Here is a 72,089-nt window from a genome sequence, read left to right on the forward strand (position 1 = left end):
TTACATAGCCGAAGCTATCTCAGTCTCGCACACTAAGTGCCATATTGTTACACCCCTTACCCATGTCTAATGCCGGGATAGGATACGAGGCATTACTAGACTTGAACATACACTACTATGTAAAACCAGGCATCAAAACATACATCAAGGGCAGTTCGGGACTAAACCATGAACTTTAGAAAAATTTCCTTAAAATAGGGTCACACGCCCGTGTGGACACAAGGACAATCCCGTGTCCTCAGGTCATGTAACTCTCTGTTTATGATGCCAGCATAAATTTAATGTCACACGGCCAAGCCACATGCCCATGTGCTAGGCTGTGTCGTGAATTTAATTTTTGCATATAAGGTGCATACATCACACGGCTAGGCTCATGCCCATGTCCTAAGGTCGTGTCCTCCACACGGCTGAGACACACAGCCCTGTCTCTGCCCGTGTATTTATTACCATGCATACATGCCCGTGTGTCTACCTGTGTGGACAATTTTGAGGCTATATTCCAAGCCCTCTTGTCACCCTTAACAACCCCAACACACACTCACATGCCAATGGTGGTTGACATGGGATAAAAGGGTTACTTAGACATCCATAGCTTTAACGAATGCGTGATAAATTCAAATCAAGTTTACCTAATTGGGACTCCTTGACTTGTTAAGTTCATTCAATACATTTCTTTACCTTTATTAATAAAGTGACCATACCAATTGGCATCATTTATCCATCAAGCATAAATTCCACATTTTATTAACCATTTGGCACATACCACAAAAGTAATAACACATCTCATTAATGTAACAACATTTAGGGATTTCAACCCAATAATCAATATGAGCTATATTTCATGGCCATATACAAAATGGAATAATATACCAAAAGGAGCCATCACTTTGGCTAAAAAATATGACAATATAACAAAATACTAAGTCTGTGACATCCCTAATGTGACCCTAGTCGGAAAGTGGTTTTGGGACCACAAACCCGAGTTATAAAAATAATTAATTGTTATATTTTATGCTTACTATGTGTGTGCATGCATATGTGGAAGTTTCATTCTCTAATTTAGCAATTGTATGAGAAATTATTAAATATGGATCAAGGTGAAACATGGTGAAAAATGATAGGCTAAATTGTAATGGCTTATTTGTGCATGTTGACACAAAGGTGGACTTGCATGTCAAAATTGCCCAAATTATTCTATAGTGGCCGACCAAGATGGATGTGATGGGCAAAGGAAAACATGTTTCCAACATGTTGGGTTAGTGAGGCATGTTGGGAGCAATTAAATAATGTGTTATCAATAAAGAAAATGTTGACAAAAAAAAGGAAAAAAGTGGATGGATGCCCCTTGTTGCCGTGAGTAGAGGAAAAGAAAGGAGAAAAATTTGTTCAACTATTCTCAATTCTTTGGCCGAAAATACCAAGGGAAAAAGGAAGGATTTTGCTTCATGCTTGGTTTAGAAGAGAACTAGAAGGAGAATTGGTCATACTTGTGTCAAGATTAAGGTATGTTTGATGATATTCCATGAGATGCATGCATGTTTTAGTTGTTAGTTTAAGTTCTACCTAGCCCATGGTTTGAATTTTTACTATTGATGGAGAGTTAGAATTGGCTAAGGAGCCTAACAAAAACATTTTGGTTGATACCTTGATGCTATTATCATGCTAATTATATGGATGGGTTAAGTTGCTTGAGATGTAGAACTTAAGAAAGGTAGTTATATGTGATTTTACATGATGATACAATGGATGTGAAAATATATGCTAGATTAGGAAAAAAATTTGATTAAGTGTTCATGAGGTGAAATTAGGTGTTTAAAAGATGTTATAGTTGACATTGTATATATATATATATATATATATACATACATTCGGCCATATGGGGTATAAATGGGCATAGGTGTTAAATACCTTGTATTGGAAATTTTGATAAATAAGTAGCAATACATTAAGATGAGATTGAGTAAATTTTCAGCTTAGTTGTGTTAAGTATTCGGCAATAATCATAATAATGTATGTGAATGCCGTATGGTTGTGTTTGATGGAGAGGTAAATTGTTTGATTTAGCTCAAGAGCAAAGGGGAACTAAATCGGACAAAGGAAAGGAGAAAGCAAACGAGTAGCCGAATTGGAACCGTTCTACCCAAAACAAGGTAAGTCATTAAGCACATATGTTTGATATTGCTTAAATGATTGGAAAATCTATGCAATTGTGTTTAATGGAATGCTATATATGTATAAATGAAATTGTATGTGTATGGAGTGAGGATAATTGTTGAATGTAAAAGAAATAGTGGAATGTGTAGAAAGTTTGCTTTCGGCACTATGTGTGCGGGCAATACGTGTGTATGGTGACGAGATTGGCACTAAGTGTGCGTGCTGGAAATATATGGCACTAAGTGTGCGTGCTGGAAATATATGGCACTAAGTGTGCATGCTGGAAAAATATGACACTATGTGTGCAAGCTGGAAAAATACGGCACTGGGTGTGCGAGCTCGAAGGGTATGGCACTATGTGTGCGGGCTTAAATTGCGTGGCACTAGGTGTGCGAAATCGAGTAGTAAGCACTGTGTGTGTGTATCTATATATATGGAGGTGTGTCTCCATCGAATTGAGTATGGACAGCGGATCGGTAAGTACCTCGAGCTCATGACGAATAGAGAATACGTTCATGCTTGGGGTTGAATTTGGTAAGCCTTAAATCTATGTGATGATTGAAATTGTATGGTTGTGGTGGAAAATGAGTTAATGTGTAAAAATGCTTCGATTATCTTGTTGTGTAGAATATGAAATGTGGATGTATGACTTGGTACGAGATTGGACCGAAAGGTCCGAGGTATTATGGTATAGATTCGATATGGATGAGTACCTAGCCTCGTTTGTTGTACATGTTGTAGTAACTTTATCGATGGATTGATGAATGCTTATGACTTATTGAGTTGTAAACTCACTCGGTGTTTTCTTGTCACCCATTTTAGGTCTCTCGGACTCGTATTGTTTGCGTGATCGGGACCGTCGTTGAAGTCATCACACCGCTGAAATCTTGTGGTATTGTCTTCGTTGTTGAAGAACATTTCGCATGTATAGGCTATTATATTTTGTCGAACTGTGGGTTGTAAACTTTAAGCCATGTGAAAATGGCCTATGTGGTCGTCGAGTGGGATGCTAGAACCTATAGCCACGAGTCTTAGAAACTCTAATTTTGATAAGGTGGCCATAATTTGTGTCATGTATGATGGATGATTAAGGCCAAGGAAAGATTCATGAAATTGGCATAGTCTATTGCAGTAACTATTGCGGACAGCAGCAGTGAGATGAGATTGAAAAATCACTAAAAATAGTATAAGTAGAATTAAATAGTGAGTAAATTATGAAATTTAACCTTGATGAATCTATTTTTATATGGACGAAACGAAACGACCATATGAGCAGTATACTGAGAAATATTAAAGTTCTCGTGAGACAGGGCCAGAACGGTTTCTGGGTCCCCTGTCGCGACTTAGAAAATTTACCATAAATTATCCAGAAAGAATTAGGAGTCATGCCTTATATGTACAGATTCCATTTTGAGTCTAGTTTCATTAGAAACAAACAGAACCAGTATTAAAGCCCTGTACAGAGAGATATTCAAGTTGTAACACGCGAAGGTTAGAGCAGTCAATCCCTGTAACATGGGTGACTTTAACTAATAAACTGTACCAATTGGCCCGACCAAAAATTCTAGAAATAAATCCATGGATGGGTATGTGAGTCTAAATTTAGGGAAAATTTACGAAACCAGTTTCCAAGTTTTGAAACTCGAGATATGATTTTTAAGGCGACGGTGATGCAGTTAACTAGCCTGTCTGGGACAGAAATCAAATATTTCAAAGAGAGAAATAAGGGAAGTAAGCCCGGTAACACCACGTGTTCAAATCCGGTGACGGTCACGGGTTTGGGGTGTTACATTTAATTGGTATCAGAGCTATAGTTTAGTCAGTTCTAGGACTACCATAGAGCGTGTGAGTCTAGCTATACATGCCAAATTGTTAGTGCTTAATAATGTGATGACTTTTGACGGTTGAAATTTTTGTTTTGATTAGCGATGGAACCCGGGATAGAGAGACCCTTGGCGGATGACATTGAAAGTGTAGCGGCTGCTCTCACGCAAGGGACACCGCCTGTTGAGCCTCAGTCATCCGCGAATAATCAAAATGAAGGGGCGAAACAAGCCTTCTTCACCATGATGAATGAGTGGGTCGCGCAATATGCCCGAACCAACCCGGCTGCCCAACCATTCCCAAATTTAAATACTCCACTCCAAGAGCCCGTAATGCCTTCAGTTACTGATCCTGTGAGGCTGAGTAAACCACCTGTAGACCTGATTAGGAAGCGCGGGGCTGAGGAGTTCAAGGCCATAGTTACTGATGATGCCGAAAAGGCCGAGTTCTGGCTCGATAACACCATTCGAGTGTTAGATGAACTGTCATGCACACCCGATGAATGTCTTAAGTGTGCTATATCCTTGTTATGAGACTCACTTACTATTGGTGGAGGACTTTAATTTCCATAGTCCCAAACGAACGAGTTACTTGGGATTTCTTTCAATCAGAATTTCGAAAGAAATACATTAGTCAACGGTTCATCGATCAGAAGCGCAAGGAATTCTTGGAACTCAAGCAAGGCCAGTATGACAAGATTCTGAATCTGAACATGAGTTCGTAAGACTCATTCGGTATGCCCGGGAGTGTGTGGCTGATGAGTTTGCTATGTGCAAAAGATTTGAAGAAGGATTGAATGAAGAGTTAAAGTTACTAGTGGGAATTTTGGAGATAAAGGAGTTCGTGACACTAGTCGAACGAGCCTGCAAGGCGGAAGAACTTGGGAAGGAAAAGAAGAAGGCTGAATTTGAAGCAAGAGATTACCGTAAAAGATCAACGAGTAAAGCTCCGTTCTCGGCTGTGAAGAGGTTCAGGGAGGACACCAGTAAGTCGAGGGCGACTGCGGGAATTTCAATTAGAGCCCGACCATCGACAGACTCCCGAGCTACTTCGGTAGCTAGTGTGGGCAATAATCGTCAAGAGAGACCTGAATGCCCCCAATGTGGAAGACGACACCTAGGTGAATGTTGGGGTAAGTCTGTTAATAGGGCTGTTATGGATGCGGTTCAAGGACCACTTCATTAGAGATTGCACGGAGCTAGATGAGAAGAATAAGATGCAAGGTGCAAGACCTAGTGGAACAATGGCTAGAGGTAGGCCCCCGAGAATTTCTGGAGGTAGGGGTGGCAATCAGAGAGGAGCCTCTGATACGGCTATTCGATCTGAGGCCCGTGCTCCTGCTAGAGTATATGCCATCCGCACACGAGAGGAGGCATCCTCCCCTAACGTTATCACCGGTACTTTCACTCTTTTCGATACTAATGTGATTGCTTTGATTGACCCTGGTTCTACTCATTCTTATATATGCGAAACCTTAGCATCCAATACGACTTTGCCTATTGAGTCTACTGAGTTTGTAATTCGGGTGTCAAACCCCTTGGGTCATTACGTGCTCGTCAACAAAGTGTGTAAGAAAAGTCCCCTAGTATTTCGAGGTTCCTGTTTTCCGACGGACTTGATGCTTTTGCCGTTCGGCCGAATTCGACGTTATTCTTGGTTTGGATTGGTTGACCATGCACGATGCGGTTGTAAATTGCAAAAGCAAGACTATTGATTTGAGGTGTACGAATAACGAGATAATTCGGGTTGAGTCTACGGACTTAAAAGGGTTGCCACCGTAATATCGCAATGTTGGCCGGAAATACGTAAGAAAGGGTGCGAAGCATACCTTGCGTATGTATTAGACGACAAGGAGTTAGAAAAGAAACCCGAATCTGCTGCTGGTTTGCGAATACCGGATATTTTCCTCGAAGAATTGCCGGGTTTACCAATTGCTCGGGAAATAGAGTTTGGCATCGAATTGGTACGTGGTACCACTCCAATTCGATAGCTCCGTATCGTATGGCACCAACGGAATTAAAGGAGTTGAAAGCTCATTGCAAGAATTGGTGGATAGAGGTTTTGCTCGCCCGAGTTTTTCACCTTGGGTGCGCCGTGTTGTTCGTGAAAAGAAGGACGAAACCATGAGGTCGTGCATCGACTACCGTCGCCTTAATAAAGTGACAATAAAGAACAAATATCCGCTATCACAGATCGATGATTTGTTCGATCAACCTGAAAGGAGCCTCGGTGTTCTCGAAAATAGATTTGAGATCGGGCTATTATCGCCATGTAATTCGAGATTCGGACGTACCCAAACCGCCTTGAGCGAGATGTGGTCACTACGAGTTCCTAGTGATGCCGTTTGGGCTCACTAATGCCCCTGCGGTATTTATGGATTTAATGAATAGAATTTTCAGGCCATACTTGGATCGGTTCGTAGTTGTATTTATTGATGACATTTTGGTCTACTCGAGATGAAACCGAACATCTTTGAACATCCGAGGCTAGTGTTGCAAGTTTTACGAGATAAGAAATTATATGCTAAGTTCAAGCAAGTGTGAGTTCGTTAAGAGAGGTTAGCTTCTTGGGGCATGTGGTATCAGATCGGTATTCGAGTTGACCGAACAAAATTTCAGCCATACTTAACTCGAAGCCTCGAGAATTATTACCGAGGTTCGAGCTTTTTGGGGCTTGCGGTTATTACCGACGATTTGTAAAGGGTTTCTCGACGATAGCCACGCCAATGACGGTTACTCCAAAAGGATGTTAAGTTCGAATGGACGGAGAAATGTCGAAAAGTTTCGATCAATCGAAAACTTATTTGATGAAGCCCCAATTCTAGTGCAACCGTGTCGGGCAAAGTGTTTGTCATTTATAGTGATGCATCCCTACTTGGGTTGGGTTGCGATTGATGCAAGAAGGGCGAGTTGTGGCCTATGCGTCGAGACAATTAAAGCTACATGAGAAAAATTATCCGACCCATGATCTCGAATTGGCTGCCATCGTATTCACCTTAAAGATATGGCGACATTACTTATTTGGTGAGAAGTGCCATGTGTATTCGGATCACAAAAGTCTCAAATATTTGATGACTCAAAGAGACTTAAATCTGCGACAAAGGCGTTGGCTCGAGCTGTTAAAGGATTATGAGTTGGTCATTGACTATCACCCGGGAAAGGCTAATGTGGTTGCGGACGCCTTAAGTCGTAAATCACTATTTGCGCTATGAAGCGATGAATGTACACTTGTGCGTTTCTACCCGACAATGTGTTAGTAGCTGAATTGAAAGCCAAACCATTATTGATACGTCAAATTCGTGAAGCTCAGAAAGTCGACGATGAGTTGGTTGCAAAACGGGATGAGTGTGTTCCGAACAAGGACTTGGAATTTCAAATCGATGATGATGATTGTTTGAGGTTCAGAAGTCGTCTGTGTGTTCCAAAGAATTCAGAACTTATTTCGATAATTCTGAACGAAGCCCATTGTAGCCGAATGGCAATCCACCCGGGGAGTACGAAGATGTACAACGATTTGAAACGTCGATTTTGGTGGCATGGTATGAAACGAGACATCTCTAACTTTGTTTCGAGATGTTTAATATGTCAACAAGTGAAAGCGGAACATCAAGTGCCTTCAGGATTACTTCAGCCGATCACGATACCCGAGTGGAAATGGGATCGAGTCACAATGGACTTTGTATCCGGACTGCCATTGTCAGCAAGTAGGAAGGATGCGATTTGGGTCGTTGTAGATAGATTGACTAAATCGGCTCACTTTGTCCCCGTACGTACTGATTTTTCAATGGACAAACTAGCCGAATTGTATGCGTTTCTCGATTGTGAGACTACACGGGTGCCTATTTCCATCGTGTCGGATAGAGATCCGAGATTTACCTCGCGATTTTGGAAGAAGTTGCAAAAAGCTTTGGGTACCAAGTTGCATTTCAGCACCGCCTTTCACCCCCAAAACGATGGTCAATCCGAACGGATAATTCAAATACTCGAGGATATGTTGAGATGTTGCATCCTTGAGTTTAGTGGTTCATGGAATGGTATTTGCCTTTGATTGAATTCGCCACAACAATAGCTTTCAATCAAGTATTAAGATGGCGCCTTACGAGGCTTTATACGGTCGTAAATGTCGTACCCCATTATTCGGGTGAACTTAGTGAAGGTAAATTCTTGAGGTTGATTTGGTTAAGGATGCCAAGCAAAAGTTCGAGTAATTTGTGAAAGTTTGAAGGTCGCCGGATCGCCAAAAGTCGATGCGGATTTGAAAAGGAAAGACATTGAATATCGTGTTGGAGACAAGGTATTTCTCAAAGTCTCACCACGGAAGAAGGGCTTAGATTTGGCCGTAAGGGCAAATTGAGTCCGAGGTTCATCGGTCCGTATGAAGTATCTGAACGAGTTGGGCCAGAGCGATCGATTAATTTTACCCCGAGCTCGAAAAGATTCACAACGTTTTCCATGTTTCGATGCTTGACGATATAGGTCGACCCGACAGCGTAATTACTCCATCCGAGGTCGAGGTTCACCTAATTTGAGTTATGAAGAAGAGCGGTTCGCATTCGATGCGTGAAGTAAAAGAGCTACGAAACAAGAAAATCCCATTAGTGAAGGTGTTGTGGCATAAACACGAATTGAAGAAGCCACTTGGGAACTTGAGGACTCTATGAAAGAGCGATACCGAGCCTATTTACCGGTAAGATTTTCGGGGACGAAAATTTCTTAAGTGGGGGAGAGTTGTGACATCCCTAATGTGACCCTAGTCGGAAAGTGGTTTCAGGACCACAAACCCGAGTTATAAAAATAATTAATTGTTACATTTTATGCTTACTATGTGTGTGCATGCATATGTGGAAGTTTCATTCTCTAATTTAGCAATTGTATGAGAAATTATTAAATATGGATCAAGGTGAAACATGGTGAAAAATGATAGGCTAAATTGTAATGGCTTATTTGTGCATGTTGACACAAAGGTGGACTTGCATGTCAAAATTGCCCAAATTATTCTATAGTGGCCGACCAAGATGGATGTGATGGGCAAAGGAAAACATGTTTCCAACATGTTGGGTTAGTGAGGCATGTTGGGAGCAATTAAATAATGTGTTAGCAATAAAGAAAATGTTGACAAAAAAAAAGGAAAAAAAAGTGGATGGATGCCCCCTTGTTGCCGTGAGTAGAGGAAAAAAAAAGGAGAAAAATTTGTTCAACTATTCTCAATTCTTTGGCCGAAAATACCAAGGGAAAAAGGAAGGATTTTTGCTTCATGCTTGGTTTAGAAGAGAACTAGAAGGAGAATTGGTCATACTTGTGTCAAGATTAAGGTATGTTTGATGATATTCCATGAGATGCATGCATGTTTTAGTTGTTAGTTTAAGTTCTACCTAGCCCATGGTTTGAATTTTTACTATTGATGGAGAGTTAGAATTGGCTAAGGAGCCTAACAAAAACATTTTTGGTTGATACCTTGATGCTATTATCATGCTAATTATATGGATGGGTTAAGTTGCTTGAGATGTAGAACTTAAGAAAGGTAGTTATATGTGATTTTACATGATGATACAATGGATGTGAAAATATATGCTAGATTAGGAAAAAAATTTGATTAAGTGTTCATGAGGTGAAATTAGGTGTTTAAAAGATGTTATAGTTGACATTATATATATATATATATATACATACATTCGCCAAATGGGGTATAAATGGGCATAGGTGTTAAATACCTTGTATTGGAAATTTTGATAAATAAGTAGCAAAAATTAAGATGAGATTGAGTAAATTTTCAGCTTAGTTGTGTTAAGTATTCGGCAATAATCATAATAATGTATGTGAATGCCGTATGGTTGTGTTTGATGGAGAGGTAAATTGTTTGATTTAGCTCAAGAGCAAAGGGGAACTAACTCGGACAAAGGAAAGGAGAAAGCAAACGAGTAGCCGAATTGGAACCGTTCTACCCAAAACAAGGTAAGTCATTAAGCACATATGTTTGATATTGCTTAAATGATTGGAAAATTTATGCAATTGTGTTTAATGGAATGCTATATATGTATAAATGAAATTGTATGTGTATGGAGTGAGGATAATTGTTGAATGTAAAAGAAATAGTGGAATGTGTAGAAAGTTTGCTTTCGGCACTAAGTGTCTTGGGCAATACGTGTGTATGGTGACGAGATTGGCACTAAGTGTGCGTGTTGGAAATATATGGCACTAAGTGTGCGTGTTGGAAATATATGGCACTAAGTGTGCATGCTGGAAAAATATGACACTATGTGTGCAAGCTGGAAAAATACTAAGACTTTGGGTGTGCGAGCTCGAAGGGTATGGCACTATGTGTGCGGGCTTAAATTGCGTGGCACTAGGTGTGCGAATCGAGTAGTAAGCACTGTGTGCGTACTCTATATATATGGAGGTGTGTCTCCATCGAATTGAGTATGGACAGCGGATCGGGTAAGTACCTCGAGCTCATGACGAATAGAGAATACGTTCATGCTTGGGGTTTGTGACAGCCCAAAATAGACCCTAGCCGGAATGTGGTTTCGGGACCACAAAACCGAGGCATAACAATAATTAAAAATTTATTTCGATGCCTATAATATGTGTGTATTCATGTATGACATTTTTTGATGATTGATTTAGTGTTATAAAGGTGAATTCCACTAGAAAGGACTTAGTAGTGAACTTTGAAAATACGATAGGGAAAGGGGTGATGACTAATTAAAGCATGCATGCAAAATAATGGACTTGCATGTCAAATTCCCCCTTTTTACAAGTGATGGCCGGCCATGACAAAGAGATATGGGTTAAACATGTCATGAAACATGTTTTGTTGGGCATTAGGGAGAAATAGTAAACAAATAGGCATGGGTAAGAAAGGAATGAAAAAAAAATGTGTGTGAGAGAGTAGCATACCCCATTGCCGTGCAACCAAGAAGAAAAGAAAACAAAAAAAAAAATTTGTTCATGCTTGCTCTCTCCCTTTTTGGCCAAAAATACTAAGAGGAAGAAGGATTTTGCTTCATTTCCTTTGTTTAGAAGAGATCTAGAAGGTGATTTGGCTAAATTTGCATCAAGAGTAAGGTATGTATGAGGTTGTGTTGGGAGTTTCATGCATGTTTTGGTTGCTAATTTGATGTGCATGTTAGCCATGGCTCAAATCTTTGTTATGCCATGGAAATGGCATTTGGCCAAAGTTGTTATGGTGATAAAGCCATTGCATGCTAAGTGTGAAGCTTGATGATGATGCATGCAATGATGGATTGTCTACTCATGAGTAAGATTTTGAGCTTTCTTTTGTTTTATCATGATTGAAGTTGAAAAGGAGCATGATTGTCATATTCGCCATGATGCATTCTTGAGCATGATTCATGCTTCTTGCATGTTAGTTAAAATTTGTGTTTTGGATGGCTATGGACACCTTGAAATTGCCATGCTCATATATGCATATATATGATTGCACATTATGTTTTGGTTATGAACTAAGTGATGAATATATTGGTTTAAAGAAGAAGATGTGGAAGAATGCTTGTGAAATTGCAAGCACAATTCGCCTAGCACACATATAAGTGCTTGATGCTATATTATAAGTTTTGGGCCACAATGTGCAAAGCATTGATTAGTAAATTGCATGCTGTTTTGTGAGGTATTAAGTGCAAAATTGACCTCAACATGTACATGAATAATCGGCCTTAGGTAGCCTATTGAAGGCCCTAGCATTTCCTTGATGCTCGAATAAATTGTATTGAATTGCTTGATGTAGTATAAAATGTGCATGACCATTGTGTATTCAAGCTAAAGGGTGGCCATATGACCATTTAAACTCCTTGTCATATTCGCCATAAGCTAGCACAATGAGGTTTTAATAAATTGAATTTGTTTGAATTAGCTCAAGAGCTAAGAGGGCCACAATTGGACAAGGGGAAGGAAAAGGTGATCGAATAGCCGAAAAAGTCGTTCGACAACATCCGAGGTAAGTCCTCAAGAAGTGACCCTACTTGAATTGTGTGAAATAAAGTATGGATGTGTATTGATTATTGATTGTGTATGCATGAGTATTTGAATTCTACCGGGCTAAGTCCCGGCGCTAATATGCTTGTGACTATAATTGCGTTTGAGCCTTAGTAACGAAAATGAATTATGTAAGTCCAATGATAATTGATGTATGTGTTCATGGGAAATTGAATGATATCCGAGCTAGATCCCGAAGACAATTATGCTGGAAATTATATCCGGGTTAAGACCCGAAGGCAATTGCTCTAGTGGCTACATCTGGGCTAAGACCCGAAGGCATTCGTGCGAGACATTCTATCCGGGCTAAGACCCGAAGGCATTTGTGCACGTGATTATATCCGGTTATATTCCGAAGAATCTTGGGCTGGAGGTGAGTGTTGGTTGCTGTAATGAATTCAATTAGTACACTCGAAAAGCCCAAAGGATAAGGTACGTTATGTGTGCATTGGAAAGTCGACATGTTTGAGCAACATTCGCTCAATCGACTAATGAATTTCAGTTATTGAATTGATTGATACTTTGTGAAATTATATAATGATGAAGTGTGAAGTAAGAATGTGTATAAATGAAATGATGCATTTGGCTATGTGAATGTATCGCTGTAATTAGAGTTGATTATATTCCTTGAGACTTACTAAGCATAAAAAAATGCTTACCCCGTTGCTTTGGCTCTCAGTTTTCTAGATTTCGCTCGAAGCAATCGGATTTGGGATCGTTGAAGTCGAAGTCATCCACACTATCAAGCCTCCATTTTGGTATAAATTTTTGGTTGAACTTGAGATGGCATGTATAGGACTACCCCTTGTTTGTTAAATATGTTGTGATGTAAGTATGTACGGCCATGCGAAAATGGCTCAAAAAGGGAAACATGAACTTAGAATAATTGTGGTTTGTATGTATATATTTGGTGTCATGATGTGGCTATGGCTTGGAAATGGGAATGTTGGTCATATGATCAGCCATTGGCATGGTTAAAATGATCATATATGAACCTATGTATGGCAAGACTAGTTGGTTCATGGAGACTACCAAATAGGTAAGACCTACCTTAAAACAGATGCTGCCAGCTGCAGTGACGTGAATGTGAAAATCACCAAAATTCGTAGGAATGGAATTAAATAGTGAATAAGCTATGTAAATGAACCTTGATGAGTCTATTTTCATATGGAAGAAACGAAATGGTCATAGGAGTTACATGTTAAGAGATATTAAAGCTATTGTGAGACAGGGCCAGAACAGTTTCTGGGTTCCTGTCGCAACTTTAAAATTTACTATAAATTATCCAAAAGAATTAGGAGACATACCTTATATGTACAGATTCCATTTTGAGTCTAGTTTCATTAGGAACAAACGACACCAGCATTAAAGCCCTGTACAGAGAGATATTCAAGTTATACCGCGCGAAGGTCAGAGCAGTCGATCCCTGTAACATGGGTGACTTTAACTAATAAACTGTACCAATTGGCCCGACCAAAAATCCTAGAAATAAATCCATGGATGGATATATGAGTCTAAATTCAGGGAAAATTTACGAAACCAGTTTCCGAGTTTTGAAACTCGAGATATGATTTTTAAGGCGACAGTGACGCAGTTTTCCAGCCTGACTGGAAATGTCAAATGGATGGGCAAAACAAGTGAACTTGGCTTGTTAACCCCTTGTGTCCGACACCGGCGATGGTCTCGGGTTCGGGGTGTTCCAATTTTATTGGTATCAGAGCCACGGTTTAGTCGATTCTAGGACTACCGTGATGTGTTTGGGGTCTAGCTATACATGCCATTAAATGATGAATCGATAGTGTGGTGATTTCTGACAATTTGACTTTGTGTTTATTTATAGCAATGGATCCCGATCCCAACCGAGCGATAGCTGATGATGTGGAGAGTGTGGCGCCTGCTCCCGCGCAAGGGACAGCGCCAGCGGACTCTCAACCTATGGCCAGCAATCCTAATGACGAGGCTAGGCAAGCCTTTTATAGTGTGATGAACGAATGGTTTAATCAATACATTCGAACCAACACGGCTGTTCCACAACCTCCATTCTCGACAAATGCAACCCCAGACCTACAATACCTCCGGTGGACTGACCAAATAAGGTCAAGTAAGCCCCAATCGATAGGATTCGAAACATGGGGCCACTGAATTTAAGGCTACGGATGATGATGATGCCGAAGCGAGCTGAATTTTGGTTAGATAACACTATCCGGGTGCTTGATGAGCTATCCTGTACACCCGATGAGTGCTTAAAGTGTACCATCTCCTTGCTACGTGAGTCCGCCTACTATTGGTGGAGTACTCGACTGTGGTGCCTAGAGAGCAAGTGACTTGGGAATTCTTTCAAACCGAGTTCAAAAAGTATATCGATCGAGATTCATCGACCAAAAGCGGAGGAATTTCTTGATCTTAAGCAAGGTTCTATGTCCGTTAATGACTACGAACGAAAGTTTGTGAGGCTTAGCCGTGCTGCGAGAATGCATTTCGTCCGAAGCTATTATGTAAACGCCGAGGATGGGCTGAATGATGATATAAGGATGTTTGTTGGCATTCTCGAGATACGAGAGTTCGTAGTACTTGTTGAGCGAGCTTGTAAAGTCAAGAGCTTAGAAAGGAGAAACAAAAAGCTGATGTGGGAACCGGAGAATTCGAAAGAGGTCCTCGGAAAGTCTCTTCAACAAGCATCGAAGAGATTTCGAGATGATGCGAGCCGGTCTAGAGGCGTTTGGGCTTTTCTAGACGAGGACGCGATCGACCCCTGTGACCACACGAGTCACTTCGATCGCCGATGGTGGAAATGATCGCCGAGAGAGGCGGAGTGTCCACATTGTGGCAAATGGCATTCGGGAGCTGTTGGTTTCGTGATCGCTCCTGCTATAAGTGTGGATCGGCCGACCACTTTATGAAGGATTGCCCGAGGATGCATGAGCAGAATGTAAGTCGAGTGCAAACCCGGTGCTACCATCGCTCGAGGTAGGCCACCTAGAAATATGGGCAATGTCGATTGGCGGTCGAGAGGATCTAGAGATGCTACCATCGATCCGAGGCTCGTGCTCTGCTAGGACTTATGCCATACGCGCACGCCGAGGATCTGCCTCTCGGATGTTATTACCGGTACTTTCACTCTTTTCAATACAAATGTGATTGCTTTGATTGACCCTGGTTCTACTCATTCATATATATGTGAAACCTTAGCATCCAAAGAAGACTTTGCCTATTGAGTCTCTCGAGTTTGTAATTCGGTGTCAAACCCTTTGGGTCATTACGTGCTTGTCAACAAAGTGTGCAAGAAAAGTCCCCTAGTGTTCCGAGGTTCTTGTTTTCCGGCGGACTTAATGCTTTTGCCGTTCGATGAGTTCGATGTTATTCTTGGTTTGGATTGGTTGACCATGCACGATGCGGTTGTAAATTGCAAGAGCAAGACTATCGATTTGAGGTGCGAATAATGAAATAATTCGGGTTGAGTCCACGGACTTAAAGGGTTGCCATTTGTAATATCGCGATGTTGGCCCGAAATATGTAAGAAAAGGGTGCGAAGCGTACCTTGCGTCGTGCTTTCGATGACAAGGAATCGAGAAGAAACCCGAATCTGCCCGTGGTTTGTGAATACCGGATGTTTTCCAAGAATTGCCGGGTTTACCACCTATTCGGGAAATAGAATTTGGCATCGAATTGGTACCTGGTACCACTCCAATTTCGATAGCTCCGTATCGTATGGCACCAACGGAATTAAAGGAGTTGAAAGCTCAGTTGCAAGAATTGGTGGATAGAGGTTTTGCTCGCCTGAGTTTTTCGCCTTGGGGTGCGCCGGTGTTGTTCGTGAAGAAGAAGGATGGAACCATGCGACTGTGCATCGACTATCGTCAGCTTAATAAAGCGACGATAAAGAACAAATATCCGTTGCCGCGTATTGATGACTTGTTCGATCAATCGAAGGAGCCTCGGTGTTCTCGAAAATAGATTTGAGATCGGGCTACTATCAATTGCGAATCCGAGATTCGGACGTGCCCAAGACTACCTTCAGAACGAGATATGGTCACTATGAGTTCCTAGTGATGCCGTTTGGGCTCACTAATGCCCTACGGTATTTATGGATTTAATGAATCGGATCTTTAGACCATATTTGGATCGATTAGTAGTCGTGTTCATTGATGACATCTTGGTCTATTCAAGAAATGAGACCGAACATCTGAACACCTGCGGTTAGTGCTGCAAATTTTACGGACAAGCAATTATATGCTAAGTTCAACAAGTGTGAGTTCGTTAAGAGAGGTTAGCTTCTTGGGTCATGTGGTATCTCAGATCGGTATTCGAGTCGACAGAATAAAATTTCAGCCATACTTAATTGGAAGCCTCAGAAATATTATCGAGGTTCGAGCTTTTGGGGCTTTAGGTTATTACCGACGATTTGTAAAAGGCTTCTCAACGATGGCCACGCCGATGACGGCTTACTCCAAAAGGACGTTAAGTTCGAATGGACGGAGAAATGCCAAAAAGTTTCGATCAACGAAAACTTATTTGATTGAAGCCCCAATTCTAGTGCAACCCGAGTCCCGCAAAGAGTTTGTCATCTATCGCGACGCCTCTCTACTTGGGTTAGGTTGCATATTAATGCAAGAAGGTCGAGTTGTGGCCTATGCGCGTCGAGGCAATTAAAGCCACATGAGAAAAATTATCCGACTCATGATCTCGAATTGGCCGCCATCGTATTCGCCTTTAAAGATTTGGCGACATTACTTATTTGGTGAAAGGTGCCATGTATACTCGGATCACAAAAGTCTCAAATATTTGATGACCCAAAGAGACTTAAATCTGCGACAAAGACGTTGGCTCGAAATGTTAAAGGATTATGAGTGATCATTGACTATCACCCGGGAAAGGCGAATGTGGTTGCGGATGCCTTGAGTCGTAAATCGTTATTCACTTTACGAGCGATGAATGTGCACTTGTCCGTCCGATCCGACGGTGTATTAGTGGCTGAATTGAAAGCCAAACCATTATTGACACACCAAATTCGAGAAGCTCGTAAAGTCGATGACGAGTTGGTTGCAAAAGCGGGCTGCGTGTGTTCGAACAAGGACTCGGAGTTTCAAATCGACGATGACGATTGTTTGAGGTTCAAAAGTCGTCTGTGTCCCAAAGAATTGAACTCATTTCGATAATTCAATGAAGCCCATTGTAGCCGAATGGCAATCCACCCGGGAGTATGAAGATGTACAATGATTTGAAACGTCGGTTTTGGTGGCATGGTATGAAGCGAGACATCTCCAACTTTGTTTCGAGATGTTTAATATGTCAACAAGTGAAAGCGGAACATTAGGTGCCTTGAGATTACTTCACCAATCACGATACCCGAGTGGAAATGGGATCGAGTCACAATGGACTTTGTATCCGGACCGCCATTGTCGTGAGTAAGAAGGATGCGGTTTGGGTCGTGGTAGATCGATTGACTAAGTCGGCCCACTTTGTCCCCGTACGTACGGATTTTTCAATGGACAAATTAGCGGAATTGTACGTTTCTCGTTGTGAAATTACATGGGGTGCCTATTTCTATCGTGTCGGATAGAGATCCGAGATTTACCTCGCGATTTTGGAAAAAGTTGCAAGAAGCTTTGGGTACCAAGTTGCATTTCAAAGACCGCCTTTCACCCCAAACCGATGGTCAATCCGGCGGATAATTCGAGATACTTGAGGATATGTTAAGATGTTGCGTCGTCGAGTTTAGTGGTTCATGGGAGCGTTATTTGCCGTTGATTGAATTCGCCACAACAACGACTTTCAATCAAGTATTAAGATGGCACCCTACGAGGCCTTGTACGGTCGTAAATGCCGTACGCCATTGTTTTGGACTGAGCTCGGTGAAAGCAAGATTTTCGGGGTGGATTTGATTAGGGATGCTGAGCAGAAAGTGAAAGTAATCCGTGAAAGTCTCAAGATAGCCTCCGATCGTCGAAGTCGACGCGGATCTGAAGCGTAAGGATATCGAGTATCGTGGGTGATAAAGTGTTTCTCAAGGTATCGCCTTGGAAAAGGATACTCGAGTTCTACCGTAAGGGCAAGTTGAGCCCGAGGTTCATTGGACCATATGAGATATCGAGCGAGTCGATCCGGTGGCATATCGCTGATTTTGCCCCCGAACTCAAAAGGTTCACGATGTCTTTCACGTTTCGATGCTTGACGCTATAGATCCGATCCATCGCACGTGATTAGTCCATCGAAATTGAAATTCAAGCTAATATGAGTTATGAGGAAGAACCGATTCAGTATCCTATCACGAAGTGAAAGAATTGCGAAACAAGCGGGTTCCGCTAGTGAAAGTGTTATGGCTCAAGCACGGGATAGAAGAAGATACTTGGGAGACCGAGAACTCTATGAAAGAGCGATATCCAAACCTATTTACGGTAAGATTTTGGGGACGAAAATTCCTTAAGAGGGGAGAGTTGTGACACCCAAAATAGACCCTAGCCGGAATGTGGTTTGGGACCACAAAACCGAGGCATAACAATAATTAAAAATTTATTTCGATGCCTATAATATGTGTGTATTCATGTATGACATTTTTTGATGATTGATTTAGTGTTATAAAGGTGAATTCCACTAGAAAGGACTTAGTAGTGAACTTTGAAAATACGATAGGGAAAGGGGTGATGACTAATTAAAGCATGCATGCAAAATAATGGACTTGCATGTCAAATTCCCCCTTTTTACAAGTGATGGCCGGCCATGACAAAGAGATATGGGTTAAACATGTCATGAAACATGTTTTGTTGGGCATTAGGGAGAAATAGTAAACAAATAGGCATGGGTAAGAAAGGAATGAAAAAAAAATGTGTGTGAGAGAGTAGCATACCCCATTGCCGTGCAACCAAGAAGAAAAGAAAACAAAAAAAAAAAATTTGTTCATGCTTGCTCTCTCCCTTTTTGGCCAAAAATACTAAGAGGAAGAAGGGATTTTTGTTTCATTTCCTTTGTTTAGAAGAGATCTAGAAGGTGATTTGGCTAAATTTGCATCAAGAGTAAGGTATGTATGAGGTTGTGTTGGGAGTTTCATGCATGTTTTGGTTGCTAATTTGATGTGCATGTTAGCCATGGCTCAAATCTTTGTTATGCCATGGAAATGGCATTTGGCCAAAGTTGTTATGGTGATAAAGCCATTGCATGCTAAGTGTGAAGCTTGATGATGATGCATGCAATGATGGATTGTCTACTCATGAGTAAGATTTTGAGCTTTCTTTTGTTTTATCATGATTGAAGTTGAAAAGGAGCATGATTGTCATATTCGCCATGATGCATTCTTGAGCATGATTCATGCTTCTTGCATGTTAGTTAAAATTTGTGTTTTGGATGGCTATGGACACCTTGAAATTGCCATGCTCATATATGCATATATATGATTGCACATTATGTTTTGGTTATGAACTAAGTGATGAATATATTGGTTTAAAGAAGAAGATGTGGAAGAATGCTTGTGAAATTGCAAGCACAATTCGGCCTAGCACACATATAAGTGCTTGATGCTATATTATAAGTTTTGGGCCACAATGTGCAAAGCATTGATTAGTAAATTGCATGCTGTTTTTGTGAGGTATTAAGTGCAAAATTGACCTCAACATGTACATGAATAATCGGCCTTAGGTAGCCTATTGAAGGCCCTAGCATTTCCTTGATGCTCGAATAAATTGTATTGAATTGCTTGATGTAGTATAAAATGTGCATGACCATTGTGTATTCAAGCTAAAGGGTGGCCATATGACCATTTAAACTCCTTGTCATATTCAGCCATAAGCTAGCACAATGAGGTTTTAATAAATTGAATTTGTTTGAATTAGCTCAAGAGCTAAGAGGGCCACAATTGGACAAGGGGAAGGAAAAGGTGATCGAATAGCCGAAAAAGCCGTTCGACAACATCCGAGGTAAGTCCTCAAGAAGTGACCCTACTTGAATTGTGTGAAATAAAGTATGGATGTGTATTGATTATTGATTGTGTATGCATGAGTATTTGAATTCTACCCGGGCTAAGTCCCGAAGGCGAATATGCTTGTGACTTTAATTGCGTTTGAGCCTTAGTAACGAAAATGAATTATGTAAGTCCAATGATAATTGATGTATGTGTTCATGGGAAATTGAATGATATCCGGGCTAGATCCCGAAGACAATTATGCTGGAAATTATATCCGGTTAAGACCAAGGCAATTGCTCTAGTGGCTACATCCGGCTAAGACCAAGGCATTCGTGCGAGACATTCTATCCGGGCTAAGACCCGAAGGCATTTGTGCACGTGATTATATCCGGTTATATTCAAGAATCTTGGGCTGGAGGTGAGTGTTGGTTGCTGTAATGAATTCAATTAGTACACTCGAAAAGCCCAAAGGATAAGGTACGTTATATGTGCATTGGAAAGTCGACATGTTTGAGCAACATTCGCTCAATCGACTAATGAATTTCAGTTATTGAATTGATTGATACTTTGTGAAATTATATAATGATGAAGTGTGAAGTAAGAATGTGTATAAATGAAATGATGCATTTGGCTATGTGAATGTATCGCTGTAATTAGAGTTGATTATATTCCTTGAGACTTACTAAGCATAAAAAATGCTTACCCGTTGCTTTGGCTCTCGGTTTTCTAGATTTCGCTCAAGCAATCGGATTTGGGATCGTTGAAGTCAAGTCATCCACACTATCAAGCCTCCATTTTGGTATAAATTTTGGTTGAACTTGAGATGGCATGTATAGGACTACCCTTGTTTGTTAAATATGTTGTGATGTAAGTATGTACGGCCATGCGAAAATGGCTCAAAAAGGAAACATGAACTTAGAATAATTGTGGTTTGTATGTATATATTTGGTGTCATGATGTGGCTATGGCTTGAAATGGGAATGTTGGTCATATGATCAGCCATTGGCATGGTTAAAATGATCATATATGAACCTATGTATGGCAAGACTAGTTGGTTCATGGAGACTACCAAATAGGTAAGACCTACCTTAAAACAGATGCTGCCAGCTGCAGTGACGTGAATGTGAAAAATCACCAAAATTCGTAGGAATGGAATTAAATAGTGAATAAGCTATGTAAATGAACCTTGATGAGTCTATTTTCATATGGAAGAAAGAAATGGTCATAGGAGTTACATGTTAAGAGATATTAAAGCTATTGTGAGACAGGGCCAGAACAGTTTCTGGGTTCCCTGTCGCAACTTTAAAAATTTACTATAAATTATCCAAAAAGAATTAGGAGACATACCTTATATGTACAGATTCCATTTTGAGTCTAGTTTCATTAGGAACAAACGACACCAGCATTAAAGCCCTGTACAGAGAGATATTCAAGTTATACCGCGCGAAGGTCAGAGCAGTCGATCCCTGTAACATGGGTGACTTTAACTAATAAACTGTACCAATTGGCCGACCAAAAATCCTAGAAATAAATCCATGGATGGATATATGAGTCTAAATTCAGGAAAATTTACGAAACCAGTTTCCGAGTTTTGAAACTCGAGATATGATTTTAAGGCGACAGTGACGCAGTTTTCCAGCCTGACTGGAAATGTCAAATTGGTGGGCAAAACATGTGAACTTGGCTGGTTAACCCCTCGTGTCCGACACCGGCGATGGTCTCGGGTTTGGGGTGTTACAGGGTTGAATTTGGTAAGCCTTAAATCTATGTGATGATTGAAATTGTATGGTTGTGGTGGAAAATGAGTTAATGTGTAAAAATGCTTCGATTATCTTGTTGTGTAGAATATGAAATGTGGATGTATGACTTGGTACGAGATTGGACCGAAAGGTCCGAGGTATTATGGTATAGATTCGATATGGATGAGTACCTAGCCTCGTTTGTTGTACATGTTGTAGTAACTTTATCAGTGGATTGATGAATGCTTATGACTTACTGAGTTGTAAACTCACTCGGTGTTTTTCTTGTCACCCATTTTAGGTCTCTCGGACTCGTATTGTTTGCGTGATCGGGACCGTCGTTGAAGTCATCACACCGGCTGAAATCTTGTGGTATTGTCTTCGTTGTTGAAGAACATTTCGCATGTATAGGCTATTATATTTTGTCGAACTGTGGGTTGTAAACTTTAAGCCATGTGAAAATGGCCTATGTGGTCGTCGAGTGGGATGCTAGAACCTATAGCCACGAGTCTTAGAAACTCTAATTTTGATAAGGTGGCCATAATTTGTGTCATGTATGATGGATGATTAAGGCCAAGGAAAGATTCATGAAATTGGCATAGTCTACTGCAGTAACTGTTGCGGACAGCAGCAGTGAGATGAGATTGAAAAATCACTAAAAATAGTAGAAGTAGAATTAAATAGTGAGTAAATTATGAAATTTAACCTTGATGAATCTATTTTTATATGGACAAAACGAAACGACCATATGAGCAGTATACTGAGAAATATTAAAGTTCTCGTGAGACAGGGCCAGAATTGTTTCTGGGTCCCCTGTCGCGACTTAGAAAATTTACCATAAATTATCCAGAAAGAATTAGGAGTCATGCATTATATGTACAGATTCCGTTTTGAGTCTAGTTTCATTAGAAACAAACGACACCAGTATTAAAGCCCTGTACAGAGAGATATTCAAGTTGTAACGCGCGTAGGTCAGAGCAGTCAATCCCTGTAACATGGGTGACTTTAACTAATAAACTGTACCAATTGGCCCGACCAAAAATTCTAGAAATAAATCCATGGATGGGTATGTGAGTCTAAATTCAGGGAAAATTTACGAAACCAGTTTCCGAGTTTTGAAACTCGAGATATGATTTTTAAGGTGACGGTGATGCAGTTTTCCAGCCTGACTGTAAATGTCAAATTGGTTGGTACCTTGAGAGGATTTGGCCGTTAACCCCTCGTGTCCGACACCAGCGACGGTCACGAGTTCGGGGTGTTACAAAGTCCTCTATACATTCCATACTTAAATGTAGTAAACTAATTATTCCCCAAAAGATTTGTTGATAGTGTGACTCAGGCTTCAATGTCCATGATCCTAGAGCTAGCTTGACGATGCTAAAAGAAAAGGGAAAATAAAGAAGGGTAAGAACATGGCTTACTAAGTTGCATGTAAATAATAAACAACATAAGTCAAGATATTCATGGATTAAACATATTATCAATTATCACCATAATATCATACTACAAACATGAATGTAGTCAAATTTGACATTAAATGTCATTAAACATCAAGCTTATCTTACTCCTTTCTACTTATGCTAAATTTTCTATCATGGACTGAGTTCAATACTTATGAGGTTTATGTACATACCTGTACCGTACATGCTTCTCATATCACTCCACTTCTTAACCCAACATCTCGAATGCACCATTGTACTGTCGAAAAACTGAAGGACACTCGGGATTATCATACGCCAAATAAGGTACCAATGCCATGTCCTCGACATGGTCTTACATGAATCCACATATCATCACCGTTGCCATGTCCCAGACATGGTATTACACTGGCATACATATCATCGCCAATGCCATGTCCCAGACATGGTCTTACACTGGAACACATATCATCGTCGATGCCATGCCCCAAACATGGTCTTACACAGGCACATATATCATTGTCGATGCCATGTCCCAAACATGGTCTTACACAAGCACATATATCATCACCGATGCCATGTCTCAGACACGGTCTTACACAAAATCTCATTTAGCACGGTGTCCCGACATCCAAGTCCTAAGTATTCCTTTGGGTTACTTAGGCTTTTGAGACATGAGGCTATCACTAAACTTCCATTAGATCATCACAAGTCAATTTAATTAAGGCATAGATACATGTATCATATAATGTCAAATATTATATATGTAATATTGGAGTTGTTGAATTACTTACACACAACTTAACTCGGTGCAAAATATGGCAAATTTGCGGTTTAGTCTACAGCCTTGCCTTTTCCTCAATCAAGGTCTATCCCTCGTCCCTCTTGATCTATAATAGCACATTTAGCTTATTTAATACATGCATTATTCATTTTAGTCCAAAAATCACAATATGGAAAAATTACAATTTTACCCCTAAAATTTTACAAAATTACAAAATTGCCTCTAGGCTCGTAAAATGAAAAGTACCTATTTTTCTCATTATCCAAGCCTAGCCGAATCATTTTCACTCTTATACCAACCCACATTTTTCATTTATTCACACATTTACACATAGTTTCTACAACTTTTATAATTAGGTCATTTTTATCAATTTCACCAAAAACCACCTAGTAAAAGTTGTTTATCACACCGCAAACCTCCATATTCTTCAATTAAACATCAAAGCACAAGCATGTCATTCATGGGTATGTTTTTGAACATGAAATCTAGCTCAAATTAAGAGTAGAAACAGCTAAATCGAGCTATGAGGATTTCAAAAATATAAAGAACATTAAAAATAGGGCTAGAATGCACTTACTTTGAGCTTGAAAGACGAAAGAAACCCTAGTTATGCCTTCTTGTGAAATTCGGCCAAGGAGGATAAAGATGGACACAAATTTTGACTATTTTTCCCTTTTAATTCTTTTATTAACTAATAGACCAAAATGCCCTTCCATTATAACTTTGATATTTTATCCCTCCTATGTCCATTTTTGTCCATAATGACATATAATGGTCTAATTGTCAAATAAGGACTTCAAATTTCAAATCTCATCACAATTAAGCCCTTAAATCAACTAGAACACGTGTTTTTCAGTTATTGTAATTTAGTCCTAATAACTCAATTAGACACCTTATCGATAAAATTTCTCATCTATATTTTCACACAGGCATGCATATATATCATGGACCTCATAACATCCATAAAATAATTATCTCTATCTCAAATTTATGGTCTTGAAACCATTATTCTGACTAGGCCTTAATTCGGGATGTTACAATTCTTCCCCTTAGGGATTTTTGTCCCCGAAAATCTTACCGGTAAACAAGTGTGGCTATTGATCTCTCATGGCTTCCTCGGGCTCCCATGCAGCCTCCTCTATCCCATGCCTATGCCATAACACTTTTACTAAGGTGATATTCTTGTTTGTCAACTGTTTGACTTATCGATTCAAACTCTTGATCGGCTCTTCACCATAAGTCATGTCTGGTCGACTCTCAACTTCTGTTGGTGGTATCACATGTGAGGGGCCGATCTATAATGGTGCAACATAGACATGTGGAATACGTCATGGATCTTTTCCAATTCCGATGGTAAAGCCAACCAATAAGCTACTGATCTTATCCTTTCGGTGATCTCGTAAGGTCCTATGAAACGAGTACTTAACTTGCCCTTCTTGCCGAATCTCAAAACCATTTTCTATAGGGATACTTTCAAAAATACCTTATCACCCACTTGAAACTCAATTTCTTTTCTTTTCATATCCGCATAAGACTTTTTTCTATCCGATGCCGCTCTTAAAAAATCTTTAATTACTTTCACTTTGTCCTTGATTTCCTTAACCAAGTCAACCCCGTACAATTTACTTTCCTTGAGCTATGTCCAATACAAGGGAGTTCTACACTTTCAGCCATACAACGCTTCGTAGGGTGCCATTTTTAAACTCGTCTAAAAACTATTGTTATAGGCAAACTCAACCAAAGGTAAGTATTTTTCCCAGCTACTTTGGCATTTAGAACACAACATCTCAACATGTCTTCCAAGGTTTGAATCACTCTCTCGGATTGGCCATCAGTTTTTGGGTGGAAAGTGGTACTAAAACTCAACCTCTTGCCTAAGGCCTCTGGCAGCCTTTTCCAAAACCGTGAGGTAAACCTCGGATCTCTATCCGATATGATCGATAAGGGTATATAGCTCAGCAAATTTATCAAGCGAGTAGTCAGTACGTACAAGGATGAAATGAGCCAACTTCGTCAATCGATCAACAATGACCCACACCATATCTTTCTTACTCGGTGCCAAAGGTAAGCCCGATATAAAATCCATGGTAATTCAGTCCCATTTCCAATTGAAAACCTTGATAGGCTATAGTAATCTTAAAGGAACTTGGTGTTCAGCTTTTACTTGTTGACAAATTAAACATCTCGCAACAAACTCGAAAATGTCTCTCTTCATACCACCAATATATTTTCTTCAAATAGTTGTACATTTTAGTACTACCGGGGTGTACTGACAGACGACCATTATGTGCCTCATTAAAAATCTTATGAATCAACTTGGTGTTTTTAGGAACACAAATTCTATCTCCGAACATCAAGCAACCATCGAAATCAACCCAAAAATCAGATTCAGAACCCTACTCACACTGAGTTCTCTTGGCTTGCAATTCATTGTCGTTACTCTGAGCTTTACAAAGTTCTTGAAGGAACATCGGCCTAGCTCTCAACTCCGCTATAACAGCACCATCGTCTGATAAGGATAACCAAGCATCCATGGCTCTCAAAGCAAATAAGGCATTGGTGACCACATTCACCTTTCCTGGATGATAGTCAATTATTAACTCATAATCTTTTATCAATTCTAACCATCTTCGTTTCCTAAGATTTAAATCCTTTTGGGTCATCATGTATTTAAAACTTTTGTGGTCAGTGAATATTCGGCAAGTCTCACCATACAAATGGTGTCTCCAACTCTTTAATGCAAACACAATGGCGGCTAGCTCTAAATCATGTGTCGGGTAATTTTTCTCATGCGGTTTCAGTTGTCTAGATGCATAGGCTATCACTCTACCTTCCTACATAAGTACACATCCCAAACCATTCAAGGATACATCACTGAAGATCACGAACTCCTTTCTCAGCTCAGGTTGAACTAACACTAGAGCTTCAGTCAATAACGCTTTCAGTTTCTCAAAACTCTATTGGCACTTCTCTACACATTCGAACTTAACATCCTTTTGCAACAACTTCGTCATTGGAGTGGCAATCATCAAAAATCCTTTAACAAACCGTCTGTAATAACCGGCCAAGCCTAAAAAGCTTTTGACTTCTGTCACATTCTTCAGTGATTTCCAGTCAACAATGGTGAAATCTTACTCGGGTCAACTCTAATACCGTCTCCAGAAACAACATGTCCTAAAAACCTGACTTCACGAAGCCAAAATTCACTTTTACTGAACTTGGCATACAACTCTTTGTCCCTCAAAGTCTGCAAAATAGTTCTCAAGTTCTTGGCATGCTCTGCCTCATCTCTTGAATAAATCAAAATATCATTGATGAACACCACAACAAATTTATCCAAATAAGGTCGAAATATTATATTCATTAAATCCATAAACAAGGCAGGAGCATTTGTTAACCCAAATGGCATAACGATGAATTCATAATGGCCATACCTCATTCTAAAGGCAGTTTTAGGCACATCTAATTCTTTAACCTGCAACTGATAGCAGAAAGACCTCAAGTCTATCTTTGAAAATACTGTGGCTCCCTTCAATTTCTCAAATAGATCATCAATCCTTGGAAAAGGATACTTTTTCTTTATTATCACCTTGTTGAGCTGTCGATAACCTACACATAGTCTCATCGAACCATCTTTATTTTTCAGAAATAACATAGGAGCACCCTAAGGTGAAAAGCTCGGTCTCACGAAACCCTTATCAGTTAACTCCTATAACTGAACCTTCAACTCTTTTAATTCTGTTGGGGCCATCCTATACGGGGCAATCAAAATAGACGTAGTACCAGGAGCCAAATCAATGCCAAACTCTACTTCACTAATAGGAGGTAACCCCGACAATTCTTTCAGAAACACATCCGAATATTCACATACTACCGGTATTGACTCAATCTTTAACTTAGACTCTTTAGTGTTCAACACAAAGGCAAGGTAAGCTTCATACCCCTTTCTTATACATCTCTAAGCAGACATGGAGGAAATCATTGAAGGCATGCCATTTAATTCATCTGGTTCAACTCGAAGATTATTATCATTCTCACATTTCAGTTAGATAAACTTTCTTCCACAATTCACTACCACGTCATGAGTGGTCAACCAATCCATACCAAGAATTACATCAAATTCATCAAACGGTAATAGCGTACGATTAGCCAGGAAACAATGACTTCTAATCATTAAAGGGCAATTTTTACACACTTTATCAACTAACACATACTTGCCTAACGAGTTTGACACCTTTACTACGAATTCAGTAGGTTCAACAAGCAAGTTCATACCATACACCAACTTCATACAAATATACAAATGGGTAGACCCCGGATCAGTCAAAGCAACAACAGGAGTTTTATAGATAGAAAATGTACTCGTAATTATATTAGGAGACGCGAATGGCATAGGTCCTTGTAGGTGCCCTACCCTCAGTTCTCACAATAGACTCTTTAAGTGCACCTTTACTACTCATTCCACTACCCAAATTCCTCTAAGGTTTTCTTTTATTAGTGGTACTATCTGACCTTATTCCTTAGGGAGAGGCTAACGAAGCCTTCGTCCAAATGATGAACGAGTGGTTCACTCAATATAGTTGTACGAATATATGTGAATCTAGTTTATGGGGAAATTAATGGATCTTAATTTGGAGTTCCGTAGCTTCAGCTATAAGTAATTTAGTGACTGTGACTCAAGAAAATAGCTTAACCTGAAAATGAGTAATTGTACAATTATGATTGTTTTACCTTGAGAATCATGTTGACAAATTGTGTATTATTTACGTACTTACTTACTAAGCTTTATGCTTACTCTCTTTTGTTTCCTTTGTCTTATAGTGTCACCAAGCCAGCTTGGGGTTCGGAGATCGTTGGAGATCCATTCATACTATCAACACTCTTTTGGTATTTTGAAAACAATATTTTGGATTATGACATGTATAGAGGACTTAGTTATTTTGTTTTATGTCATAATTAATTTGGCCTTCAATATTTGATAGTTCATTTTGTATATGACCATTGATATTAATTAATATCGTTCAAGCTATAAGGTATGAGGATGCATGATTAAGTATGAAATTTGAATTGTTTTAACTTGGATATATAAAAAAACTCTATGTCATGGTTTCGTACGATTGCATGTGTTATGTTCCACTAATGTCTCGTACCCTATTCTAGCATAGAACACGGGTAAGGGGCATTACATTTTAGTGGTATCAGAGCTATGGTTTATTCGGTTCTCGAATTTACGTAGCGTGTGTGAAAGTCTATCTATACATGCCATAAGTATACTGTGATAGTGTGATGACTCCTAACAATTTAAATTGTGTTTTCATATAGTAAATGGATCCCGACCGAGCTGTAGCTGATGATGTAGAAAGTAATGCAAAGTAATGCGCCAGCTGAGAGTAGACCTGAGACACTTGATCAGGGAGATGGGGCTTAGGAAGCCTTTCTCCGTATGATGAATAATTGGTATACAGAATTTGTTTGAGCAAATCTGAATGCTCAACCTCTTCCACCCCCTCCTATTCCCCAACCGATTCCTGTAGTTCCTTAAGGTGCCAAAACGGTAAGATTGAACAAGCCTCCAGTTGATAAAATTTGAAAGCAAAGGGTTGAAGAATTTAGGGCTAATATAGATGATGATCCCGAGAAAGTAGAGTTTTGGCTTGAGAATTCTATCAGGTTATTTGATGAGCTTTCTTGCGCTCTCGAAGAATGTTTAAAATGTGCTATATCTTTACTGAGGGATTCAACATATCATTGGTGGAAGACACTAGTATCCGTGGTTCTGAAAGAAAAGGTTACATGGGATTTTTTTAAGAGGAATTCAGAAAAAGTACATAAGCCAGAGGTTCATTGATCAGAAATGGAAAGAGTTTCTCAAGCTGAAACAAGGTACAATGTCTGTGGTAGAATATGAACGTGAATTTGTTCGACTTAGCAAGTATGCCCAGAAGTGTGTGTCTACCGAAGCTATTATGTGCAAGAGGTTTAAGGATTGGTTAAATGAAGACATCAGACTGTTAGTTGCGATCTTAGAGTTAAAAGAGTTTGCAGTATTGGTCGATCGAGCTGGTAAAGCTGAAGAGCTGAACAAAGAAAAGAAAAAAACCGTGATTGAAGCCAAAGATGCAAGAAAGAGGCCAATGAGTAACTCATTCCAATCTCAGTCAAAGAAGTCCAAAGAGATGAATCCTCAATTGACAGTTTCAGCCAGATATTGGCACTGAAACTGTGGGAGATCATATTTGGGTTCTAAAGCTCAAGCTACTTCAATTGCAAGTGTGGGCAACGTGAGGCCTAATAGACTTGAGTGTCAGCATTTTGGTATGCAACAACAAGGTAAGTGTTGGGCGATTAGCTGAGCTTGTTTTAGGTGTGGTTCTCGAGAACATTATATTAAGGACTGTCTAAAAAGGGTTGAAGGAGAAAAATTTCAAAATGTCAAACAGACTTGAACTGCTAATAGAGGTAGACCTCCGAGAAATACTAGAAGTGGAGCTAGTAGTAAAAGTGTCATGAAGGATTCAACTGGGAGATCGGAAGCTAGAGCACCTGCTAGAGCTTATGCCATACGTGCTCGTGAGGGGGCGTCATCTCCCGATGTGATTACAGGTGCATTTTCTCTTTATGATGCTACTGTTATTGCATTGATTGATCTTGGATCTACTCATTCCTATGTTTGCGAGAATTCAGTATCTAGTAAGAGTTTGCCTACAGAGCTTACTGAATTTATGATTAAAGTGTCAAACCCCTTCAGCAAATATGTATTAGTAGATAAGGTTTCCAAGAATTGTCCTTTGATGATTCAAGGTCACTACTTTTCGGCTAATCTGATGTTGTTACCATTTGATGAGTTTGATGTCATTATGGGTATGGATTGGTTGACATTACATGATGCCAAAGTAAATTGTAGACAGAAAACCCTTGAGTTGAGACAGATGAATCAAATAAATTGCCTATGGTGATTTCGCACATGTCTGCTCAGAGATACATGAGAAAAGGGTGTGAAGCTTATCTTGCATATGTATTGAATACTAAGATGTCTGAGTCAAGGCTTGAATCAGTGCCGGTAGTCTGTGAATTCCCGAATGTATTTCTAAAAGAATTACCTGGGTTGCCTCCAATTAGAGAGGTAGAGTTTGCCATTGATTTGTTGCTTGGGACTGCACCGATCTCGATTACTGTATAGAATGGCTCCGACTGAATTGAAAAAATTAAAGGCTCAGTTGCGAGAGTTAATAGATAAGGGATTTCTGAGACTGAGTTTCTCTCCCTAGGGTGCTCCCGTATTGTTTGCAAAGAAAAAAGATGGATCTATGGGACTTTGTATTGACTACTGACAGCTCAACAAGGTGACTATAAAGAACAAGTATCCGTTGCCGAGAATTGATGATTTGTTAGACCAGTTGAAAGAGGCAACAGTGTTTTCAAAGATAGATTTAAGATCTTATTACTATCAGTTGAGAGTTAAAGAGTCAGATGTGCCAAAAATCGCTTTCAGAATGAGGTATGGACACTATGAATTTCTTGTGATGCCTTTCGGTTTAACTAATGCTCCAGCCATTTTTATGGATTTGATGAACTAAATCTTTCGGCCATATTTGGATAAGTTTGTGGTTGTGTTCATAGATGACATACTGATTTATTCTCGAGATAAGTCCGAGCATGCCAAACACTTGAGAACGGTATTATAGATTTTGAGAGAAAATAAATTGTTCGTTAAATTAAGTAAAAGTGAATTTTGGCTTCATGAAGTTGGATTTTTGGGACATCTAGTTTCGGGTGGTGGTTTTCGGGTTGATTCGAGCAAAGTTTCAATGATTGTTGATTGGGAACTTTCAAAGAATGTAACCGAGGTTAGAAGCTTTTTGGGTTTAGTCCGATATTTTCGATGCTTTGTCGAGGGATTCTCGATGATTGCCTCTCCTATGACTAAGTTGCTGAAAAAGAGTGTTAAATTTGATAGGACTGAAAAGTGTCAACAAAGTTTTGAGAAGTTGAAAGCGCGATTGACAGAAGCACCAGTGTTAGTGCAACCCGAGTCGGGTAAAGAGTTTGTGATCTATAGCGATTAACTGGTCTTGGTTGTGTGTTGATGCAATAAGGTAAAGTGGTAGCTTATGCCTCGAGACAGTTGAAACAGCACAAGAAGAATTACCCGACGCACGATTTGGAATTTGCCGCCATTGTTTTTGCTTTGAAGATTTGGCGTCATTATTTGTACGGTGAGAAATGTCGAATCTTTACTGATCACAAAAGTCTGAAATATCTAATGAACCAAAGAGATTTGAATGCAAGACAACAGAGATGGCTCGAATTATTGAAAGATTATGAGCTAATGATTGACTATCATTCGGGGAAAGCGAATGTAGTCACAGATGCCTTGAGCAGAAAATCCTTGGTTGCTTTGAGAGTAATGAGTACAAGTTTGGCTATGTATGATGATGGTTCGATTTTGGCCGAGTTGAGGGCTAGGCTGTTATTTCTTCAGCAAATTTGTAAAGCTCAAAAGAATGACAGTGATTTGCAAGCCAAGCGAGCTCAGTGTGAATCGAGTTGTAACTCAGAATTTTGAATTGGACCAGATGATTGCTTAATGTTCCATGATCGAGTATGTGTATCGAAAGATACTGAGTTGATTCAGAAGATTTTATATGAGGCAAATAGTGGTAGTTTGTCAGTTTATCCTGGCAGCACAAAAATGAATAATGATTTGAAGAAATTATATTGGTGGCCGAGTATAAAAAGAGACATTTCTGAGTTTGTATAAAAGTGTTTGATCTGTCAACAAGTGAAAGCTGAACATCAGGTGCCTTCGGGTTTACTTCAGCCAGTGATGGTTCCCAAGTGGAAATGGGATAGAATCACGATGGATCTTGTGACAGGTTTGCCTCTGACTCCGAAAAAGAAAGATGTCGTTTGGGTTGTTGTTGATAGATTGACAAAATCGGCTCACTTTATACCGGTACGTACCGACTACTCACTTGATAAGTTGGCTGAATTGTATATTGCTGAAATTGTGAGTTCGCACGGAGTACCTATGTCTATTATTTCGGATACAGACCCAAGATTTACTTTGAGGTTTTGGAAAAAATTGCAAGAAGCCTTGGGTACGAAATTGAATTTTAGTACTGTATTTCATCCACAAACTGACGGTCAATCCGAAAGGGTAATTCAAATTCTTGAAGACATGCTTCGATATTGTGTTTTAGAATTCGAAGGTAGTTGGGAGAAATACCTACCACTAGTTTGAATTTGCTTACAACAACAGTTTTCAGTCGAGTATAAAAATGGCACCTTATAAGGCATTGTATGGTCGTAAGTGCCAAACACCTTTGTATTGGACCGAGCTTAGCGAGAAACAGATTCACAGAGTTGATTTGGTTAAGGAAACCGAAGAGAAAGTAAGAGTAATTCAAGATTGTTTGAAAGCTGCTTCCGATAGACATAAATCATATGCAGATTTGAAAAGAAAAAAGATTGAGTTTCAAGTCAGAGATAAAGTATTTTTGAAAGTGTCCCCATGGAAGAAAGTTCTCAGATTTGGCCGGAAAGGCAAGTTGAGTCCACGTTTTATTGGGCTGTATGAGGTTATTGAAAGAGTAGGGCCAGTGGCATATTGGTTAGCTTTGCCGACAGAGTTGGGAAAGATCCATAATGTGTTTCATGTGTCGATGCTGCGACGCTATCATTCCAATCCTTCACATGTGATTCCTCTGACAGAGATTGAGATTCGACTGGACATGACCTACGATGAAGAACCGATTAAGATTTTGGCTCAGAAATTTAAACAATTGAGAAATAAAAGTATAGCCTTAGTAAAAGTATTGTGGCAAAGGCATAGCGTAGAGGAGACTACATGGGAACTAGAGGAAGTCGTGAGGAAACAGTACCCAAACCTCTTTACCAGTAAGATTTTCGGGACGAAAATCCTTAAAGGGGGGAGAGTTGTAACAGCCCGATTTTGGGTCTAGTCGGAACACTGGTTTCGGGACCACAAATTTGACATAGAAAAATGTGTTTTTATTATATTTTTATGGTCTACATTTTTATGGAATTATTTTGTAAAAATTTTGTTCGAAAATTTTGACGTTTGGGCACTAAATTTAGTCAAAAGGACTAAATTGTAAAAAGTACAAAAGTTGAGTTCTACATGTTAGAGGTGTCCAGTTGTTATGAAATTTTAAATTGGAGGTCCTTACATGGAAATTAGACCATTGGTTATGTTTGTGGACAAAAATGGACATGGTTAGGCATGTTTCCAAAGTTTTTCATTAAGGGCATTTTGGTCATTTAGATATTAAAATGAATTAAAAACAAAATTAAAAGCCAATTTTTGTCCATCTTCAACCCCTTGGCCGAATTCCACATGAGAAAGACATAGCTAGGGTTTTTCAAACTTCCAAGCTCGATTGTAAGTCCGTTTTAGCTTCGTTTTTAATGTTCTTTACATTTTTGAGATCCTCGTAGCTCGGTTTACCTATTTCTACCAATGTTTTGAGCTAGGTTTATATTTAAAACTTTACCCATGGATGACATGCATGTATTTTGATGTTTTATGGAAGAATATGAATGTTTTGAGTGTGATAAACAACTTTTACTAAGTGACTTTTGTTGAAATTGCATAAAAGGACTAGTTTGTAAAAAAGTGTAAAATGTGTGTAAGTGTGTGATTTAATGCAAATTCTGGACTGCTATAGTTATGAAAATGGTTTGACTAAGCCTAGCATACAAGGAAATTGAATAAAAATTATTTCCCGAACCTAGGGGAAAAATCGTAATTTTGTGAAACTTTATGTTTTGGGTTACTTTGAATAATGTGAGCATTTTAATAAGTCAAATCTGTTATTATAGACTAAGAAAGACGTGGAATTGACCTTGATCGGGGAAAGGAAAAGATTGCGGACTAAATTGCAAAATTTCTATATTTTGCACCGAGGTAAGTTTGTATGTAAATAATATTTCGATTCTTTTTATTTTATTATCTTTTGTTACTATTTGAGATGTGGCTACCTATAAAATGATCAATTGATGTAAACTACGAATTGGAATTGACTAAGAACGAGTTAGTAAAATGTTGAAAAGTGAAGAATTTCCCGATTGAACCTTTAGAATAGAAGAGATACGAATAATCTGTTGTGAGAACACGTGTGTAGTACTACGTGTGGGCTACTATGTGTTTAAGACAGTTTTAGGTCACGTGTGTAGTACTAAGTGCAGGCTACTACGTGTACCGGATTGATAGGTCACTTGTGTAGTACTAAGTGCAGGCTACTATGCGTACCCGTTAACTTCGATCACGTGTGTAGTATTAAGTGCAAGCTACTACGTGTATCAGATGGATAAGTCATGTGTGTAGTACTAAGTGCAGCGTACTACGTGTACTAGATTGATGGGTAACATGTGTAGTAGTAAATGCAGGCTACTATGTGTACCAAAGAGCTTTGGTTACAAGGGTGTTATATGCACAGACCACTGGGTATCTGTTATTATTCCGAAGAGTTCAACAGGAAATTTACTAAGTGAAAATACATATGTACATAACTATGTGATGAATAAGTGCAGGTATATTGATGTGAAAAGTTGTGAGCAATGTGCTCGATCGTTGAGTGAATCTTTTGGTAAGATAAAATGGAGTAAGTGAAATTATGTAAAAATGAAATTTTGTAATAAAACAGTTTTGGACAGCAGCAGTTGTGTGACTTTGAAAAATCACCAAAAATGGTAGAAATTGAATTAGAGGTTGAATAAGATATGAAATTAAATCTTAATGAGTTTTTTTCTCATAAAAGAAACGGTGAAGGCAAAAGAATTTCATATTCTATTATAATTGGATTTTTGTGAGATAGGGTCAGAATAATTTTGGAATCCTCTGTTCTAATTTGGAAAAATTATTAAACATTATAAAAAAAATAATTATGGTCATAATTTGTATGCTGAAAATCCTTAATGAGTCTATCTTCAAGAGGAATTGACGGGGACAGCATCTGAGGTCAGTACCATGAGATAAATAATTTTTATTGAAGAAAGATCAGAACTGTCGGATAGTGAAACAGGGGTATTTTTAATGAATAAATTGTACTAATTGGCTAAACCAAAAATTTTTAAAATTTTATGGTAAGAATATACGTGAGTCTAGTTTCTGGGAAAATTAGCAGTTCTTAATTTTGTGTCCCATACCGTGAGATAAATAATTTTTAGTGAAGAGAGGTTGGAACTGTTGGACAGTGAAACAAGGGTAACTTTAATGAATAAACTGTATTAATTGGCTAAACCAAAAAAATTCTGAAAATTTTATGGTAAGAATATATATGAGCCTAATTTCTAGGAAAATTAACGGATCTTAATTTGGAGTTCCGTAGCTCCAGCTATAAATAATTTAGTGATTGTGACTCAAGAAAATAGCTTAACCTGAAAATGAGTAATTGTACAATTATGATTGTTTTACCTTGAGAATCATGTTGACAAATTGTTTATTATTTACGTACTTACTTACTAAGCTTTATGCTTACTCTCTTTCGTTTCCTTTGTCGTATAGTGTCACCAAGCCAGCTCGGGGTTCAGTGATCGTTGGAGATCCATTCACACTATCAACACTCTTTTGGTATTTTGAAAATAATATTTTGGATTATGGCATGTATAGAGGACTTAGTTATTTTGTTTTATGTCATAATTAATTTGGCCTAAAATGTTAGCCTTCAATATTTGATAGCTCATTTTGTATATGACCATCGATATTAATTAATATTGTTCAAGCTATAAGGTATGAGGATGCATGATTAAGTATGAAATTTGAGTTGTTTTAACTTGGATATATAAAAAAAATCTACGTCATGGTTTCGTACAATTGCATGTGCTATGTTCCAGTAATGTCTCGTACCCTGTTCCAGCGTAGAACATGGATAAGGGGCATTACGTTTGCTCAGTTGCCTCTTCTTCAAGTCTTGAGACACCAAATCAGCCTTCCGCTTTTCTTTGGCCAATTCTTCGGCCTTGCATGCTCATTTGACCAAGACTACAAACTCTTTCAACTCGAGGATGCCAACCAACAATTGGATGTCTTCGTTCAACTCGTGCTCAAATCTTTTACACGTGATGGCTTCGGTAGATACACATTCTCGAGCGTATTTGGTAAGCCTTACAAACTCACACTCATACTCAGTAACTGTCATTTTTCCCTGTTTCAGCTCGAGGAACTCCTTCCTCTTTGATCCATAAACTTTTGACTGATATACTTCTTGCGAAATTTCTCTTGGAAAAACTCCCAAGTCACTTTCTCCCTCGTCACAATCGACATGAGGGTATTCCACCACTGGTAAGAAAAATCTCTTAGAAGCGATACCACGCACTTCATTCACTCCTTTGGTGTGCATGACAACTCATCAAAGACTCGGATGGTGTTCTCAAGCCAAAACTCTGCTCTTTTTGAATCATCATCAATGTTAGCTCAGAACTCTTCAGCTTCATACTTTCTAATTCGATCAACCAGAGGCCTTTCCTTTCTCACCATATCAACAACTTAGGGAACTACAGGGGTAGGTTGAACACCCGAGTTTGCCCGAACAAACTTGGTGTACCAATTATTCATCATGTGGAGAAAGGCTTCTCTGCCTCCTTCTCCTCTACTAATTATCTCGGGTCTACTATTAGTTGGCATTGCTCCTTCAGTGGGAGCAGGGGCGTTACTTTCTACATCGTCAGCAACTGCTCGTTCAAGATCCATTTACTATATGAAACACAATTTCAATTGCCAGGAGTTGTCACACTATCATAATACACGTATGGCATGTATAGCTAGACTTTCACAATCGCTACGTAGTCTTAGAACCAACTAAACCGTAGCTCTGATACCAGTAAATGTAACACCCCTTACCCATATCCAACATCGGGATAGGATACGAGGTATTACTGGACTTGAACGGACACTACTATCTAAAATCGGGCCATGAAATTTTGTTCAAATTTAAATTTTATTCAAGAACATGCATATCGTCCCTTATATGGGCCTACGAGGCCCAAAACATACATCAAGGGCGGTCTGGGACTAAACCGTGAACTTTAGGAAAATTTTCTTAAAACAAGGTCACACGCCCGTATCCCCAGGTCGTGTAACTCCCTATTTATGATGTTAGCATAAATTTAATATCACTCGGCCAAGTCACGCGCTCATGTGCTAGGCTATGTGGCGAATTTAATTTTCGCATATAAGGTGTAGACTTCACACGGCCTGGGCACACGCCTAAGACCTAAGGCCATGTCCTCCACACGGCTGAGACACAGGGCCATGTCTCTGCCTGTGTATTTACTACCATGCATACTGACTTGTAAAACTAGGGGGCAAGGGACACACGGCCAGACTACACGCCCATGGGGCTGACCGTGTGTCACACACGGCCTAGACACATCCCCGTGTGTCTACCTGTGTGGACAATTTTGAGGCTATATTCCAAGCCCTCTTGTCACCCTTAACAACCCCAACACACACTCACATGCCAATGGAGGTTGACATGGCATAAAAAGGTTACTTAGACATCCATAGCTTTAACTCATGCATGATAAATTCATATCAAGTTTACCTAATTAGGACTCCTTGACTTGTTAAGTTCATTCGATACATTTCTTTACCTTTATTAATATAGTGACCATACCAATTAGCATCATTTATCCATCAAGCATAAATTCCACATTTTATCAACCATTTGGCACACACCACAAAAGTAATAACACATCTTATGCATGTAACAATATTTAGGGATTTCAACCCAATAATCAATACGAGCCATATTTCATGGCCATATACAAAATGGAATAATATACCAAAAACAGCCTTCACTTTAGCTATCAAATATAACACATAAAACAAAATACTAAGTCCCCTATACATGCTATACTTAAATGTAGTAAACTAATTATACCCCAAAAGATTTGTTGATAGTGTGACTCAAGCTTCGACGTCCACGACCCTCGAGTTAGCTTGATGATACTAAAAGAAAAGGGAAAGGAAAGAAGGGTAAGCACAGGGCTTAGTAAGTTGCATGTAAATAGTAAACAACATAAGTCAAAATATTCATGGATTAAACATATTATCAATTATCACCATAATATCATACTACACACATGAACATAGTCAAAATTGACATTAATTGTCATTAAACATCAAGCTTATCTTACTCCTTTCTACTCATGCTAAATTTCCCATCATGAATCGAGTTCAATACTTATGAGGTTTACGTACATACCTGTACTGTACATGCTTACTCATATCACTCCACTTCTTAACCCAACATCTTGAACGGCTCGTTGAACCGCTGGAATACTAAAGGACGGTTGGGATTGTCATACACCAAATAAGGTATCAATGCCATGTCCCTGACATGGTCTTACATGAATCCACATATCATCACCGATGCCATGTCCTAGACATGGTCTTACACTAGCACACATATCATCACCGATGCCATGTCCCAAACATGGTCTTACATTGGCATACATATCGTCACCGATTCCATGTCTTAGACATGGTCTTACATAGGCACACATATCATCGCCGATGCCATGTCCCAGACATTGTCTTACACAGGCATAGATATCATCACCAATGCCATGTCCCAAACATGGTCTTTCACATGGACATATATCATCGCCGATGCCATGTCCCAGACATGGTCTTACACAGGCACATATATCATCACTGATGCCATGTCCCAGACATGGTCTTACACAGAAGCTCATTTAGCACAGTGTCACAACATCCAAGTCCTAAGTATTCCTTTGGGCCACCCGGGCTTCTGAGACACGAAGCTATCACTAAACTTCCATTGGATCATCACAAGTCAATTTCTTTAAGGCATAAATATATGTATCATATAATGTCAAATATTATATACGTAATATTGGAGTTGTTGAATTACTTACACACAACTTACCTCGGTGCAAAATATGATTAATTTTTGATTTAGTGCACAACCTTGCCTTTTCCTCGATCAAGGACTATCCCTCGTCCCTCTTGATCTATAATAGCACGTTTTATAACACCTCTAACCCGTATCCATCGCCGGATTAGGGTTACAAGGCATTACCTAACCATACACAACTTAAGAAAGTCAATTATTACTATTCTTTTTTATCAAATGCGTGCCAATATATTTATTTAATTTAATAAATAGCAACAAGTCATTACTTTAGCTCTACATGTGTGCATATTAGTAACCAAACATATCATTGCACACCAAGTATTTGTTCAAATGCATATACAAACTTAATATCACTACTATATGGTAAAACTTGACTTTAATGCAATTTATACATATATATTGGGCATATTATTAACATACTACAATGAACCATTAAAAGAGTACAAAATATAGACCATCAAATACCTTGTATACATGCTAATTATCATACATAAATATAACCAATATAACGAACATATGAACTTTGTATTAAGCTTACTAAATTGAACTAATTCATAATACAAATCGTGTATTTCAAATAAGCCAATATTAATTTATAATTGAAATATTTACATATAAATATATACCCATCAACCATGCTTACTTCATTTAAGCTAATTCATAAAAATATGCATATACAAAACATACCATTATAACAAGCTTGCCAAAATGAATGGTCATAACTTAACCATATTATTACTTTAAATAATAAGCATATACCAAGCGCAAACACATATATATAACATACATATTTATTTAACAAGGGGATCTATCCACAAAATTTCATATCATACCTAATTTACCTTTCAAATATATCATGAAACATATTTACCATAATATGCCCTGTTAACAATCCTATCCCAAAACTGAATGCATGAAAGCAATAATATTAAGTCTTAGAACAAAACCTTATCAATGCATATCAACCAAGATTCACATATATATTTGCATATATTTACATATAAGCAATAGCCGAACACCAAAATAAAACATGACCATCACCTGAACGAAGCATTAAATCCAAACTTAACAAAGTAATAAGCCATTTTCACATGGCTCAAGTTTACATAAGCCAAAATCCAACATTTCAAAATATAATCCGGCCTACACATGCCATAGGTTTGAAAATTCAACTTATAAAATACCGAAGACAGTCGATAGTGTGATGGACTTTGCTGACGATCCCCGAGCTCTTAACTAGATCTCGAAATCTATAAAACAGAGGCAAACATAACACACAGTAAGCTATTAAAGCTTAGTAAGTCATAAGCAAATAACAACTCAATGACATTATCAACTTATTTTAACCAAACCAAGTTATACTATCACAATCACATTTAATCTCAAGTTTAGCATTTCATAATTAACATATGCTTTCATAAATAACCTTATCTTAACCGATTGTACATATATACATATTCCAAGTATCATTCAATTTCAAAGACATAACATCATTATATAACCGAATGTATTTACACACGTATACATATACTCATGAATCAAAATCTAACATCACTTGCATATACATAACATACAGCCAACTATACTTTGCAAGTGCACATATGTTCACATTAATAACTTATATGATTTGCATCACATATAAAATGGCCAACTTACCTTCAAATAGGTAATCAACTAACTCATACCTGATTGTTTTAGCTCGTTTTACACCTTCGTTCACAACTTATCCTTGCCCGTTGAACCATTCGGAATTGAATAGGATATCGGATAATCACATATATCATACAATGCCAACGTCCCAGATGTCGTCTTACATGCTATCTCATATCGATGCCACTGTCCGAAACATGGTCTTACACGAATCAAATACGATGCTAATGTCCCATACATGGTCTTACACATGACCACATATATCGATGCCAACGTCCCAGACATGGTCTTACACAAAAACACATATCGGATCCTATGTCATGACATATGTATCCGAGCTATTCCTAAGGTTCGTACGAGACTTTCAGATGTCATAACTCGGTCGGAACGAATTCGTAAACATAATTCCCTATCATATTCACATTCGGCTAACAACATATACACTTCACATAATTCATTTCAACATAATAAGCTCATATTTATTTAGGATAAACAACATATATGTGCTTATAAACTTACCTCGGACGATGAAAATCGGAACGAGACGGCTAATCCACAACTTTAGTTTTCCCACGATCCAAATCCAATTTCTTTAGTTCTTGATCTAAACATATTCAAATTAAACTCATTGTGACAGCCCAAAATTGACCCTAGTCGGGAAGTGGTTTCGGGACCGCTAAACCGAGTCACCAAAATGTTTGAATGTAATATTTATTGTCTAGAATATGTATTTATGAATGTGTGAAAATTTCAAGCTTCGATTTAGTCGATTGCATGTGAATTCAGTTATTAGGACTTTTGTGACACTTTTGAAATGTGATAGGCTAATCTATAAGGACCTAATAGTGCATGTAATCAAAAGGGAGGACTTGCATGTCAAATTTCCTCCCCTAATAGCTAATGGCCGGCCATGACAAGGGATTATGGGAAAAAACATGTCATAAAACATGTTGGGACAATGGTGTATGTAAGAAAAAAAATAAAATAATGAGCATGGGAATTGAATAATGAAAAGGAAGAAAAAAAAAGAGAATGGTGAGTGTCCCCCCCATAGCCGTGAGTTGAAGAAAAGAAAAGAAAAAAATTTGTTCATCCTTTTCATTCTCTCTTGGCCGAAAATTCTAAGGAAGAAGAGGGAGTTCTTGCTTCATGTTTGGTTTGGAAGAGGATTAGGAAGATGTTTGGCCATACTTGTATCAAGATTAAGGTATGTTTGATGTTGTGCCATGAGATTCATGCATGTTTTTGGTTGCTAACTTGATGTTCTTATTAGCCCATGGTTCAAATCCTTGCTATGTCATGGGGGTGGTATTCGGCCAAGGTGGATTTTGTGTTAATGCCATTGCATGCTGAATATGAAGCTTGCTAATGATACATGTGATGGTGGATTGATGGCTCTTGGACTTTCTTTTTAGCATTTTTGAGTGAGACATTAAGTTCTTTGTTTAACCATGACCAAAATTGAAATGGTATGGTGTTGTGATGTATTAGGCCATGGTACATCCATAAGTATAATTTATGCTTATTGCATGGTAGGTAAGATTTGTGTTTTGGATTTATGTTTATGTTTAGTTATAATCAACCTTGAGATTCGGCTCTAGCATATACATATATATATATGTTTGCACATGATGTATTGGTATGACATATATACTATCTCAAGGTATATATTTTCATATGATGATGTTTCGGTTATGAAGTAAATGATTGATGCGTATTGAGTTACAATATGGAATGCGTTAGTTAGTAAAATGTATGCCGTTTATGTGTGGTATTAAGTGTATAATTGGCCTCAACATGGACATGCATATTCGGCCACATGAGGGGGATTGGTGTGCATGCATTCGGTTAGAGGCAAGCATATTGATGGCTATTCTTGGCTTGGAAAATTCGCTAAGGAGAGTACTAACTAATGTGTTGAGTTTGATTCATGATTTCGTACATATGTGACTTAAATGTCTAATGAAAATATGTGGGCTAAGTACCTTGAATTCCTCTTTCGATGCTCAAATGATTAAATCAATTTATTTGTTAAATTAAGCTCAAGAGCAAAGGGAGCTAAATCGATAAAGGGAAGGAAAAAGTGGTCGAATAGCCATCGGAATCATTCGACAACATCCGAGGTAAGTTCTTGAGTAATAGAGCTTAAATTATGATTTGATTAGATCATGTTTTAAGCAAATCGAAATCATGCTCTTTGTGTGTGGCTATTGAGTCGAAATTGTAAATATGATAAGTGTCTTGTGTTTGAGCTTTGGTAATGAGAATGTAATAAGAATGCGTATTGATTTGTTGATATATGTGCTTGGTTATTCGAATGGTATCCGGGCTAAGTCCCGAAGGCTTTTGTGCTAAGTGACTAAATCCGAGTCAATTCCCGAAGGCATTTGTGCGAGTTACCAAAACCGGGTTAAGTCCTGAAGGCATTTGTGCGAGTTACCAAAACCGGGTTAAGTCCCGAAGGCATTTGTGCGAGTTACTAAATCCGGGCTAATTCCCGCAGGCAATTGTGCGAATCACTATAACCGGGCTATGTCCTGAAGACAATCGAGCGAGTCGCTATATTCGATTAAATTCCGAAGGAACGTGATTCGGGAATGAGCAATCTTGTTGTAAAAATTTCAGTTAATACGCTTGCAAAAATTCCAGCAATGAGGTATGTTCGTATGTGCTTGAATTAGTTGAGCCCTTACAAGTAAGTATTCGCTTAGTTGATAAACGAGCTACCGGCCTTTGGCTAAGTTGATCTTTTGTGTATGAACATAAGGGTTGGTAATGTGAAGTAAGTATGATATTGAGAATGTGTGCATATGAAATTATCCGTTTAGCTATATGAATGCTATGCTTTTGTTGTGCTGGAATCCCTTGCTCAAAACTTACTAAGCATAAATTGCTTACTCCGTTTCTTTGTTCTCTGTTTTATAGATTTTGGCTCGTCACCATCGGACTCAGGATTTTTGGAAGTCGAAGTCTCCCACACTATCAAAGCCCCTTTTGGTTCAAATTTTGGTTGAGCTTTGAAATGGCATGTATAGGACTACCCTTTGTTGTTTTTGAGTACTTTTGTGATGTATGTGTGTACTGACCATGCGAAAATGGCGCATAGAAGTGGAGTATGGCATTAGACCATTTGTGTTTATGTATATATATATGGTTTCATGATGCGATTATGGATTGGAATGGAAGTTTTGGGCAATGATCAGCCCTTGGAATGGCTAAATATGATCATATGTGGACCTATGTATGACAAAACTCTAGTTGGTCCATGGAAACCACGAAATAGGTAAAGTTTACCTTGAAAACAGATGCTGGCAGCAGCAGTGGTGTGGATGTGAAAAATCACTAAAAATACCAGGAATGGAATTAAATAGTGAATAAATTATGTAAATGATCCTTGATGAATCTACTTTCATATGGAAGAAACGAAAAGGTCATATGAGTTGTATGTTAAGAGATATTTAGGTATTCGAGAAACAGGGCCAGAACGGTTTCTGGATTCCCTGTTCTGACTTCGGAAATTCATTATAAATTAACCGGAGATAATTAGGAGTCATTCCATATATGTATAGATTCCCCTTTGAGTCTAGTTTCTATAGAAACAAACAGCATCATTATTGAAGCCCTGTACAGGGAGATATTCAAGTTGTAACGCGCGAAGGTCAGTGTAGCCGACCCCTGTAACATGGGAGGCTTTAACTAATAAAATGTACGAATTGGCTTGATCAAAAATTCTAGAAAAAAATCTGTAGATGGAAATATGAGTCTAGTTTCAGGGAAAAATTATGAAACTGATTTTCGAGTTTTGAAACTCAAGATATGATTTTTAAGGCGATAGTGATGCAGTAACCAGCTTGTCTGGAAATTTTTTTTATGGACTGTGAAAACAATTAAGTTAAGTCTGTGTGCACCTTGTGTTCGACTCCGGTAACGGACTCGGGTACGGGGTGTTACAATTTTATTGGTATCAGAGCTACGGTTTAGTCGATTCTAGGACTATCGTAATGCGTTTGGGTCTACCTATACATGCCATTTTATGTGATTATTTGATAGTGTGGTGATTTCTGACAATTTCAAATGTGTTTATTTATAGTAATGGATTCCGATCCCGACCGAGCGGTAGCTGATGATCTTGAGAGTGTAGCGCTTTGCTCCCGACAAGGGACAAAGACCTGGCGGACTCTCAACCTAATGCTAGTAATCCAAACGATGAAGCTACACAAGCTTTCTATAGCGTGATGAATGATTGGTTCAACCAATACATTCGAACTAATACTACTGTTCCACAACCTCCATTCCCAACAAACACAACCCCCCGCACCTACAATGCCTCCGTGAATCGACCAAATAAGGTCAAATAAGCCCCTAGTTGATGAATTGAAAACATGGGGCTCTTGAATTTAAAGCTACGGATAGCGACGATGCCGAGCAAGCTGAATTTTGGTTGGACAACACTATCCGGTACTCGATGAGCTATCTTGTACACCGATGAATGCCTAAAGTGTACTATCTCCTTGCTACGATTACGCCTACTATTGGTGGAGTACTCGACTTCATTGTGCCCCGAGAGCAAGTAACTTGAGAGTTTTTCCAAACCGAGTTTGGAAAAAGTATATCGATCGAGATTTGTTGATCAAAAGCGGAAGGAATTTCTTGAGCTTAAGCAAGGTTCTATGTCGATCAACGATTACGAGCGAAAATTTATTAGACTTAGTAGATACGCCGGGAATGTATTTCGTCCGAGGCTATCATGTGTAAACGCCGAGGATGGGCTGAATGAAGATATAAAATGTTCGTTGGCATTCTTGAAATACGAGAGTTCGTAGTACTTGTCGAGCGAGCTTGTAAAGTCAAGAGCTTAGAAAAGAAAAACAAAAAGTTGATGTGGGAACTAGAGAGTTTCCTAAAAGATCCTCGGAAAGTCTCTTCAACGAGCATCGAAGAAATTTCGTGATGATGTGGGCGGTCTAGAGGCACTTGGGCCTTTTAGATGAGATCGTGATCGACCCCAATGGGTACACGAGGCACTTGATCGCCAGTGTTGGGAATGAACGTCGAGATAGAACGGAGTGTCAGCATTTTAGCAAATGGCATTCTGGAAGTTGTAGATTCCATGACCGCTCTGTTACAAGTGCGGATCGGTTGACCACTTCATTAAAGATTGCCCGAGGTTGTCCGAGCAGAATGTAGATCGAGTGGGAAACCGGCGCTACCTTTGCTCGAGGTAGACCATCTAGAAATACGGGCAATGCTAGTGGTGGTCGAGAGGATCTAGAGATGCTACGACCAGATCCGAGGCTCGCGCTCTGCTAGGGCTTATGCAATCGCGCACGCGAGGATGCTTCCTCGCCGGATGTTATTACTGGTACTTTCACTCTCTTTGATACTAATGTGATTGCTTTAATTGACCCCGGCTCTACTCACTCTTATATATGCGAAACCTTAGCATCCAGTAAGACTTTACCTATTGAGTCTCTTGAGTTCGTAATTCGGTGTCATATCCCTTGGGTCGTTACGTCTTTGGTCGACAAAGTGTGTAAGAAATGTCCCTAGTAATTCGAGGTTCTGTTTTCCAATGGACTTGATGCTTTTGCCGTTCGATGAATTTGATGTTATTCTTGGGTTGGATTGGTTGACCGTTCATGATGCGGTTGTGAATTGCAAAAGCAAGACTATTGATTTGAGGTGCGCAAATAACGAGATGATCCGAGTTGAGTCTACGGACTTAAAGGGGTTGCCGGTGTAATATCATCAATGTTGGCCCGAAATATGTAAGAAAGGGTGCGAAGCATACCTTGCGTATGTACTTGATGATAAGGAGTTAGAAATAAAACTCGAATCTGTGCCGGTGGTTTGCGAATACCCGGATGTTTTTCCAAGAATTACCGGGTTTGCCACTGCTCGGAGATAGAGTTTGGTATTGAGCTTGTACCTAGGACTACACCGATTTCGATAGCTCCGTATCATATGGCACCAACCGAGTTAAAAGAGTTGAAAGCTCAGTTACAAGAATTGACGGATAAAGGTTTCGCTCGACCAAGTTTCTCACCTTGGGTGCACCAAGATTGTTTGTGAAAAGAAGGACGGAACCATGAGGTTGTGTATTGACTATCGTCAGCTGAATAAAGTGACGATAAAGAATAAATATCCGTTACCACGTATTGATGATTTGTTTGATCAACTAAAGGGAGCCTCAGTGTTTTCAAAGATAGATTTGAGATCGGGTTATTATCAGTTGCGGATTCGAGATTCGGACGTACCCAAAACTGCTTTCAGAATGAGGTACGGTCACTACGAGTTCTTAGTGATGCCGTTCGGGCTCACTAATGCCCCTGCGGTATTTATGGATTTGATGAATAGGATCTTTAGACAGTATTTGGACCGGTTCGTAGTGGTGTTCATTGATGACATCTTGGTCTATTCAAGAGATGAGACCGAACATGCTGAACACCTGAGATTAGTGTTGCAAATTTTACGGGATAAGCAGTTGTATGCTAAGTTCAGCAAGTGTGAGTTACGGTTAAGGGAGGTTAGCTTCTTGGGTCATGTGGTATCTGCATCGGTATTCGAGTCGACCGAGCAAAATTTCAGCCATACTTAGCTGGAAGCCTCCGAGAAATATTCTTGAGGTTCGACTTTTTGGGACTTGGTTACTACCGACGGTTTGTGAAAGGTTTCTCGATGATAGCCACACCCATGACGGCTACTTCAAAAGATGTTAAGTTCGAATGGACGGAAAAATGTCGAAAAGTTTTGATCAACTGAAAACTTATTTGACGGAAGCTCTAATTTTAGTGCAGCCCGAGTCAGGCAAAGAGTTTGTCATCATAGTGACGCCTCCCTACTTGGGTTGGGTTGCGTGTTGATGCAAGAAGGTCGAGTTGTGGCCTATGCGTCGAGACAATTAAAGCCACATGAGAAAAATTATCCGACCCATGATCTCGAACTAGCTGCCATTGTATTCGCTTTGAAAATATGGCGACACTACCTATTTGGGGAGAAGTGCCATGTATTTTCGGATCACAAAAGTCTCAAATATTTGATGACTCAAAGAGACTTGAATCTGCGACAAAGACGTTGGCTCGAGTTGTTAAAAGATTATGAGCTTGTCATTGATTATCACCCGGGAAAGGCTAATGTGGTTGCGGACGCCTTAAGCCAGAAATCACTGTTTGCTTTACAAGCGATGAATGTACACTTGTGCATTCTACCCGACAATGTGTTAGTAGTGAATTAAAGGCCAAACCATTATTGATTCATCAAATTCGTGAAGCTCAGAAAGTCGACGATGAGTTGGTTGCAAAACGGGCTGAGTGTGTTCCGAACAAGGAATCGGAGTTTCAAATTGATGATGATGATTGTTTGAGGTTCAGAAGTCGTCTGTGTGTTCCAAGGAATTCGGAACTCATTTTGATGATTCTGAACGAAGCCCATTGTAGCCGAATGTCAATTCACCTGGGGAGTACGAAGATGTACAACGATTTGAAACGTTGGTTTTGGTGCCATGGTATGAAACGAGACATCTCCGACTTTGTTTAGAGATGTTTAATATGTCAACAAGTGAAAGCAGAACATCAAGTGCCTTGAGGTTACTTGACCGATCACGATACCCGAGTGGAAATGGGATCGAGTCACAATGGACTTTGTGTCCGGACCGCCATTGTCGACAAATAAGAAGGATGCGATTTGGGTTGTTGTTGATAGTGAATAAGTCACTCACTTTATCCTGCGCGCACGGATTTTCATTGGATAAACTAGCTAAATTGTACGTTTCTCGTTGTGAGATTACACGGGTACCGATTTGCATTGTGTCGGATAGAGATCCGAGATTCACCTCGCGATTTTGGAAGAAATTGCAAGAAGCTTTGGGTACCAAATTGTATTTCAGCACCGCCTTTCACCCCCAAACCGATGGTCAATCCGAGCGGATAATTCAGATACTTGAGGATATGTTGAGATGTTGCATCCTCGAGTTCAGTGGTTTATAGGAACGGTATTTACCTTTGATTGAATTCGCTTACAACAATAGTTTTCAATCGAGTATTAAGATGGCGCCTTACGAGGCCTTATACGGGCATAAATGCCGTACACCATTGTTTTGGAGCGAGCTCGGTGAAAGCAAAATTTTCGGGGTGGATTTGATTAAAGATGCTGAACAGAAAGTAAAAGTAATCCGTGAAAATCTGAAGATAGCCTCCGATCGTCAGAAGTCGTACGCGGATCTGAAACGAAAAGACATTGAGTATCAGGTGGGAGATAAAGTGTTTCTTAAAGTTTCGCCTTGGAAAAAGATACTCAGATTTGGGCGCAAGGGCAAATTGAGTCCGAGGTTCATCGGGCCATATGAGATATCCGAACGAGTCGGTCCGATTCGCGATCGTTTGATTTTGCCCCCTGAACTTGAAAAGATTCACGACGTCTTTCATGTTTCGATGCTTCGACGTTATAGATCTGATTCGTCACACGTAATTAGTCCATCAGAGGTTGAAATTCAAGCCGATATGAGTTATGAAAAAGAACCGATTCGTATCCTAGCTCGTGAAGTGAAGGAGTTGCGAAACAAAAGGGTTCCGTTAGTAAAGGTGTTATGGCTCAAACACGGGATGGAAGAAGCTACTTGGGAACCCGAGAATTCTATAAAAGAGCGATACCCAAACCTATTTACCGGTAAGATTTTCGGAGACGAAAATTTCTTGTGTGGGGGAGAGTTGTGACAGCCCAAAATTGACCCTAGTCGGGAAGTGGTTTCGGGACCGCTAAACCGAGTCACCGAAATGTTTGAACGTAATATTTATTGTCTAGAATATGTACTTATGAATGTGTGAAAATTTCAAGCTTCGATTTAGTCGATTGCATGTGAATTCAGTTATTAGGACTTGTGTGACACTTTTGAAATGTGATAGGCTAATCTATAAGGACCTAATAGTGCATGTAATCAAAAGGGAGGACTTGCATGTCAAATTTCCCCCCCCTAATAGCTAGTGGCCGGCTATGACAAGGGATTATGGGCAAAAACATGTCATAAAACATGTTGGGACAATGGTGTATGTAAGAAAAAAATAAAATAATGAGCATGAGAATTGAATAATAAAAGGGAAGAAAAAAAAAAAGAGAATGGTGAGTGTCCCCCCCCCAATTGCCGTGAGTTGAAGAAAAGAAAAGAAAAAAATTTGTTCATCCTTTTCATTCTCTCTAGGCAGAAAATTCTAAGGAAGAAGAGGGATTTCTTGCTTCATGTTTGGTTTGGAAGAGGATTAGGAAGATGTTTGGCCATACTTGTATCAAGATTAAGGTATGTTTGATGTTGTGCCATGAGATTCATGCATGTTTTTGGTTGCTAACTTGATGTTCTTATTATCCCATGGTTCAAATCCTTGCTATGTCATGGGGGTGGTATTCAGCCAAGGTGGATTTTGTGTTAATGCCATTGCATGTTGAATATGAAGCTTGCTAATGATACATGTGATGGTGGATTGATGGCTCTTGGACTTTCTTTTTAGCATTTTTGAGTGAGACATTAAGTTCTTTGTTTAACCATGACCAAAATTGAAATGGTATGGTGTTGTGATGTATTCGGTCATGGTACATCCATAAGTATAATTTATGCTTATTGCATGGTAGGTAAGATTTGTGTTTTGGATTTATGTTCATGTTTAGTTATAATCAACCTTGAGATTCGGCTCTAGCATATACATATATATATATATATGTTTGCACATGATGTATTGATATGACATATATACTATCTCAAGGTATATATTTTCATATGATGATGTTTCGGTTATGAAGTAAATGATTGATGCGTATTGAGTTACAATATGGAATGCGTTAGTTAGTAAAATGTATGCCGTTTATGTGTGGTATTAAGTGTATAATTGGCCTCAACATGGACATGCATATTTGGCCACATGAGGGGGATTGGTGTGCATGCATTCGGTTAGAGGCAAGCATATTGATGCCTATTCTTGGCTTGGAAAATTCGGCTAAGGAGAGTACTAACTAATGTGTTGAGTTTGATTCATGATTTCCGTACATATGTGACTTAAATGTCTAATGAAAATATGTGGGCTAATTACCTTGAATTCCTCTTTCGATGCTCAAATGATTAAACTAATTTATTTGTTAAATTAAGCTCAAGAACAAAGGGGAGCTAAATCCGATAAAGGGAAGGAAAAAGTGGTCGAATAGCCATCGGAATCATTCGACAACATCCGAGGTAAGTTCTTGAGTAATAGAGCTTAAATTATGATTTGATTAGATCATGTTTCAAGCAAATCGAAATCATGCTCTTTGTGTGTGGCTATTGAGCCGAAATTGTAAATATGATAAGTGTCTTGTGTTTGAGCTTTGGTAATGAGAATGTAATAAGAATGCGTATTGATTTGTTGATATATGTGCTTGGTTATTGAATGGTATCCGGGCTAAGTCCGAAGGCTTTTGTGCTAAGTGACTAAATCGGGTCAATTCTCAAGGCATTTGTGCGAGTTACCAAAACGGGTTAAGTCCCAAGGCATTTGTGCGAGTTACCAAAACGGGTTAAGTCCCAAGGCATTTGTGCGAGTTACTAAATCGGGCTAATTTCGAAGCAATTATGCGAATCACTATAATCGGGCTATGTCCTCAAGACAATCGGCGAGTCGCTATATCCGGTTAAATTCGAAGGTACGTGATTCAGGAATGAGCAATCTTGCTGTAAAATTTCAGTTAATACGCTTGCAAAAATTCCAGCAATGAGGTATGTTCGTATGTGCTTGAATTAGTTGAGCCCTTACAAGTAAGTATTCGCTCGGTTGATAAACGAGCTACCGCCTTTGGCTAAGTTGATCTTTGTGTATGAACATAAGGGTTGGTAATGTGAAGTAAGTATGATATTGAGAATGTGTGCATATGAAATTATCCGTTTAGCTATATGAATGCTATGCTTTTGTTGTGCTGGAATCCTTGCTCAAAACTTACTAAGCATAAATTGCTTACTCCGTTTCTTTGTTCTCTGTTTTATAGATTTTGGCTCGTCACCATCGGACTCGGGATTTTTGGAAGTCGAAGTCTCCCACACTATCAAAGCCCCTTTTGGTACAAATTTTGGTTGAGCTTTGAAATGGCATGTATAGGACTACCCTTTGTTGTTTTTGAGTACTTTTTGTGATGTATGTGTGTACTGACCATGCGAAAATGGCGCATAGAAGTGGAGTATGGCATTAGACCATTTGTGTTTATGTATATATATATGGTTTCATGATGTGATTATGGATTGGAATGGAAGTGTTGGGCAATGATCAGCCCTTGGAATGGCTAAATATGATCATATGTGGACCTATGTATGACAAAACTCTAGTTGGTCCATGGAAACCACGAAATAGGTAAAGTTTACCTTGAAAACAGATGCTGGCAGCAGCAGTGGTGTGGATGTGAAAAATAACTAAAAATATCAGGAATGGAATTAAATAGTGAATAAATTATTTAAATGAGTCTTGATGAATCTACTTTCATATGGAAGAAACGAAACGGTCATATGAGTTGTATGTTAAGAGATATTTAGGTATTTGTGAAACAGGGCCAGAACGGTTTCTGGATTCCCTGTTCCGAGTTCAGAAATTCATTATAAATTAACCAGAGATAATTAGGAGTCATTCCATATATGTATAGATTCCCCTTTGAGTCTAGTTTCTATAGAAACAAACGACATCAGTATTTAAGCCCTGTACAGGGAGATATTCAAGTTGTAACGCGCGAAGGTCAGTGTAGCCGACCCCTGTAACATGGGAGACTTTAGCTAATAAACTGTACTAATTGGCTCAACCAAAAATTATAGAAAAAAATCTGTAGATGGAAATATGAGTCTAGTTTCAGGGAAAAATTATGAAACTGATTTTCAAGTTTTGAAACTCAAGATATGATTTTTAAGGCGACAGTGACGCAGTAACCAGCTTGTCTGGAAATTTTTTTTATGGACTGTGAAAACAATTAAGTCTGTGTGCACCTTGTGTTCGACTCCGGTAACGGACTCGGGTACGGGGTGTTACACTCATTCAAATATATTTTCACTCAATTTAGTCCAAAAACACATAAATAAGAAAATTACTATTTTACCCCTAACATTTTACACTTTTTACAATTTAGTCCAAATTGCATAAAACACAAAACATGCAAAATTTCAATATATCATGCTTAGGCCGAATCTTCCTTATATGCATACAAGTCCATACATTTCATTTATCTCACATTTTAGTCCCTCAATTTATTTTTTTTGCAATTGAGTCCTAATTACTCAAAATCATCAAAAATTCCAATACAAAACATATCAATCCAAAACATATCTTTCATATTTCATCAACTAACATCGCAAAACTCAAATAATCATCAATGACATAACTCAAAATATTCATCAAAATCAGAAATTCAAGCATGGGCTTTGTACATTACACTGCAACGATCTCAAAAACATAAAAATTATCAAAAACCTAGCTAGTTACATACCTTGATTTAGCTTAGCAATGGCCGAATATAAGAAAACTTTATTTCTTTTCTTTTATTTTAGCTTTCAGTCATAGAAAGAAAATATGAACACTTGGTTTAATTTTTATGTTTTATTAATTCAAATATTATTACATGTTCTACTAAATTAACCTTTTGTAATTTAATATATAATCTTTATAATGGTTGTCCAAAACCGTCCATCACATAATATTATGGTCTAATTGCAACTTAAAACCTCCATATTAAAAGAACAACAACTATTCGACCCTTTCACACTTAACCACCAAATTTTCATTTTACGCGATTAAGCCCTTTTTATTAAATTGACCACTCAAACGATAAAATTAAAACACGGAAATTTCACATATATAAATTCACACATAATAAACATAGAAAGTAATTTTAAAATATTTTTCTGACTCAAATTCGTGGTCCCGAAACCACCACTCCAAATAGGGCCTAAATCGGGCTGTTACACATTTAGCTTATTTAATATACGCATTATTCATTTCAGTCCAAAAATCATGATATGGCAAAATTATAATTTTGCCCCTAAAATTTTACAAAATTACAAAATTGGCCCTAGGCTCATAAAATGAAAAGTACTTATTTTTCACATTATTCAAACCTAGCCGAATCATTTTCCCTCTTATACCAACCTACATTTTTTATTTATTCACACATTTACACATAGTTTCTACAACTTTTACAATTAGGTCCTTTTTATCAATTTCACAAAAAACCACCTAGTAAAAGTTGTTTATCACACCTCAAACCTCCATATTCTTCCATTAAACATCAAAGCACAAGCATGTCATTCACTGGTATGTTTTTGAACATGAACACTAGCTCAAATTAAGGGTAGGAATAACTAAATTGAGCTACGAGGATTTCAAAAATATAAAGAACATTAAAAATAGGGCTAGAATGCACTTACTTTGAGCTTGAAAGATGAAAGAAACCCTAACTATGGCTTCTTGTGAAATTTATCCAAGGAGGATGAAGATGGAGACAAATTTTGACTATTTTTCCCTTTCAATTCTTTTATTAACCAATGGACCAAAATGCCCTTCCATTATAACTTTGATATTTTATCCCTCCTATGTCCATTTTTGTCCATAATGGCATATAATGGTCTAATTACCAAATAAGGACTTCAAATGTCAAATCTCATCACAATTAAGCCCTTAAATCAACTAGAACACATGTTTTTCACTTATTGCAATTTAGTCCTAATAACTCAATTGGACACCTTATCGGTAAAATTTCTCATCAATATTTTCACACAGGCATGCCTATATATCATGGACCTCGTAACATCCATAAAATAATTATTTCTATCTCAAATTTGTTATCTCAAAATCACTGTTCTGACTAGGCCATAATTCGGGATGTTACACATATATAGCCGAAGCTATTCTGAATCACACACTAAGTGCCATATATATATATATATTCGAATCGTCGTCAAACATGACTATAATCTCATATACACAATTTATAAAATATCAAAGTATTTAAAGTATATTTATAACGATGCTTACTCCATACGAACTTACCTCATATATTAAAATGATGAATCGAGTCGATTAGTCGATAACTTTCATTTTTCCCCGATCCTAATCTGAATTCCATTTTTCTTAATCTAAATATATTCAAAATTAACTCATTTAATCAACTATTTATTCAATTCAATCCAAAATATATATTAGGGCTATTTTACACATTTGCCCCGAAACTTTCACATTTTTCACAATTTTGTCCTTATTACAAAAAATTGCAAATTCATGCAATTTAGTACAAAACCCATGCTTAGCTGAATTTAATACATATTACTAGTAGCCCTTATTTTCAATTTATTCACACTTTTAACCACTACATTTCACATTTTCTCAATTTAATCCCTTTTTGACATTTTTGTCAAAAATCACTTTACAAAAACTATTAATCTAACATTAAACCTTTCAATTCTATCATAAATCATCAAGTTACTCAAGCATTCAACAATGGAAACATGATAAATCTTTAATAATTTTGAAATTTAAGGTGCGGGCTAGCTAGAATACGAAGCAACGATCTCAAAAATGTAAAAATCATTAAAAACAGATCAAAAACGAGCTTACATGAAAGGATGAACCCTAGCCGAAAATTCAAGCTTCAAATATGTGTTTCTTTAGTTGATTTTCAGTGGATGATGATAATTAGGAAGACAACCATTTGTTTTCATTATTTTAGTTAGGTTATTTAATAATTTACCATTTTAACCTTTGTTTAAAACATTAAAATTCACTTGTTTTATGCCCAAAAATGTCCATTACCTATACTAATGGTTTAGCAACAACATAAGGACTTTCACTTATATAATCCATAGCTAATAGATACTTTAATCTATTAGAAAAACACTTTTACACCTTACGTGATTTTGTGCTTTTTATCAAATTGACCAATCAAACGATAAATTTCTTAATGAAATGTAACACCCCTCACCCGTATCCAACGCCAGAATAGGGTATGAGGCATTATCAGACTTATACACAAGCAAACATACAAAATCAAGATGTAAATTTCCATCCAAATTTAAATTTTTTCATATACATTCATACCGTCTCTAAAACGAATCTACAAGGCCCAAGACATGCGTTGGAACTGGATTGGGACTAAATTGGGAACTTTAGAAAATTTAACAAAACTTAGAAAATTTTTCATGTTTTAAGGGCCACACGCCCGTGTGGCAGGGGACACACCCGTGTGGGTAGGTGTAACACCCCGTACCCGAGACCTTTGTCGGAAGCGACCACGAGGTGCTAACAGACATAATTCATGTATGTTCACAGTCCATTTTAAAAATTTCCAGACAGCTGGCTCACTGCGTCACTGTCACCTTAAAAATCATATCTTGAGTTCCAAAACTCGAAAATCAGTTTTGTAATTTTTCCATGAAACTATACTCATATATCCATCCACAAATTTTTTTTCTAGAATTTTTGGTTGAGCCAATTAGTACAGTTTATTAGTTAAATTCTCCCCTGTTACAGGGTTCGACTACACTGACCTTCCTGCATTTCGACTTAGATAACTCCTTATACATGGCTTCAATACTTATTCCGTTTCTTTCTAATGAAACTATACTAAAAAATGAATCTATACATATATGGCATGACTTCTAATTATCTCTGGTTAATTTATAATGAATTTCCTAAGTCCAAACAGGGAATCCAGAAACCGCTCTGGCCCTGTTTCACGAAAACTTTAAAATCTCATAAAATACTGTTCATATGATCGTTTCATTACTTCCCTATGAAAATAGATTCATCAAGGTTTAATTACATAATTTATTCACTATTTAATTCAATTCTTACTATTTTTAGTGATTTTTCAAATCTACACCACTGCTGCTGTCAGCATCTGTTTTTAAGGTAAACCTTACCTATTACATGGTTTTCCATGAATCAACTAGAGTTTGTCATACATAGCATCAAAATAATCATAATTAACCATTTCCAATGGCTAATCGTTACCAAACATTTCCATACCTCTCAATGAACAACATACAAGACGATTATAATGCTATGCTCAAAGTGTATATAAGCCATTTTCGCATGGCTATCCAAATTTATACAAAACCAAAGGGTACATGACCAACAACAAAAGGGTAGTCCTATACATGCCATTTTCGAGTTCAACCAAAAGTGTACCAAAAGGGCTTTGATAGTGTGGACGACTTCGACCCGACAATCCCGAGCCCGATGGTGGCGAACCAAAATCTATAAAGCAGAGAATCAAAGAAACAGAGTAAGCATTTAATGCTTAGTAAGTTTTGAATAATGAAATTAGTTTCGGCTAAGGTATAACATTCATATGGCTAAATGGATAACTTCATATATGCACATTCTCATAAACATACTTACTTCACGCTTCAATCAATATATTCATTCACAAGGTATCAAACTAACTAAAGGCCGAAAATTCGTTAATCAATTGAACGAATACTATTTAAAATGAATCGGCTTTTCCGATGCATATACGAAACATACCTCATCGTTTGGATTTTATGAGCGTATTAATTTGAAATTTATAGCAAGCTTGCTCACTTCCAAACCCAAGCATCTTCGGATTTAGCGAATATAACTACTTGCTCAAATGCCTTGGGACTTAGCCGGTTATAGTAACTCGCACAAATGCCTTGGGACTTAGCAGGATATAGTAACTTCGCACAAATGCCTTGGGACTTAGCCGGATATAGTAACTCGCACAAATGCCTTTGGGACTTAGCGAAATTAGTCACTAGCACAAATGCCTTGCGACTTAGCCGGTTATCATCCGAATACCCATGCACATATCAAGAATCATGACACAATCTATATTTCATTTTCATAACTAGAATTCAAACACAAGTCACTTATCAAGCATTATCATTTTCAGCTCAAAAGCTACATACAAGGGCATGATTTTGATTTGCTTATAACATAATCTAATCGAATCATAATCTAAGTTTCATTACTCGAAAACTTACGGGATGTTATCGAACGATTTCGACGGCTATTCGATCACTTTTTCCTTTCCCTTATCCAACTTTGGTCCTCTAAGCTCTTGAGCTAATTCAAACAAATTTAACTTATTAAAGTCTCATTATGCTAGCTTATGGCCGAATATGACAATGAATTTGATAGGTCATATGGCCACCTTTAGCTCAAATACAAAATGGTCATACGTATTTTTAATCACATTAAGCAATTTAATACCATTAATCTAACATTTCCTCATGTGCAACTTTATGACCGAATACACATATCATTAACTCAATATCAATTAACTAAGCACTTAAACAAATTCTCTTTAACTATGCACACATTCGGCAATGACAAAGACAATTTAGCAAACCTTAAATTCAACATATAACAATATATATATATATACTCAATATTCAAAGCATTTAACATCACTTCACCATAATTTTTACATCATGACCGAATGTTCCTTTGAACCATTTACCCTTACAAGGCATAAATTTCACCATCAAATCTAACAAGCTTATAATCCCATGACCGAAACCTCTAACAACACCAATTAAAAGTACTTCATGGGTTTGAGGTAAAACCAAGAAAGAAACTCATAAATATCGAGATATAAGCACTAACATTGTTCATCTAGATTTAGCATGAAACAACATCCATCACCCTTATAATTACCATAGCCGAAAACCTTACTCATTCAAAAATCCAAATTTCAACTTGGGTCACAAAAATAACTTGATATCTCATCAACACAACATCAACACCAAGCAAGAATGATACATCCATGGCCGAGTGTCATCTCCATCACATAGCAAGATTTAGACCATGGGCTAGGTAGAACTCAAGCTAACAACTAAAACATGCATGCATCTCATGGAACATCATCAAACATACCTTAATCTAGATACAAGTATGGCGAACCTCTTCAACCCTTTCTCCCCTCCTTCCTTTGATTTTTCGGTCAAGAAGAAACAAATGAGAACTTTTTTCTTCTTTCAATTCACGGCAATGAAGGGGCAACCACACACATTTTTTTTGTTTCTCCTCCTACTAACACTAATATTTTATTGCCCATGTTCTTTATTTTATTATTCCTAACATAAGCATTAACATAACATGTTTATGACATGTTTTGCCCATAAGATTTTGTCCACCCTCCTTGTCATGGCGGCCACTTACTAATTAAGGGGAAATTGACATGCAAGTCCACCCTTTTGATCTCATGCACTAATAGATCCTTATAGATCGACCTATCACATTTCAAAAGTGTCACACATAAGTCCTATTAGCTAAATTCACATGCAATTGACTAAATCAAGCTTAAAACTTTCACACATTCATATTCACATATTTTAGACAATAATCATTATATTCAAATAATTTGGTGACTCGGTTTAGCGGTCCGAAACCACTTTCCGACTAGGGTCACTTTAGGGCTGTCACAACTCTCCCCACTTAAGAAATTTTCGTCCCGAAAATCTTACCGAGAATGAGTTTGGGTATCGTTCTTTCATAGAGTTCTCGGGTTCCCAAGTAGCTTCTTCCATCCCGTGTTTGAGCCATAAGACTTTTACTAAAGGAACCTTTTTGTTTCGCAACTCTTTCACTTCACGACCTAGGATACGAATTGGTTCTTCTTCATAACTCATATCGGTTTGAATTTCAACCTCGGAGGGACTTATTATGTACGAAGGATCAGATCTGTAACGTCGAAGCATCGAAACATGAAAAACGTTGTGGATCCTTTCGAGTTCAGGGGGTAAAAGTAACCTATATGCAACTGGACCAACTCGTTCGGAGATTTCATACGGCCCAATGAATCTCGGACTCAACTTGCCCTTACGCCCAAATCTGAGTATCTTTTTCCAAGGTGAAACTTTAAGAAACACTTTATCTCCCACCTGATACTCAATGTCCTTTCGTTTCAAATCCGCGTACGACTTCTGACGATCTGATGCTGTAACACCCCGAACCCGAGACCATCGCCGGTGTCGGACACGAGGGGTTAGCAAGCCAAGTTCACTTGTTTTGCCCATCCATTGGACATTTCCAGTCAGGCTGGAAAAACTGCGTCACTGTCGCCTTAAAAATCATATCTCGAGTTTCAAAACTCGGAAACTGGTTTCGTAAATTTTCCCTGAATTTAGACTCATATACCCATCCATGGATTTATTTCTAGAATTTTTGGTCGGGCCAATTGGTACAGTTTATTAGTTAAATTCACCCATGTTACAGGGATTGACTGCTCTAACCTTCGCGCCGTATAACTTTAATATCTCTCTGTACAGGGCTTTAATGCTGGTGCCGTTTGTTTCTAATGAAACTAGACTCAAAATGGAATCTGTACATATAAGGTATGTCTCCTAATTCTTTCTGGATAATTTATAGTAAATTTTAAAGTTGCGACAGGGAACCCAGAAACCGTTCTGGCCCTGTCTCACAATAGCTTTAATATCTCTTAACATGTAACTCCTATGACCATTTCGTTTCTTCCATATGAAAATAGACTCATCAATGTTCATTTACATAGCTGATTCACTATTTAATACCATTCTTACAAATTTTGGTGATTTTTCACATTCACGTTACTGCAGCTGGCAGCATCTGTTTTTAAGGTAGGTCTTACCTATTTTGTAGTCTCCATGAACCAACTAGTCTTGCCTTACATAGGTCCACATATGATCATTTTAACCATGCCAATGGCTGATCATGTGACCAACATTCCCATTTCCAATTCATAGTCACATCATGACACCATATATATATATACAAACCGCAAATAGTTTAAGTTGATACTTCACTATTACGAGCCATTTTCGCATGGCCGTACACATATACATCATAACATATTTAAACCAACAAGGGTAGTCCTATACATGCCATTTCAAGTTCAACCAAGAATTTATACCAAAATGGGGGCTTGATAGTGTGGATGACTTGACTTCAACGATCCCGAATCCGATTGCTATCGAGCGAAATCTAGAAAAGCGAGAGCCAAAGCAATGAGTAAGCATTTTATGCTTAGTAAGTCTCAAGGAATATAATCAACTCTAATTACAGCAATACATTCACATAGTTAAATGCATCATTTCATTAATGCAAATTCACATAATCATACTTACTTCACCATCCCAACTCTTATGTTCATACACAAATAACGGCTTCATTAAGGCCGATAACTCGTTCCATCATAGGAGCGGATATTCACACTCTTACTCCTAGCGCAAAGCACACACCGCACTTACCTTGTCATTGGGAAATTTCACAAGTGCATTAGCTGAAATTTTCCAGCAAGCTTATAATTTTCAAATCACATACCTTCGAGTTTAACCGGATGTCGCTACTCGATCAATCGCCTTGGGACATAGCCCGGTTATGGTAACCCGCACCAAGGCCTCACGGGACTTAACCCGGATATCACGATTTGCACAAATGCCTTGGTCTTAGCCGGATAGAATGACTTCATACGAATGCCTTGGTCTTAGCCCGGATGTAGCCACTAGCACAATTGCCTTGGTCTTAACCCGGTTATAATTTCCAGCATAATTGTCTTGGGCTTAGCCGGATATCATTCAATTTCTCATGCACACATACATCAATAATCATTGGACATACATATTTATTTTCGTTACTAAGGCTCAAACACAATTATAATCACTAGCATAATCGCCGGGACTTAGCCGGGTATCATTCAAATACTCATACACACATAAATCAATAATCAATACATCCATATTTCATTCCACATAATTCAAGTAAGGTCACTTCTTGAGGACTTACCTCGGATGTTGTCGAGCGGCTTTTACGGCTATTCGATCACTTTTTCCTTCCCTTGTCCAATTGTGGCCCTCTTAGCTCTTGAGCTAATTCAAACAAATTCAATTTATCAAAACCTCATTGTGCTAGCTTATGGCGAATATGACAAGGAATTTAAATGGTCATATGGCCACCCTTTAGCTTGAATACACAATGGTCATGCACATTTTATACTACATCAAGCAATTCAATACAATTTATTCGAGCATCAAGGAAAAGCTAAGGCCTTCAATAGGCTACCCAAGGCGAATATACTTGTCCATGTTGAGGCCAATTATGCACTTAATACCACACAAAACAGCATGCATTTTACTAGTTAATGCTTTGCATATTGTAGCTCAAAACTTACAATATAGCATCAAGCACTCATATGTGTGCTAGGTAGAATGTGCTTACAATTTCACAATTATTCTTCAACATCTTCTTCTTTAAACAAACTTATTCATCACTTCCTTCATAACCAAAACATCATGTGCAAACATATATATACATATATGAGCATGGCGAATTTCAAGGTGTCCATAGCCATCCAAAACACAAATTTTAACTAACATGCAAGAAGCATGAACCATGCTCATGAATGCATCATGGCGAATCGACAATCATGCTCCTTTTCAACTTCAATCATGATAAAACAAAAGAAAGCTCAAAATCTTACTCAAGAGTAGACAATCCATCATTGCATGCATCATCATCAAGCTTCACACTTAGCATGCAATGGCTTTATCACCATAACAACTTTGGCCAAATACCATTTCCATGGCTTAACAAAGATTTGAGCCATGGCTAACATGCACATCAAGTTAGCAACCAAAACATGCATGAAACTCCTAACACAACCTCATACATACCTTAATCTTGATGCAAACTTAGCCAAATCTCCTTCTAGATCTCTTCCAAACCAAGCATGAAGCAAAATCCTCCTTCTTCCTTAGTTTTGGCTCAAAGAAAGGATGAACAAAATTTTTTTTCCTTCTCTACAACTCACGGCAATGGGGGATTACCATACTCACACACATTTTTTTCATTTTTTATCACCCATACACCTTTGTTTATTATTTCACCCTAATGCACCAACAAAACATGTTTCATGACATGTTTAGCCCATCCTCCTTGTCATGGCGGCCACCACCTATAAAGGGAATTTGACATGCAAGTCCATTATTTTGCATGCATGCTTTAATTAGTCATCACACATTTCCTATCATACTTTCAAAGTTCATTACTAAGTCCTTTCTTGTGGAATTCACCCTTATAACACTAAATCAATCATCATAAAATGTCATACATGAGCACACACATATTATAGGCATCAAAATAAATTTTTAATTATTTTTATGCCTCGATTTTGTGGTCCCGAGACCACCTTCCGACTAGGGTCAATTTTGGGTGTCACAACTCTCCCCACTTAAGAAATTTTCGTCCCGAAAATCTTACCGTAAATAGGTTTGGATATCGCTCTTTCATAGAGTTCTCGGTCTCCCAAGTAGCTTCTTCTATCCCGTGCTTGAGCCATAACACTTTTACTAGCGGAACCCGCTTGTTTCACAACTCTTTCACTTCTCGTGATAGGATACGAATCGGTTCTTCCTCATAACTCATATTAGCTTGAATTTCAATTTCTGATGGACTAATCACGTGCGATGGATCGGATCTATAGCGTCGAAGCATCGAAGCGTGAAAGACATCGTGAACCTTTTCGAGTTCGGGGGCAAAATCAAGCGATATGCCTTTGGATCGACTCGATCGGATATCTCATATGGCCCAACGAACCTCGGGCTCAACTTGCCCTTACGGCCGAATCGAGTATCTTTTTCCAAGGCGATACCTTGAGAAACACTTTATCACCCACGATACTCGATATCCTTACGCTTCAGTCCACGTCGACTTCCGACGATCGGAGGCTATCTTGAGACTTTCACGGATTACTTTCACTTTACATTCAAAGCATCCCTAATCAAATCCACCGAAAATCTTGCTTTCACCGAGCTCGGTCAAAACAATGGTGTACGGCATTTACGACCGTACAAGGCCTCGTAGGGTGCCATCTTAATACTTGATTGAAAGTTGTTGTTGTAAGCGAATTCAATCAACGGCAAATACCGTTCCCATGAACCACTAAACTCGAGGACGCAACATCTTAACATATCCTCAAGTATCCGAATTATCCGCTCGGATTGACCATCGGTTTGGGGGTGAAAGGCGGTCTTTGAAATGCAACTTGGTACCCAAAGCTTCTTGCAACTTTTTCCAAAATCGCGAGGTAAATCTCGGATCTCTATCCGACACGATGGAAATAGGCACCCGTGTAATCTCACAACCGAGAAGCGTACAATTCAGCTAATTTGTCCATTGAAAATCCGTGCGTATGGGGACAAAGTGGGCCGACTTAGTCAATCGATCTACCCACCCAAACCGCATCCTTCTTACTTGCGACAATGGCGGTCCGGATACAAAGTCCATTGTGACTCGATCCCATTTCCACTCGGGTATCATGATTGGTGAAGTAATCTCGAAGGCACTTGATGTTCGCTTTCACTTGTTGACATATTAAACATCTCGAAACAAAGTCGGAGATGTCTCGCTTCATACCATGCCACCAAAACCGAGCGTTTCAAATCATTGTACATCTTCGTACTCCGGGTGGATTGCCATTCGGCTACAATGGGCTTCATTGAATTATCGAAATGGGTTCCAATTCTTTGGAACACGAGACGACTTTGAACCCCAAACAATCGTCATCATCGATTTGAAACTCGAATCCTTGTTCGAACACACTCGGCCCGTTTTGCAACCAACTCGTCGTCGACTTTACGAGCTTCTCGAATTTGATGTATCAATAGTGGTTTGGCTTTCAATTCAGCTACTAACACACTATCGGATCAAGCAGACAAGTGCGTTCGCTCATCTCAGAAGCGAATAATGATTTACGACTCAAGGCATCCGCAACCACATTCGCCTTCCCGGGTGATAGTCAATGACCATTTCGTAATCCTTTAACGGCTCGAGCCAACGTCTTTGTCGCAGATTTAAGTCTCTTTGGATCATCAAATATTTGAGACTTTTGTGATCCGAGTATACATGGCACCTTTCACCAAATAAGTAATGTCGCCAAATCTTTAAGGCGAATACGATGGCGCCAATTCGAGATCATGAGTCGGATAATTTTTCTCATGTGGCTTTAATTGCCTCGACGATAGGCCACAACTCGACCTTCTTGCATTAATACACAACCTAACCCAAGTAGAGAGGCGTCGCTATAGATGACAAACTCTTTGCGGGGACTCGGGTTGCACTAGAATTGGGGCTTCATCAAATAAGTTTTCAGTTGATCGAAACTTTTTGGCATTTCTCAAATCCATTCGAACTTAACATCCTTTTAGAGTAGCTTCCGTCATCGGCGTGGCTATCGTTGAGAAGCCTTTACAAATCGTCGGTAATAACCTAGCAAGCCCCAAAAGCTCCGAACCTCGGTAATATTTCTGAGGCTTCCAATTAAGTATGGCTGAAATTTTATTGAATCGACTCGAATACCGTCTGAGATACCACATGACCCAAGAAGCTAACCTCTCTTAACGAACTCACACTTGCTTGAACTTAGCATATAATTGCTTATCCCGTAAAATTTGCAAGACTAACCGCGGTGTTCAAAGATGTTCGGTCTCATTTCTTGAATAGACCAAGATGTCATCAATGAACACGACTACTGAATCGATCCAAATATGGTCTAAAGATCCGATTCATTAAATCCATAAATACCGCAGGGCATTAGTGAGCCCAAACGGCATCACTAGGAACTCATAGTGACCATATCTCGCTCAAGGCGGTCTTGGGTACGTCCGAATCTCGGATTCGCAATTGATAATAGCCCGATCTCAAATCTATTTTCGAGAACACCGAGGCTCCCTTTAGTTGATCGAACAAGTCATCGATACGTGGCAGCGGATATTTGTTCTTTATTGTCGCTTTATTAAGTCGACGATAATCGATGCTGCAACCGCATGGTTCCATCCTTCTTTTCACGAACAACACCGGGCGCACCCAAGGCGAAAAACTCAGGCGAGCAAAACCTCTATCCACCAATTCTTACAACCGAGCTTCCAACTCCTTTAATTCCGTTGGTGCCATACGATACGGAGCTATCGAAATTGAGTGGTACCGGTACCAATTCGATGCCAAATTCTATTTCCGAGCGGTGGTAAACCGGCAATTCTTGAGGAAAACATCCGGTATTCACAAACCACACGCACAGATTCGGGTTTCTTTTACGATTCCTTGTCATCGAACACGTCGCAAGGTACGCCGCACTCTTTTCTTACATATTTTCGGGCCAACATTGCGATATTACGGTGGCAACCCCTTTAAGTCCGTAGACTTAACCCGAATTATCTCGTTATTCGCGCACCTCAAATCGATAGTCTTGCTTTTGCAATTTACGACCGCATCGTGCATGGTCAACCCATCCAAACCAAGAATAACGTCGAATTCATCGAATGGCAAAAGCATCAAGTCCGCCGGAAACAAGAACCTCGGAACACTAGGGGACTTTTCTTGCACACTTTGTTGACAAGCACGTAATGACCCAAGGGTTTGACACCGAATTACAAACTCGATGAGACTCAATAGGCAAAGTCTTCTTGGATGCTAAGGTTTCACATATATAAGATTGAGTAGAACCGGGGTCAATCAAAGCAATCACATTAGTATTGAAAAGAGTGAAAGCACCGTAATGACATCCGGAGAGGCAAGCATCCTCGGCGTCGCGGCGTATGGCATAAGTCCTCGCAGGAGCACGAGCCTCGGATCGATGGTAGCATCTCTAGATCCTCTCGACCGCCAACGACATTGCCCATATTTCTAGGTGGCCTACCTCGGCGATGGTAGCACCCGAGTTTCCACTCGACTCACATTACATTCAAGCATCCTCGGGCAATCCTTCCTAAAGTGATCGGCCGATCCACACTTATAGCAGGAGCGATCACGAAACCAACAGCTCCCGAATGCCATTTTCCACAATGTTGACACTCCGCCTCTCTCGGCGATCATTTCCACCATGGCGATCGAAGTGACTCGTGTGGTCACAGGGGTCGATCGCGTCCTCGTCTAGAAAAGCCCAAAGCCTCTAGACCGGTTCACATCATCTCAAAATCTCTTGATTGCTGTTGAAGAGACTTTCCGAGGACCTCTTTCGAATTCTCCGGTTCCCACATCAGCTTTTTGTTTCTCCTTTCTAAGCTCTTCGACTTTACAAGCTCGCTCAACAAGTACTACGATCTCTCGTATTTCGAGAATGCCAACAAACATCCTTATATCATCATTCAGCCCATCCTCAAGCGTTTACACATAATAGCTTGGACGAAATGCATTCTCGGCACATCGGCTAAGCCTCACAAATTTTCGTTCATAGTCGGTAACCGACATAGAACCTTGCTTAAGATCAAGAAATTCCCTTCGCTTTTGGTCGATGAATCTCGATCGATATACTTTTTTTTTTTGGAACTTGGTTTGAAAGAATTCCCAAGTCACTTGCTCTCTAGGTACCACGAAGTCGAGTACTCCACCAATAGTAGGTGGAATCACGTAGCAAGGAGATGGTACACTTTAAGCACTCATCGGTGTACAAGATAGCTCATCGAGCACCGGATAGTGTTGTCCAACCAAAATTCAGCTCGTTCGGCATCATCATCATCCGTAGCTTTAAATTCAGTGGCCCCATGTTTTGAATCCTATCATTTGGGGCTTACTTGACCTTATTTGGTCGATTCTACGGAGGTATTGTAGGTCTTGGGGTTGCATTTTTCGGGAATGGAGGTTGTGGGACAGCCGTGTTAGTTCGAATGTATTGATTAAACCATTCGTTCATCACACTATAAAAGGCTTGCCTAGCCTTATCATTCGGATTGCTGGCCATAGGTTGAGAGTCATGGCGCTGTCCCTGTGCGGGAGTAGGCGCCACACTCTCCACATCATCAGCTATTGCTCGGTTGGGATCGGGATCCATTGCTATAACAAACTCAAAGTCAAATTGTCGTAAATCACCACACTATCGATTCATCATTTAATGGCATGTATAGCTAGACCCCAAACACCTCACGGTAGTCCTAGAATCGACTAAACCGTGGCTCGATACCAATAAAATTGTAACACCCGAACCCGAGACCATCGCCGGTGTCGGACACGAGGGTTAGCAAGCCAAGTTCACTTGTTTTGCCCATCCATTGGACATTTCAGTCAGGCTGGAAAAACTGCGTCACTGTCGCCTTAAAATCATATCTCGAGTTTCAAAACTCGGAAACTGGTTTCGTAAATTTTCCCTGAATTTAGACTCATATACCCATCCATGGATTTATTTCTAGAATTTTTGGTCGGGCCAATTGGTACAGTTTATTAGTTAAATTCACCCATGTTACAGGGATTGACTGCTCTAACCTTCGCGCCGTATAACTTTAATATCTCTCTGTACAGGGCTTTAATGCTGGTGCCGTTTGTTTCTAATGAAACTAGACTCAAAATGGAATCTGTACATATAAGGTATGTCTCCTAATTCTTTCTGGATAATTTATAGTAAATTTTAAAGTTGCGACAGGGAACCCAGAAACCGTTCTGGCCCTGTCTCACAATAGCTTTAATATCTCTTAACATGTAACTCCTATGACCATTTCGTTTCTTCCATATGAAAATAGACTCATCAATGTTCATTTACATAGCTGATTCACTATTTAATACCATTCTTACAAATTTTGGTGATTTTTCACATTCACGTTACTGCAGCTGGCAGCATCTGTTTTTAAGGTAGGTCTTACCTATTTTGTAGTCTCCATGAACCAACTAGTCTTGCCTTACATAGGTCCACATATGATCATTTTAACCATGCCAATGGCTGATCATGTGACCAACATTCCCATTTCCAATTCATAGTCACATCATGACACCATATATATATATACAAACCGCAAATAGTTTAAGTTGATACTTCACTATTACGAGCCATTTTCGCATGGCCGTACACATATACATCATAACATATTTAAACCAACAAGGGGTAGTCCTATACATGCCATTTCAAGTTCAACCAAGAATTTATACCAAAATGGGGGCTTGATAGTGTGGATGACTTGACTTCAACGATCCCGAATCCGATTGCTATCGGCGAAATCTAGAAAACCGAGAGCCAAAGCGGCGGAGTAAGCATTTTATGCTTAGTAAGTCTCAAGGAATATAATCAACTCTAATTACAGCAATACATTCACATAGTTAAATGCATCATTTCATTAATGCAAATTCACATAATCATACTTACTTCACCATCCCAACTCTTATGTTCATACACAAATAACGGCTTCATTAAGGCCGATAACTCGTTCCATCATAGGAGCGGATATTCACACGCTCTTACTCCTAGCGCCGCAAAGCACACACCGCACTTACCTTGTCATTGGGAAATTTCACAAGTGCATTAGCTGAAATTTTCCAGCAAGCTTATAATTTTCAAATCACATACCTTCGGAGTTTAACCGGATGTCGCTACTCGATCAATCGCCTTGGGACATAGCCCGGTTATGGTAACCCGCACCAAGGCCTCACGGGACTTAACCCGGATATCACGATTTGCACAAATGCCTTGGTCTTAGCCGGATAGAATGACTCGCACGAATGCCTTGGTCTTAGCCCGGATGTAGCCACTAGCACAATTGCCTTCGGTCTTAACCGGTTATAATTTCCAGCATAATTGTCTTGAGGCTTAGCCCGGATATCATTCAATTTCTCATGCACACATACATCAATAATCATTGGACATACATATTTATTTTCAGTTACTAAGGCTCAAACACAATTATAATCACTAGCATAATCGCCTTGGGACTTAGCCGGGTATCATTCAAATACTCATACACACATAAATCAATAATCAATACATCCATATTTCATTCCACATAATTCAAGTAAGGTCACTTCTTGAGGACTTACCTCGGATGTTGTCGAAGCGGCTTTTACGGCTATTCGATCACTTTTTCCTTCCCTTGTCCAATTGTGGCCCTCTTAGCTCTTGAGCTAATTCAAACAAATTCAATTTATCAAAACCTCATTGTGCTAGCTTATGGCGAATATGACAAGGAATTTAAATGGTCATATGGCCACCCTTTAGCTTGAATACACAATGGTCATGCACATTTTATACTACATCAAGCAATTCAATACAATTTATTCGAGCATCAAGGAAAAGCTAAGGCCTTCAATAGGCTACCCAAGGCCGAATATACTTGTCCATGTTGAGGCCAATTATGCACTTAATACCACACAAAAACAGCATGCATTTTACTAGTTAATGCTTTGCATATTGTAGCTCAAAACTTACAATATAGCATCAAGCACTCATATGTGTGCTAAATAATGTGCTTACAATTTCACAATTATTCTTCAACATCTTCTTCTTTAAACAAACTTATTCATCACTTCCTTCATAACCAAAACATCATGTGCAAACATATATATACATATATGAGCATGGCCGAATTTCAAGGTGTCCATAGCCATCCAAAACACAAATTTTAACTAACATGCAAGAAGCATGAACCATGCTCATGAATGCATCATGGCGAATCGACAATCATGCTCCTTTTCAACTTCAATCATGATAAAACAAAAGAAAGCTCAAAATCTTACTCAAGAGTAGACAATCCATCATTGCATGCATCATCATCAAGCTTCACACTTAGCATGCAATGGCTTTATCACCATAACAACTTTGGCCAAATACCATTTCCATGGCTTAACAAAGATTTGAGCCATGGCTAACATGCACATCAAGTTAGCAACCAAAACATGCATGAAACTCCTAACACAACCTCATACATACCTTAATCTTGATGCAAACTTAGCCAAATCTCCTTCTAGATCTCTTCCAAACCAAGCATGAAGCAAAAATCCTCCTTCTTCCTTAGTTTTGGCTCAAAGAAAGGATGAACAAAATTTTTTTCCTTCTCTACAACTCACGGCAATGGGGGATTACCATACTCACACACATTTTTTTTCATTTTTTATCACCCATACACCTTTGTTTATTATTTCACCCTAATGCACCAACAAAACATGTTTCATGACATGTTTAGCCCATCCTCCTTGTCATGGCCGCCACCACCTATAAAGGGGGAATTTGACATGCAAGTCCATTATTTTGCATGCATGCTTTAATTAGTCATCACACATTTCCTATCATACTTTCAAAGTTCATTACTAAGTCCTTTCTTGTGGAATTCACCCTTATAACACTAAATCAATCATCATAAAATGTCATACATGAGCACACACATATTATAGGCATCAAAATAAATTTTAATTATTTTTATGCCTCGATTTTGTGGTCCCGAGACCACCTTCCGACTAGGGTCAATTTTGGGTCATCACGAGATGTCGCCTTGAGACTTTCACGAATTATTTTTACTTTACTTTCGGCATCTTTAATCAAATCAACTCCGAAAATTTTTCTTTCACCGAGCTCGGTCCAAAACAATGGTGTACGGCATTTTCGACGCGTACAAAGCCTCGTAAGGCGCCATTTTAATGCTTAGCGAAAAATATTGTTGTGGCGAACTCAATCAAAGGTAGATACCGTTCCCATGAACCACTAAACTCAAGGATGCAGCATCTCAACATATCCTCGAGTATCTGAATTATCCGCTTGGATTGACCATCGGTTTGGGGATGAAAAGCGGTGCTAAAATGCAACTTGGTACCCAAAGCTTCTTGCAGTTTCTTCCAAAATCGCGAGGTGAATCTCGGATCTCTATCCGACACAATAGAAATGGGCACCCGTGTAATCTCACAATCGAGAAACATACAATTCAGCTAGTTTATCCGTTGAATAATCAAATGCGTCACGGAATAAAATGGGCCGACTTGGTCAGTCTATCAACAACAACCCAAAT

The sequence above is a fragment of the Gossypium arboreum genome, chromosome 3 (assembly GCF_025698485.1).
Source record: "Gossypium arboreum isolate Shixiya-1 chromosome 3, ASM2569848v2, whole genome shotgun sequence".
NCBI classification, from domain to species: Eukaryota; Viridiplantae; Streptophyta; class Magnoliopsida; order Malvales; family Malvaceae; genus Gossypium; species Gossypium arboreum.